The sequence below is a fragment of the Glycine soja genome, chromosome 7 (genome assembly GCF_004193775.1).
Source record: "Glycine soja cultivar W05 chromosome 7, ASM419377v2, whole genome shotgun sequence".
NCBI lineage: Eukaryota > Viridiplantae > Streptophyta > Magnoliopsida > Fabales > Fabaceae > Glycine > Glycine soja.
The window spans coordinates 40,404,684-40,476,772 of NC_041008.1; the positions used below are offsets into that span (position 1 = coordinate 40,404,684).

General features: G+C 33.0%; 5 protein-coding genes and 1 long non-coding RNA gene across 13 annotated transcripts; 4 read left to right on the forward strand and 2 right to left on the reverse strand.

Annotated features, from left to right (window-relative positions):
• The first annotated feature begins 1,627 nt into the window (after positions 1-1,627).
• Positions 1,628-6,105, forward strand: LOC114419675. Its single transcript, XM_028385417.1, has 7 exons — positions 1,628-2,126; positions 3,864-3,921; positions 4,088-4,168; positions 4,284-4,319; positions 4,459-4,698; positions 4,778-4,919; positions 5,003-6,105. The coding sequence occupies exons 1-7, from the start codon at positions 1,921-1,923 to the stop codon at positions 5,491-5,493; spliced, it is 1,254 nt and encodes a 417-aa protein (XP_028241218.1). The 5' UTR covers positions 1,628-1,920; the 3' UTR covers positions 5,494-6,105.
• Positions 6,106-10,938: 4,833 nt separating this feature from the next.
• Positions 10,939-20,366, forward strand: LOC114419676. Of its 2 annotated transcripts, XR_003668277.1 has the most exons (3): positions 10,939-11,360; positions 19,063-19,135; positions 19,761-20,366. It is a non-coding gene; the product is annotated as an uncharacterized LOC114419676 (long non-coding RNA). The 2 variants fall into 2 exon arrangements; XR_003668278.1 differs by lacking the exon at positions 19,063-19,135.
• Positions 20,367-21,408: 1,042 nt separating this feature from the next.
• LOC114419677 (probable quinone oxidoreductase) lies at positions 21,409-39,235 on the reverse strand. 4 transcript variants are annotated; one of them, XM_028385420.1, is made up of 18 exons: positions 38,982-39,235; positions 37,697-37,870; positions 37,140-37,321; positions 36,810-36,912; positions 35,534-35,610; positions 34,978-35,065; positions 28,338-28,518; positions 28,041-28,167; positions 26,640-26,720; positions 26,434-26,535; positions 26,157-26,252; positions 25,876-25,950; positions 25,084-25,203; positions 23,193-23,321; positions 22,644-22,721; positions 22,006-22,092; positions 21,775-21,861; positions 21,409-21,698 (listed from the first exon to the last, which is right to left on the reverse strand). In XM_028385420.1, the coding sequence occupies exons 1-18, from the start codon at positions 39,034-39,036 to the stop codon at positions 21,648-21,650; spliced, it is 1,893 nt and encodes a 630-aa protein (XP_028241221.1). In that variant the 5' UTR covers positions 39,037-39,235; the 3' UTR covers positions 21,409-21,647. The 4 variants fall into 4 exon arrangements, with proteins under 4 accessions (XP_028241221.1, XP_028241220.1, XP_028241219.1 ...); XM_028385419.1 differs by having other exon boundaries at positions 21,409-21,722; positions 21,798-21,861; positions 25,876-25,974; XM_028385418.1 differs by having other exon boundaries at positions 25,876-25,974.
• Positions 29,020-32,014, forward strand: LOC114419679 (probable aspartyl aminopeptidase). The gene has a single exon (XM_028385422.1). The coding sequence runs from the start codon at positions 29,823-29,825 to the stop codon at positions 31,089-31,091; it is 1,269 nt and encodes a 422-aa protein (XP_028241223.1). The 5' UTR covers positions 29,020-29,822; the 3' UTR covers positions 31,092-32,014.
• An 11,588-nt stretch (positions 39,236-50,823) lies between the features above and the next one.
• LOC114419680 (autophagy-related protein 2-like) lies at positions 50,824-63,594 on the forward strand. 4 transcript variants are annotated; one of them, XM_028385424.1, is made up of 16 exons: positions 50,824-51,245; positions 52,448-53,520; positions 54,100-54,248; positions 54,482-54,654; positions 54,817-57,993; positions 58,096-58,208; positions 58,593-58,809; positions 59,139-59,252; positions 59,753-59,860; positions 59,941-60,073; positions 61,486-61,688; positions 61,885-62,081; positions 62,203-62,281; positions 62,363-62,463; positions 62,636-62,712; positions 62,833-63,258. In XM_028385424.1, the coding sequence occupies exons 1-13, from the start codon at positions 51,039-51,041 to the stop codon at positions 62,273-62,275; spliced, it is 5,937 nt and encodes a 1,978-aa protein (XP_028241225.1). In that variant the 5' UTR covers positions 50,824-51,038; the 3' UTR covers positions 62,276-62,281; positions 62,363-62,463; positions 62,636-62,712; positions 62,833-63,258. The 4 variants fall into 4 exon arrangements, with proteins under 4 accessions (XP_028241225.1, XP_028241227.1, XP_028241228.1 ...); XM_028385426.1 differs by having other exon boundaries at positions 62,641-62,712; XM_028385427.1 differs by lacking the exons at positions 62,636-62,712; positions 62,833-63,258 and adding an exon at positions 63,283-63,594.
• A 6,374-nt stretch (positions 63,595-69,968) lies between these two features.
• On the reverse strand, positions 69,969-71,202 carry LOC114419683. Its single transcript, XM_028385428.1, has 2 exons — positions 70,665-71,202; positions 69,969-70,422 (listed from the first exon to the last, which is right to left on the reverse strand). The coding sequence occupies exon 1, from the start codon at positions 71,079-71,081 to the stop codon at positions 70,674-70,676; it is 408 nt and encodes a 135-aa protein (XP_028241229.1). The 5' UTR covers positions 71,082-71,202; the 3' UTR covers positions 69,969-70,422; positions 70,665-70,673.
• Positions 71,203-72,089: the final 887 nt, after the last annotated feature.

Below are 72,089 nucleotides of genomic sequence, written 5' to 3' on the forward strand. Positions count from 1 at the left end.
AATCAACTTGTTAGTAATCTTTTAACTCTTGTTCCTCAAGTTGGTCACTTGGTTAGACTATGCAAGAAATTGATAGTTTAGTTAAGAAACTTTAGTTCTTTCCATCCGAAAAAGATTTGAGATTTGAGTATTTTATGAGTTGATGACAATGATTGAACCTTAAACTAGATTAATGACCTTTATATGCATGAATAGAAGGTTTGATGAAATCAATCTCTTTTATCTGTGATTATTTTATTTATTTTCAGTGCATTCTAAATGTTCATACAAATTATTATAAAAAATTTCTTATTCTTTTACTCTTTAGTTTTATTTTTCTTTAAATTTTTATCATTTACATTCTCACAATTCAATTAAAAATGTTATTTTCGATAGTCATAGTTAATAAATGTTGTTATTTTACGAGTATTAGGCAAGTCATATAAACACAATACTTAATTTTCATTCTATATTACTTGTATCAGTTGTACTATTGTCAATGAATTAATCGACACCTCTTTTTGTGTCTTACTAATTATTTGATACAAAGTGCCTTTGTATTTAGAATTTTTGATAAAAGCATCTTAAAAAAAATCAAAATTCATCAGTATTATTTATAAAAGGCATCATTCAACAGTTATGTCGAGTAAGCTTTGATTTTTTTCCATATGGAATTCAATTTCAAAATTTGACAATAATTAAATGAAATTTGACAATACTTGACACAATTTTTAGTTATATTTAATATTAATGCATCTAAAATTCTTCAAATCATTATTTATCATATTTCATCATAATATTGATAATTTCCTTTTGTTTTTCTCTCTCATTATAATTTAACATATTTTATATTATTATTCATTATTAATTTAATCTTATCATGTAAAGCAAGATTCCTTCAACCTTTTTGTGTTTCTTTTTATTGCAACAAAAATACATGGTGCTCGTCCCACAATCTTTTTTCTGAGAATTGGGGTCCTCCCCCCCAAATCTTTTCTTCATCGCCATGAAATATATGCAAAAACTAAAGTCGTTTGTGACTAAAACCAAAATCAATAATCTAATGAGCATAAATAATTAATTAGCATAAGTAATATGAGTGACAACAAATTAATTAACATTTTTTATTTCTTTTTAGAATAAATATTTATTTTGGTTTTAAAAGTGTGATGTAAGTACATGAAAGATAAAATTTTAAATTTGACTTTTAAATATATAAAAATATAATAAATTGATCTTACAAATAATTTAATAATAAATTTATTTATAAAATTTACAATTTAATATCAAATTGATCTTTAAAAATATATTTTATTATCAAATTAATTATTATATATTATCACTTATAAATAAAATAATCTCACAAATTTAAAAACAACATCAATATATCCCACTCTTTATACATTCAAAATTTAATTTTAAATTTTTCATTAATCTTTCATCTCCTCACACTTTCAATATCAAAATGAACATTTAGCCTGCATCATTCTTTAAGGTCTTTCTTCCCTTTATACAAGAGCAAGTACAAAAAATTACCTTAGCAGGGTCATGTTCAATGTGACACGCCAGAAAGGTAAAAAACTAAAAACGCAAGAATACAACTCAACGTTAAAACGCTGACGCGGAAAGCAAATCTCTATCATCATCATGTGGGTCTCTCATTACTCATAATAGATTTGGCACTTCTTACTGAATAATACAAACGAAACGAAGATTGAACCATTCGTGACCGTGAATTCGTGCTCCACATTTTACCCACAACACAAACACAAAGACCTACCACGATATCCGCCATCATCCATCATCACCCACCCATTAACCAATCGAATTAAGACTCAACAAAAAGCACCACCCTTCACTGTTCCCACATAGAAAGCTTCGAACTTTGGAATTTCCTAGCTGAAATTCGCTCGTTTCGGTTACTGGGTCGGTCTCCGAGCTATGCGTGGAGCTGAGGGTGGTGATGGTGGCTTCGCCGTCAGAGGCGGTAACATCTACTGGGGGAGAAAAGAGGAAACTGATTTCAGAGGAATCGTTGTAATCTTCGCTTGGGTTTCTGTTCCGCAGAACCTGTTACAAGAATTCGTTGATCTGTGTTCTTCTTTGAAGTGGAATTCCCTTGTTTGTTTTGCCCATTATCTATCAGCGTGAGTTTTTTCTTTTCTGGATTTTGTCTTTGTTTTTTGGGCTTTCAATCGTTTCATTTATCTCTATTTCATGTAGTTGCTTTTGTGTTCCTTGAGAACTGCTTTGACCGGTTATCAGATGAAATTAGTGGATCAAGTGATCAACAATTTAATAAAATTGATGTGCTTTGTAATAGATAAGGATGAATATTTCTAAAAATCAGAGCTTTCTTGCACCATTTCTTAATCTTGGTATCACTTTATCGTGGGTGATTTTGAGGTTTGTGTTTCAAAATGTTGTGCTTCTGGGACATAATAGTTGTCTTTTTATTTTCTTGGTTTTTTTTTTTCATTTTTTCTTTGAGGAAGCTGATAGGGATGCACCAACATGAGAGGAGAGGTTTTGTGAGTTGCATGTCACTTTTGCCTAACCATGTGGAATTATCATAGAAGCAGAAGTTTGGCTTGGAAAGATGATTTACACGTGAAAGTAGGAGAATGCTATTTAATGTCACGTTTAATTGTATGTTGGCGCCTTTCCTTAGAATTAGGTTTCCACCATCCATTAGTTATTTGTTTCCAGTTGGTGAAGAAGTAAGAGAGCTAGTATTTATGTAGTTCGTATATAGTTGTTGGAAGCTATATAATAGCTTGCTTTGTCAACTTGAATTAGAGGGGACCATGTGCTAAGAATAGAATAAAAGAGTTATTCCCAATACTTGTAAGAGGTAATGTATGTCTAGCTTACACAGACTATGAAATTAAGAATATGGGTGGGTTGGAGAGGTTTAATTATGGTTTGCTTACTTAATTCACACCATAATTTAATGTTGAATCTTGTGAGATGGCTATGGATTTATCTGCAACTCTTTAGGAAGGCTTGTGCTCCCTTTTTAATGCATAGGGAAATATTTGATACTTGTGGGGAATGTATATTTCTGTACATCTTACATGTGTTGGGAAGCGTTTAATTCTGGTTGAAGTGTACTGCGACGAATTTCAAGCATTGAAAAAGGAAAAAGGAAGTTCTACTTCATGTTAGATTAATGAAATTTCAATATCCAGTGACAATATATTTAATGCATTTGTATGTGGCTTGGCATTGTATTATCCTAAGACCCTATTAGGATAAACTTCTCTATAAGCACTTATAGGAGTAGAAAATAAGTTTGTTTAACTTAAAAAAAGCAACTTTAAAATAAGCACTTTTTTAAGAAACAGATAGGATTTGCTTCTTAAAATAAGCAGAAAACGGCTTTTCTTAAGCAGGAACAGTTTAGACAAACACACTAAAAAACAGAAAGCTGCTTATTTTATTAAAATAAGCGCTTGTTTCAACAAATAAGTTTAAACAAACTGACCCTAAGAAGGTAAAATGGTTGAACTTCTTCCGTAAGTTAAAATCAACTTATGCACTTAACTTCTACAGAAGTTCTCTCATTTAACTTTTCTGAAAACTTAAGTGCATGAGTTGATTTTAGCTTATTGGAGAAGTTCAATTCATTTTACCTTTTTATTTTCTTCTCCTATAAGTGTTTATGAAAAAGTTTATCTAAACAGGGCCTAAACCCCTTTTTTGCCAAAAACTTAAATGACATGCTCAAATTGAAACCAACTAAATATCTGTTGAAGTATACTATTTTGTATTTACATTTTGTTGGTCACAGATTACCACCTTATTTAATTTGTACTCATCAACTTATTGGTTGGTGTATTGTACTGATGGGATTTTTATATCATATATTTCCTCTCATGCAGTTTCCGTGATGAAAGTGCCATGCCATTGGCATTTTGTGTTCTTGATGAACTTATTGAGGTTAGTTTTAGAAATTGAATAGCATGCTAAGATTTATATTGATGCTCTTAAATGTAAATTTACAAAATCTCTTAATAATACTATGCTACAAATCTCTGGGAATCTATTCTTAGCTTTGTTTCATAGCATAGGTGCTAAGCAAAAAAAATTCGTTTGGATTATGCAGGAGCTGAGAACTAGGTCATGCCCTGTTGTATTTGCTACTTTTTCTGCTGGGTCAAAAGCCTGTCTGTACAGGGTATTTCAGGTAATTCTAGGCATCCAATCTTTATGTTTGATATGGAGAATATTAGAATTTGAAGTTTTTCTGTGTCCTTTTAAAGTAAAAATGCCAATTGTAATAGCTCTCCATATAAATGCAGCTTATTGATGGAAAATGTGCAACTCCGCTCAACTTGGTAATGCATTTCTTCCTTTTATAGTTTTGTTTTGTTTTTAAAAACTTGTCTTTATTCGATCCTTTCTATCTTTGTTGATTGATGATGTCTTGTGCTTTGAGATCATGAAATTTATTAATTATTGATTTATTTTTTGTAGCCTAACTATCAATTACTTAGGAACTGTCTTTCTGGACACATATATGATTCTGGTCCAATAGATATTACAAGTGATTTTGGCTTCCGCTTTGCACTACGACCCTCCATTGCAAAAGTGCCTGGACCATCAAAACTTGTTTCTTGGGTAGCAAAATCTGTTACCTCTGGTTTGGATGCGTTATACCTGACTAGATTTGAATCCCAAGCTGCTGAACATTGGCAGGCTTTATATTCTTCTGTTGTAAGTTATATCATAACCACCTGGAATCTTTAGTAATTTTAGTTTTGTTATTTTAAACTGATTTCATTTTCGTCTTTAGAATTTTGGAGCTCCATTTCTCATTTTATGTTCTGAGAATGATGACCTTGTACGATACCGAAGTATCTATGATTTTGCCCAACAACTACGCAATCTCAATGGTGATGTCAACCTTGTAAATTTCAGTAGCTCCTCCCACCTTGGTTCGTCTGAGACTAATTTTCAACTGCATTGTGACAAACTTGAACCAGTTTAAACTGATATTGTTATTATTAATTTGTTCCAGGTCATTACAAACACCATCCAATTCAATATAGAGCTGCTGTGAACCAATTATTAGAGAAGGCTTCTTCAATATATTCACAAAAAATGTTGCTTGAACGAGAAAGAACTGGTATGGATGGTACACAGGATGAGATATCTGAGTTGATCTGTGACCTGCAGAAGGTGGCAATCAATTCAAATAAGAGCCTTAGAAGAGTTGCAGTCGGGCCAACGGACCACTTCTTTTTGCCTAGTTCAGCAGGGCATTACGGTGATAGAGAATCTGGGACTCCACAAGATGAACAAAAAGAAAAATCTGTTTGTGTACCTAGCTTCCCAAGCATCAGTGCTCATAGTGTCCTTGGCCAATTTCTTTTTGATGTTTGTGTTCCGAAGAATGTTGAGGGTTGGGATGTGAAATCTTCTGGGAATCTAAATAGGAAGTCATGTGCTTCAGCTCCAAGGCATTCACTATTCAGAGGTACTAAGCGCATCGGTCGGTCCAAATTATGAAGTTGTTCCCATATCTAACTTGAGGAGATACTTTATGATAAACCTGTTTGAAATATCAGCAATTTCCCTAGACAATACAGGAAGATATGATAGATTTTGGTGCAATAATTGGCTGTTCTGTCTGACAGTGGACATGTAATGGTTGCAATGGTTCAACAATTAATTCCTTGGCACTTATGAGAAAGTGATGGGCTGAAGTGGATAATGTTTACTTGAGTTCCATCCCTTCTGATTGCCCTCAGGAAAAATCACACGACTGTTGTATCAGAAAGGAGAGCTTCTGATAGTTCAAACTGGTTGATGCCTGGCTATGGTAACTACTCATTTGGTAATTGCATTTGCATGAAATGGGATAAACTGTACTGACTTATTTGTAGTTAGAGAAAGTAAATAGCTGTACATAATATATTTTTGAGGGAATAAAACGTCTCTTGTTTGAGGGTGGAAGAAACTTGTAAATTTGGCATGCCTAGCAATGTACAGAGGAGGAAAAGGAGGGATATAATCCCACTTTTGTTGTTTTATTTGTTTTTTTAGCAGAATTTTTGCATCTTCTAAATAATGTTTGACAGTAGTTAAGTATTTCGATGGAAATATGGTGGTTGCTGCAAAGTGCGTGCACAACTTTCACAAATATATTGTTAAGCCGATTAAACTACTTGAATAACTAACTGCAATAATGAATTTCTTATGTGTGTATGATCAACATTCATCCCCATTTGTAAAATGTTAGAATGTCATCTTACATTTTTTTGTCATGGATTAGAGACACATGTTTTTCAATTCACTTAAATATTCCATTTGAACACATATTATGAGAAAAGGTTGTTCAAGATAAATATTCCAAGTTAGAGACTTACATATTCCAATTGAGTGTATGCTTTTGTTTCTCGGTGATTTAAAGCTCCATGGTTGTCTAACAAGTGGCTGGTGACCACCTTTAAAGCTTCTAACGCTCAAGTAAATTATAGTTCAAATGAAGAAGTGTGTATATTCAGCAAAGATACTTAGAGGGGAGAGCCTCTGGTTAGTGAGATTAGTTGATGTACCATGATTTGATGGTGAGGTGGAAAAATATGAAGTGTCTTTTGCGCTATACATATGGTTGTGGTCCATAATTCCATATTAAGTTAGGAAGTATGGAGAAAGAAAATATGGTGCCTAAATACACTTTGAGAATAGGCAAATTGTCCCATTGGGATCTTTTTACAAACTATTTTTTAGAATGGGGTTGTTTGTAAAGATTTTTCAATGGGGGACTGTTTTGTACGTGAAAAATATCACCATGCATGCATATCGCCAGCATGCATGGCGAGATGCAGGTGGGAGGGAATTCGCTATTCCTTTTGGTGATTTGGCATGTCTATGTCGTCACTAGGTCTGGCGATTTGGCTTTGACGTGAAGAAGATGCAGGCTTGTGTGCAAAAGAGATATGTTGAAAATATGATTTTTTAAGAAAGAAATACGCTTAAAAAAATGTCATTTTATTTAATTGTTAAAGGAAACATTAAAAATATGCTTTTTTTAAGAAGGAAATACGCTCAAAAAAAGCGTTATTTTATTTAATTGCTATAAAAAAGGAAACATTGGAAATACGCTTTTTTAAGGAGAAAATACGCTTAAAAAAAGCGTCATTTTATTTAATTGCTATAAAAAAGGAAACATTGGAAATATGCTTTTTTTAAGAAGGAAATATGCTTAAAAAAATGTCATTTTATTTAATTGCTATAAAAAAGGAAACATTGGAAATACGTTTTTTTTAAGAAGGAAATATGCTTAAAAAAATATCATTTTATTTAATTACTATAAAAAAGGAAACATTGGAAATACACTTTTTTTAAGAAGGAAATACGCTTAAATAAAATGATGTTTTTTTAAGAAGGAAATACGCATCATTGTTCAAAATATAGAAATACGTACTTTTTTTTTTTTAGCTTAAATTGTTCGAGATCAGAACCTATTTTATTTTACATTGTGTTCAGTTGAGAGAAATATAAAATAATGAAAGTGTGAGAAATATAGAAAAAAGTGAAGTTTTTGGTTTAGATGAAAGAGAGTTGAAAAAATGAAATGTTTGAATTAAAATTATTAAGTACGTAATAAAAAAAATGACAATTTTTTTGAAAACTTTTTTTTTAAATGAAATGATGTTTTTTTAAGAAGGAAATATGCATCATTTTATTTAAGCGTATTTCCTTCTTAAAAAAATGTATTTCCAATGTTTCCTTTTTTATAGTAATTAAATAAAATGATACTTTTTTAAGTATATTTCCTTCTTAAAAAAAAGAGTATTTCAATGTTTCCTTTTTTATAGCAATTAAATAAAATGACATTTTTTAAGCATATTTCCTTCTTAAAAAAAGCACATTTCCAATGTTTCATTTTTTATAACAATTAAATAAAATGACGCTTTTTTTAAGCGTATTTCCTACTTAAAAAAAGCGCATTTCCAAATGTTTCTTTTTTTTATAACAATTAAATAAAATAATGTTTTTAAGCGTATTTCCTTCTTAAAAAAAGCATATTTTTAATATTTCCTTTTTTATAACAATTAAATAAAATGATATTTTTTAAGCGTATTTCTTTCTTAAAAAAACCGTATTTTCAACATATCTCTTCTGCATACAAGCCTACGACTTCTTCATGTCAAAGCCAATTCGTCAAACCTAGTGACGACATAGACATGCCAAATCGCCAGACGAATCCCCTCCCAAATTGCCAGAAGGAATGACGAATCCCCTCCCACCTGCATCTCGCCATGTATGTTGGCGATATGCATGTATGGTGATATTTTCCACGTACAAAAGAGCCCCTCATTGAAATTGTTTTACAAAACAATCCCATTCTAAGAAATAGTTTGTAAAAAGACCTCCAAATCGGACAATTTGCCTTGAGAATACTAATTGCATTTATAAGATAATGTCGTTTCAAGAATATTTAAATCTTTCTCTCATCACGTCAGTTGTGTCTTGTCACATCAAGTTCGCCGAAAACATAATCAGGCAACTCCAAACCATTGATCCTCAGAAAAAAAACTATAAACATCCAATAGTTCCCAACATTTCACGTCAAGACTTAGCTACGGGTTGCCACAACCTCACCAAAGTTAGTAATTGCCACATATAGCAAAGTTAACTACACTCACCTATAATACAAGACTCCATCCCCTCACAAGTATGGAACAAATACTTTTTGAACAATTATCTTGCCAAGATTAATAAGAGTTGGGCAACCTTAGCTCTCTTAGCACAACCTTAGATCAAATGCAATCATACATGATATCTCTCTACCCATTCAAGACTTTTCAAAGATACGTCACAAAATTAGATGCTCTCTCTGCAACAAAAAAAAAAGTAAGAAAAATTAGAATAGATTGCAACAATGAAGGTAAATGATGAAGAAATAAAGAAAAAATAAAGAGAAATAGAAACGTTGAAAAGAGGCAAACGGGAGTTGGAAATATCGAAGTCTGATATGTTACCTATTGATTTTATATATATTCTTATGAGAAACACTGCAACAACATTTTAATAATAATTTCAATTAGAATAGATTATTCAATTGTATTTTTTTATGTATAGGAATAGAAGATAATTTCAAAAAATTTACAATACTTTACATATTTTATTCAATCAATTGAGTTAGTCTCTCTTATATTCAATTTTATCTTTTGAATCAATAAGGTTAATACCGATGGCCCATGAACAAATCAGGGATGGATTTAGTTTTTTTTTTATACATGAGAATAAAAATAAATTAATATTGATAGAGAAAAATTAAAAAGAAAAATAGAATATTGAGTTAATGTTTGTTTAATTTTCTTCTAGTAGTAGATTTTACCTCTAGCTAGTTTTACATATAAATTTAATAATATATATATTTTCTGAAACTTTTTATTTATCAAATAATTATTTATTAAAAATTTAATAATTGTAAAAAAAAAACCCTCCTCCCCTCCTTTGATGCATTCTTGTATCAGTCCCCTGAGACAAATAATGCATGATTTGTCGTAAGTTGTTTTAATTTACACGCCACTTACACTCAAATAGTTTTTTTTCCTCTCTAAATAATGTTTTTGTTTTGTTTTTTGCTTTTTGGTTTACAGTAATTTCCATCAAAGTATAACAAATTACTCAGACGTAGGCCGAGAGAGAGACAACATTCAAAAACCAAATGAAAGGTCTTCTGCCTAATAAAACCATTTTTGACTCCAAAGGTTTACTCACTACATTATTTTTGAATTTTTCAATTTCAGTTTCAGTTTCCTAATTACCATTTTTATCTTTAGTATTCACATGCAGTTTAATTTATTTAATAACACGCCTGCCACTTGCATTATAGGCTACCAAAGAAATCAATGTCTTTCGTGCAAAGACACCAAATGCATGTATATATATATATATATGGGAGATTGCGTAGAGGAATGTAACGTTGCTTATACGTGATGTGGTGGTTTTCTTTTATCAGTAAATATATAAACACGTGATGTCGTGTTTATCTTCCATGACTAATTTAAATATTTATCTTATTCAATATGTATCGTGTAAAAGATTGGCCTTACCCAATCTATACGAAGTTTGACCAATTGGAAGGTCTAGGATTATGACTTTTGCATAGTTTTTTTATTTAATTTATTCAATATGTATCATGTATCTATATATTGTTTTGACTGGTTTTTTCTAAAGAACCACTCATTCATTAACATTTATGACACAAGATTAAATGCTTAAAGCGTTGTACACTGTGCTGTCCAACTCTTTCTAGAGAGGTTGACTCACCAACAAGAATTTACACGAAAAGATTCAATACTTAAGGGTTATATACCATCCCAACCAACTCTCCTTAGAGAGGCCAACTCACTTTGCCACCGGACCCGGGTTGCATGCGAGTAGGAAGAGTATTGTTAGGGCTACTTTACTTTCTAATCGACTTGTGCTTTCTGTTCTCTTTCTGTGATGTTCTTTCACGTGAAAAATAAGTAAGAGATAATTATGAATTAGTGTGTGTTTGAAATAACATTGGGGATTCATATCTCACTATTTTTTTCATGTAAAAATGCAACAAAAACAATTAAAAGACATGTATAAATAGTCTATTCAGTACACAAATGTATAAATATTATGATAAATTAGTCTTTAAAAGAGGAGTCTTCTCATAAATAAATAATAAAATAAAAAGAACAGCAACAGTAATTTCTTTAAATCAACTTAATAGAAGGGAAGTAATTGAGAGAATTGGACCTCGAGTTAGAGAAAAAAGAAGTACAATTACCCTCCATGTACCCAACAAAAAAACTAGTGATTATAATCTGTCCTTATATCTCAATCATGTTGAAACCTTAAGTTTGGATTTCATATTAACAACCCAATGGAGTTAAAACTATATTGAAGTTGCAAATTAAACTTAAATATAAATTATTTTCTCAAAACCTCCTTCCCCATCACATTATGATAGATATGGTGAAACTCAAGAATCCAACTCAAGATTCCTGATAAAGATGATAGAGTGGAAGGTGTAGTGTACTGTTCATTTGGAAGGGAAGCGTATTCTTCACCCCAAATCCCGCTCAAATTCTCTATTTCTACACGTTAGCATTTAAAAAATTTCTCTCCCAAAAGTTTTGATTTCGCTCACTGAACGGATCCCCCATCCCCATCTTTGAAATTTTCACCTCTCTCGTGTGATGGAGAAGTAGGATGAAGAGGGGGCTGATGATGTACCAAACATTACAGCAGTGGTCGGAGTGCCTCGGTTACCACTCCCAGACTCGAAGATTAGGACCACTCCTTTGATTCCACCAACAATTACAATCATTGATTTTCCCTTCTCTGGTGCGTCCAAATCCCCCACCATCAAGATCAGAAAGGTATTAATAATTAATAAAAAAAATGTTGTATTTTTCATTTTTCATAATTTCTTCAATTTTGACTTTTATTCCATTTCATTTTGGGCATCTTTTGAATTAGTGACTATAGTTGGCTTAGATGAAGACTGTTTTTTTTTTTATTATTATTATTATTTCTACAAGAAATGACAAAGATCAAAAGCGAATTATTATTTCTTCACATAGTGCTGATATAAAGTATATTGTGTTTTTATTAGGTGACACCTCTCCATTATAGATGAATTTATTTGCATTGTCACACTTCGAACTTTGTTGCTGAGTGGAGGTTAGCCATTTGGGACCTTAAGGCTGTAGTTTAAATGGTTCCGACACGACTTCAAACAGTGGTGTCTCTGTTTCCGACACATCGACGATACGGACACGTGTCAGACATGTACTAGACACGTGTCAAACACGCATTCGACGTATTTAACTTTTTTTTAAACCTTTGACATGGTTCTGAATATGGAAAGCCAATAGACACCAGATGACTTCCGTAATTTTTTTTTCAAAATCATATTTTTTAAAATCTTAAAAGATAAAAGATTAGATTTTAAATTATAATAATAGATTAGGTTTTTTTTATTATTTTCTCTTCACGCTTCCTTTTCACGTCATTTACGCTTCATATTTCTTTTTAAATCTTAAAGATAAAACATTATATTTGAAATTATAATAATAGATTAGATTAAATCAAATTAGAATAATAACACTTTCTCTTCACGTCAGTTGTGTCACTCCTTCATTCACATATGTCTTCACTGGTTCCCTCGTTCATGTCTATTCATTACTGGTTTGAGTTTGTTGTTGCTGTCGTTCGTTCAGCTTATGACCTTAGTAGCATTTACGGTTGCTGACTCTGACTTGTTGTTTGTTGCGTTTGTGGTTGCTCTGACTTACTGTTTTGGTTCTGGTTGGATGAATTGTAACTTTGTAAGGTTTGCATCTTTGAAACCTTTTCTATACTTTCCAATTTTTATAATTTTGTCTTCATCTTTCGTAGGCTTGTAAATTTTTAGTTTAATATTTTTTTCTTTACTTTTTTACCTACTAATACATTTAATACTTTCTGATTTTTAATTTTATATCCTATTTTGATAATAGTTTTTAAATATAACCGTTAACCATTCATAGTTTTTAATTTTGTTTGTTTTTAGATTATTTTTTAAAGAGACAAACTTTTTGTTTGTGAAATTTTCTTTTAAATGATAATGGTGTTACTTAATATAATTTTTTGATACTTTTATATATATATATATATATATATATATATGTGTGTGTGTGTGTTCCCGTATCTTATGTTTTAGAATTTAGTCGTTTGTGGTGTTGGTGTCATGTTCGGTGTTGATTTGTGCTTCATAAATTATGTGGATTACCAACTTGCAGTGTGTTGTCTAGCTAAGTTGAGTTTACCAAAAAGGATTTTGTTTTAAATTTTACTCTCTTTGACTATTATGTTTTGCTTTCACCTGCTCAAGCAAGAATTTGAAGGTATGTTTGAGTAAAATACTAAATATTATTGCAGAGGCCTGAGATTTAAGCATCCTGACATCATTCCCTCATTGCTTTTTTATTTTTTTCCTAGTCTAAACAAAGGTAAGCCACAAGGTATTCAGTTGTAGTTAATTTAGGCATGGACAACATTATGGAAAAGTGTATATGTTCTCGTTTACTTTTCAATTCCAACACAGTACACTTGTATTTTTCTTTGCTTTTATAGTAGATTGGTTTAATCTATATTTTAATACTTTGTAGTCTATACTTTGCTTTGAAAATTGTGGTTTATACTTTGACTGAGGATAGTAGTTTGGCACTTTGTAGTTTGTATTTTGCTCTGGAAATTGTGATTTATTTTTATACTAAGCAGTTTTTTTTGTATACATATTCACAGAAGTTTGTGTTAGTTTTGTTCGTAAATTTAAAACGGATAAATATAAAACTTTGCATCTAATGTTTAATTTTATTTCCTTTCTAAATGCTACTTTGTTCTGAAAATTGTGGTTTATTAAGATATTGAGTTTCTTTATTTGGACTCATTAAAACAGGAGTTGGTGATAATTTTGTTTCTAATATGAGAAAAGGTAACTGTAAAAGTTTTATATCTAATGCTTTATTTTATTTTATTATAAGTGATACATTTTTTGTATATCAATTTTTTAAGATTTTAAGTATTAAATCTGCCATATGGCAGCATCCTTTTGATAATTTTGTTCTACCACTCTCTTTTGTACCTCTGCTTATGTTTCTTCCCTTCCTTTTTTTTTTTTTATATATATAATTCATTGTATATTTGTATCAATTGTCTTTTATCTTCCCTTTGCTTTTATACCTGGTTTGTGTAATCTTTGTTCTGATATTTTATAATCTATATTTATGCTGAAAATTGAAACCATTTTCATTTACTGATACTCTTTAGTTTTCTTTGGACTCGTATGATTAGAAATTTATATAATTTTGTTCCTAAATTCACGAAAGGTACATCCAATGTGTATTTTTATTTCATTTTCTAAATGTAAATGCTATAGTTTTTGCATATCAAAATTCTTTAGATTTCACGCGTTACATTTGCCATGCCATCTAATAAGATAGTTTTGTTCTAACATTCTCATATCTAGCTCTACCTATGATTCTTCTACTCCTGTTATTCTTTACTGTTCCTTTAATTAATTATTCCAAAGATTTTTTTGGTGTATACTATATATAAAATTTTCTATATACCTGTATATTATGTGAATTTTTCAACTTTTTTGTATTCTTAAGAAATAGCATATCTCAACCGTTTATTTCTTTGTCTTTGTCTTTTTATTTTTTGTTTCTGCTTTAAGCCTTCAACAATTGAGATGGCGCTTGTGTTGTAATTTTAATTATTATTTCAAAAGAATTTTCTTAAAAAATATTTAATTATATGGATAAGTTATGACATTTAAATTCAAATTTTGAAATTTAAATTTTCAATAAAAGTGGAAATCAAGAGGCGGATAATGATAATTATAGGCTCATTATTGGTGATAAAAGAGTAAAAAAAGTTGGCCGAAGTTTTTTTTTTAAATGATTTTAAAAGGAAATGAGGCTATTGACTTTATTTTTGTTTTCTTCTTTTCTTTTCTTTGTTTTCTCTTTGCCTCTATTAAGCCTTCTCCCTCTTTACTCCTAGGTCAATCATTTTTTTTGCGAGTTCTGTAACCTTAGCTCTGCTAAGATGTTCTTGTTGTATCCTGGGAGGTTTGTGTGGGATATCGCGGATAAACCTTTTAGGTCAGTGGCTGTCACGCTTCAGAAAGTTCAACCACGTTCGTGATTTTTGACTTTAGCAACAACAATCTAAAAGGTTTATTTCATGGTTGAAGCCGCGAAACCTGTCAACAATGCCAACGCTTCCAACCTTATGCGATTGATGACAACCTTTGCTAAGCCATTGCCTGACGTCTCAAAAATTGAGGTCTTCATTGGAGAAAATTTTCGTCGCTAGCAGGAGCGCGTTCATACCTTGTTGGACATGCATGAAGTTGTCTTCGCTCTTTCCACTCCCAAACATGATGCCGCTGCTGATAACAATCAACTTCAACAATGGGTTCAAGCCAATAAGGTATGTCGTCACACTTTGTTAAGTGCCTTGTCTAATGATCTTTTCGATGTCTATTGCTCCTACAAGGAATCCAAAGAGATATGGGACTCTCTCATACTCAAATGCACTTTCGAGGATGTGGTTAGACATAGATTCATCATCGCCAACTACTACCACTGAACTATGAACAAAGAAAAAAACATCAAGGTACAAATCAACGAATACCACAAGCTGTTGGAAGACTTGAAGACTAAAAACATCTTTTTACCTGACGAGTTCGTTTCTAAACTCTTGATTGAAAAGTTGTTGGAGTCCTGGACAAACTATAAACAACACTTAAAGCACATGCATAAACAAATGTCACTGCCTAACCTTATCACCCACATTATCATTGAAGATACAAATAGAAAGAAAAGTGTTGCAACAAGGACCAAAGTAATATCTGCCAAGGCAAACACAGTACAAGACAAACCGTTTCATAAGAGGTATTCCAACAAAATTGATCATAATAACAAGAATAAGTACAAATATAATAACTCACGTGCTGCTCCTTCTAATCCCATCCCATGTGCTCCTGCTTCTAATCCTTCTTTCAAGAAAAAAAGAAGCTTGTTTTGTTTGTGGGAAGCAAGGACATTTTGTTCCTTAGTGCAGGTACAAAGTTGTGAGAAATGACAATCCTCCTAAGCCTAGGGCTAACCTGGTTGAAGGAGATGACATTATTGTTGCGATCATTTCTCAAGTGAATGTTGTCACCAATGTAAACAAATGAGTGGTAGACTCTGGGGCTACCAGGCACATTTGTGTTAATAAGAGCATGTTTACCTCCTACGCTGCTGTGGGGGATGGAGAAGAACAAGTTTATCTTGGTGATTCGAGAACTACTCTGATTCAAGGAAAGGGGAAAGTTATTCTCAAGCTCACATCTTGGAAAACACTAGCTTTGAATGATGTGCTACATGTTCCCTCTATCAGAGTTAACCTTGTTTCTGTAGCATTTTTGGGAAAGGTTGGGGTAAAAGTACCCTTTGAGTTTGGTAAGATAGTTATGACCAAGAATAATGTATTTGTGGGGAAGGGTTATTGTGATCAGGGTTAGTACTCAATGTTTCTGAAGTGATTAATGAGAATGCATCTTTTTCTGCTTACAAAATAGAATTCCACATAAGAAAATAGGTTTAAGCCCTTATGAGTTATGTAAAGGATATGAACCAAACCTCAAATATATGAGAGTGTGGGGGTGCCTAGCCAAAGTGATGTTACCCGATCCAAAGAAAAGGAAAATAGGATCTAAGACTTCTGATTGTTTGTTTATTGGTTATGCTGAACATAGTGTTGCCTATAGATTTCTAGTTCTTAAGAGTGATATGATTGAGTGCGACACCATCATGGAGACTAAGAATGGCAAATTCTTTGAGGACGTTTTCCCTTTGAAGTCTAAGGCTAGTTCCAGTATCGTTTCTAGTCTTGAACAACTAGTTGAAATCTATAGTGAACCTATAAGCGAGGATTTGAGGAGAAGTAAAAGACATATGACAAAAAAAATCTTTTAGAGGTGACTTTTATACATATCTTATTAAGGATGATCCCTTAAGGTTTTCAGAAGCTATTAGTTCTTCAGATACAAAACTTTGGGAGCAAGCCATTAGGATTGAAATTGACTTTATTAAAAAGAATAGTACATGGACTTCAACAGATCTACCTGAAGGTGCAAATCCTATTGGATGCAAATGGATCTTTAAGAGGAAGTATAACCGTGATGGATCTATAGATAAGTACAAGACAAGGTTGGTTGCTAAAGGGTTTACTTAGAAACCTAACAGATTTTTTTGATACCTTTGCACCTGTTACAAGGATTTCATCCGTTAGGATTTTGATAGCCTTAGCTGCAATCCATAAGTTAGTGATTCATCAAATGGATGTTAAGACAACTTTCTTGAATGATGAGTTAGAGGAAGAAATATATATGACTCAACCTGAGGGGTGTGTGGTGGATGGTCACGAGAACAAAATGTGCAAACTTTTGAAATCCCTATATGGTTTAAAACAAGCGCCTAAACAATGACATGAAAAATTTAATGAGACTTTACTTGTTGATGGTTTTTCTACTAGTGATGCTGATAGATGCGTGTATACAAAGTCTGTGAATGATGATCATGTGTATTATAGGCTTGTATGTGGATGACATGCTTATTTTTGGTACATGCAATGATATAGTTTTTAAAACTAAATCTTTCTTAGCATCTAAATTTGATATGAAAGATATAGGTGAAGCAAGTGTTATTTTGGGAGTTAAAATTATAAGGAAGGGAGATAGTATACTACTATCCCAAAAGTATTATGTTGAGAAACTTGTTAGGAAGTATAAATATTATGACTTTAAGTCAGTGAGTACCCCTTATGATGCTAACTCTCAATTAAAGAAAAATAAAGGAGAACTAATTGCTCAAACTCAATATGCCAAAATCATTAGGAGCTTATTGCATTTGATGAAATTTTCTAGACCTGATATTGCATATGCGGTAGGCAAATTGAGTAAATATACCCATAGTCCTAATCAGGACCATTGGGATGCACTTGTTAGACTCATGAGATATTTGAGAGGTACCATGGATTATGGTATTGAATACAGTGGATTTCCCGTAGTACTTGAAGAGTATAGCGGTGCTAACTGGATCTCTGATTCAGATGAGACAAAATCCGCTAGTGGTTATGTGTTTACTCTTGGTGGTGGTGCGGTAGCTTGGAGTTCAGCTAGACAAACTATTATTGCTAGATCAACAATGAAGTTAGAGTTTGTTGTTCTAGAAATGACTAGTAGTGAGGCTAAGTGGTTGAAAAACTTCTTAGCTAACATTCCTTTGGGAATGAAACTTACCCCATCAATATCTATGCATTGTGATTCCGAGTCAGTGATAGCTGTGACTAAGAATAAAACACTCAATGGGAAAAATAGACATACAATTGAGACTTAATGTGGTTAAGTAGCTGCTAAAAGATGGAACAATTTCTATAGATTATGTGAAGTCAGAAGGAAACTTAGCAAATTCTTTGACAAAACCCTTAGGGAGGAATATGATATTAGAAACTTCGAGGGAAATGGGACTTAAGCCACTTGAAAACAAACAAGTGATGGTAACCCAACCTTTGTGATTAGAGATCCCATGAAGAAGGTTCATATGGGTAAAAACAAGTCACTTGTTAGTTCTGCTAACACTCAAATTGATTTCTATCAATTTGCTTTAGTCCTTTCCTATGGTGTGAGAAAGTGTTAGGGCTGCATTAATGAGAGGATAAACTTTATAGTAAACTTTACATGTGTTGAGAAAGTTTTACATCTTATAAAGTTTTTAATGATGTTCATATCTTTTATGGGTGATGTATGATTTACAACATGCACTTGATGAAATCACCTATATGAGTGTCGAGTGGGGCCGCTTGCATGAGATCTTGGCGAGATCTCTAGAGCACTCATGAATATCGGGCATACGCATGGCCTAATAGCGCAACACAACAATAACAACAAAGATTGTGGGGGTGTCTTGTGATTGGTAAACTGCTATCACATGCCTAGTGTTTTTGGTTCATATAGCTTGCTACACCAACTATAATGTGTGTTAAGTCCTATTAGGTCTGATTCATATAGTTTGCTATACCAGGTCTGATGCATTATACCACATGTTGACCCATGAATTTTCTTTTATTTATTAAATATAATTTATTCTTTTGAAATATGTGGGGGATTCTTGTAATTTTAATAATTATTTTAAAAGAATTTTCTTTAAAATATTTAATTATATGGACAAGTTATGACATTTAAATTCAAATTTCCTATTAATGCCGATAAAAGTGGAAATCAGGAGGGGGACAATGACAATTATAGGCTTTGGTGATAAAAGAGAAAAAAAAAGTTAGCTGAAGTTTTTTTTTAAATGATTTTAAAAGGAAATGAGACCATTGACTTTGTTTTTATTTTTTCTTCTTTGTTTCTTCTTTGCTTCTTTTTATTTTCTCTTTGCCTTATTAAGCCTTCTCCCTCTTTACTCCTGGATCAATAATTTTTCTTTACAAGTTCTATAACCTTAGTTTTGCTAAAACGTTTCTGTTATATCCTGGGAGGTTTGCATGTGACACCGCAGATAAACCTCGTTCGTGATTTTTGACTTCAGTAACAACAACTTGCAGATGTGAGGTGAGTTATAAGGATATTTGTATTTTTTTTTTGGGGGAAGGGGGGGGGGTTAATATGTTAGAGGAGCAACATACAAGCTTGCATTTTGTAATCAATATTTTGTCTCCCCTTTCTTTAGTTTCAGTTTTCTCCAATGATTGGTGTCAAGATATACTTAAGAAACTCTAAATAAAAAGACCAAAAAAGTCTTTAAGAAACATATATTTGAATAAACAAATTTTTGTTTCTCTTTTTCCTGTTCTTGCTTTTCCTCATAAATAATTAGCATGGCCATGAATAGTTTCTTAATGAAATTAGTGAGATATATTTGTAAGTGATCACCTCCATCGTTGTCTAAAAAATGTACTACTAAATTTATCCTCGGAATGAGTGGTACATCATGAAGGTGTTGTGATGTTTTCTAATTGTGATTGATTTCATTGGAGGGTGGGCGGTGATTTTATGTTAGTGATGCCTATTGTTCTGATCATGCTCAATAACATATCAAGGTAGTGAGGATTTTGATTTGCTATATGAGTCCCTTGGCAGTTGGGGGTGGCTTTGCTGAATATATACTGGTGTAGTCATGAATCATGTATGAGTGTGCTTGGTAATTAAATGGTTGCTGGGGATTCTATGCTTGCAGATAAGGATTACGGATAAGTGGTTTTTACGGGATGGGTACATTAGCTTCCTTTATGCTGATTCAGTTGGAAGTGTATCAGAAGCTTTTGGAAATTTATTGATGGAACAGGATGCGGTGCTGCAATGCAGAAAGTGTGTTGCTTTATAGGAGTCAAAGGAATCACAAAGTGAGTTTGTTGGATATTTGGACTGCCATTCCTTTTTAACAAATGATAGCAGCTCCATGGTGAAGTATAAGGTTTCTACACTGAAACTTTGGAAAGCATGGTTGGGTTGGTGTCAGATAACATGGAAATTGAAACCTTCACATGATAGATAGTAGTGTAAAGCTAGATATTGTGGTCTAGAAATGCTTTAATTAGCTATTGTTTCTATATTGCTGGTTTGTTTTGGAAGTTGGCATAAATCAATGATGCATAGATCTGTCAGTTGGTGTTCCACGGTTATATATGGTTTATTATTGTTCTTGGAGTCTATGAGGGATGCAGGGGAAACGAGTCACTGTCATTGTCTCTTGTAATTTTATTTTTATTGTCCCTTGAATTTATATTTTGACTTGATATCTTACTCCCTCAACATTGAAGTATGGCTTTTTGTTTCACTTTTCTTTGGTGTGTTAACTTTATTGGAGACTCGCGTTGGACATATTAATTTTTTTGCTTAAAAAAATGTCATTGGAATGTAAATGAAATATTTCACTCAATTAAAACTTTATGGTCATATCTATTCACTTTATTAATTGAAAGACCATTCTATATCATTGAAAATAAATAAATAAAAATTTAAGGCATTCATATATTGTTTATATAATATTGATTGTGTAATTAAAATTTAAATATATTATTAAATGGTTAATTTAAATTTAGTTAGGCATATTTTGTATCTAAATTTTATTAAAGTATTAAAACTGTTTCTTCATTATGGTACATATTACATTTAAAACATAAAATTATAGTGATTAGCGATAAGATATTAGAGATAAGGGATGGATATCAGTATTCACTATTTAGTGCAATTTTTCAAGTGAACTCTACCAGATTGATACAAATAATACGTATCTAATCTTTTTGGATGTAGTATTGATTAAAATAACTAACCCAAAACTAAAAAATTGTAAAAATCTTGCTAATTCTAACATGTAATTAGAATTTAACTTGAATATAGAATTGTAAATCATAGATTTTAAAAATATGGATTATATAATAAAATTCTTAATAAGCGGAGAATATTATGGAGCATTGTTAATTTTTTTTTTGTTTTTAACTAATATTCTTCTTAAAAAATAATCATGTTGAACGCACAATCAACGTTGAACATCTACATTTCTCCCAGTATAAACAATAATTAGTGCAGTGTATTTCTTAGCAAAATAAAATTAATGCAGTGTATTTAACACTATGCTAATAAACATCTATAGCAAAACATTATTTACAATTTTTTTTTTGTATAATTAAAAATCCATAACCGTGCATAGCACGGGTAACTACACTGGTACATATACATATGTTGCTAATCCAAGGCAATGACAAAAACGCATAACAAGATACCTTTTTGCTAAACTGACAGTATGTAATCTGCAGTTTCAATTTTAATTGACTTATTCTATGTTTTTAAACTCGATTTTAAAAGTGATAATATGTAATCTGCAGTTGAGCTGATTACCCAAGGCAATGTTCTTACATATTTTTATTTTTTAAATTCACAATCGCATAAGTAACCCCAAAAATGAAAAAGCATTGAGAACGTTTCAGCTTCCGCATTGAGCTGATGCAGCTAATTTCAGAAACATTCGACAACATTGCTTGCACAAGAGCTGCAAGTTTAACTTATCCTTTTTAATTTGAACCAGCTAGAATATAATCTGTGAGGTCATTTGACATGTGTTGATTCACAATTTAGCCACTTGAGGAAGGAAGCTTGGGTCCACGGAGACAACAACCTAGAGAAATTCTATCATTGGAATGTCACAGAATAGTCACAAAATCAAAATAGCAGTGTATTTGTTATGTAAATACCTTCCCAACACTTTTGCCTGAATGGAGATACTCTACAGCGTCTGCAGCAGAATGCAGGCCTATAAATTTCTTTGGATCAATAGCAACCTGTATGAAGAAACGAGAAAGTTAAGGATCACAAACTAGCATGGCAACTGCTAAGTATAGCAAATAGCAAAAATCAAATAAATATACTGTTAATGACGATGGTTTTATTGGTCCATAGATATGGATGAAATGCGTATAAGTTACCTTTAGCTTTCCCGTAGAGTAAAGATTAAATAGCCCGTCAAGATGTTCTTGCCACAAGTGACCATATTGCACCAGGAAAAAGCCAGACTGAAATTTTGGAATTGTGTACGAACATAAGTAAATCAGAAAAATAAAATGAAACTTTGCACGGGAGAATGTAATTCTTGGAATGAAAAGATTTCACTTAGGAACAATTTTACCACTTGTCCAAAATTAAAAATATTTTGGTTAGAAATTTGTAAACTATAGGTTTATGTCCGAAATTTTCGCACTTTTTAAGTGGTGTTTTTTTTACCGTAGGATAATATAGAAATCATATACTACTAATTAGCCAGATAGTAGAAAGATAATTTAAATTACTCAATCTGTAAAAAAAGAATAATCATATTTATAACTAATTACTTAAAAAGAACTAGTATTTATCCTTCCAACATTTCATCACTGCATGATATGACAGGATTGAGGTTTAAAAGTTAAACTTTCCTACCCAGAAAATGCTTCACTCCAGAATGAGATGGATATTTTAAGCTCCGCAACTCACAAGATTAAATGACAATGAAATAAGAATCAAGAAATCTGAAAAAGCAAAAAAGTAATGGCCGACTACTAGTGCATAACTTCATCATATTGCTACATACCACTGTTTGGCTCTTTGCTAAAAGCTTCTCCAATAGTCCAGGGTATTTTGATGGCGTCCAACCCTTCTCTCCTTGATACTGGAATGAATGAAAACAAAGAATACGATATCAATATTTTTCATTAACAATAGATTCCTTAAGAGGTCAGAAGCAGCTTACTGCAATTTCTAATCCAGCTTCATACACTCTTCTATCAGACTTCACAAATAAATGGGATAGGTAATCTAACAATAAAAATAATTCTATATTATGGTAACATAACTAGCTAAAATCCAAATTTCGTTCCAGACATCTGAGATGGGCTACAGAATTCCATGTTGCATATAACTTAGTGGTTTGATAGTGAATACCACAATAACTAAAATCTAATTTTCACTACACTTAAATGAGGATAAAATCCAAGGTATTACATGAATTTACAATCACTAAATGAGTTAGTACTACCTCTTAGAAAAAAAGGGTAGCACAGTATGTTATAGATGCAATGAAACTTTCAAGTGCTGTGGAGGGAAAATGTGGAATGAGAAGAAAAAAAGAAAAAAGAAAAACCTGAGAAATCATGCCAATAACAATGAGTCGTCCATGGACAGCCAAAGCATTCAAGCACAAGTTTAACATGTCACCGCCAACAGACTCATAGATGATGTCAATACCTTTGGGGAACTCTTCCCTTAGAACCTGAAAAATTAAGTAAAAAAATTTTCATGTTGGTATGAAGCAGTTTACATAATTTATTCCAATAAAACAAGAACCAGAACATCAACAAAGTAAAGATGCCCATTTGCACTTAAATTGGAGTCATGATTTGAACATTGATATTCATTAAAGATTTAAGTCATGGTGTTTAATTGGTCTTTGGTATGTAAAGAACTTCCCCACCACTGTTCTGTCCTTTCAGTTATGCAGTGAGTTTCACAGCTTTTGTCAGCAAATATAATATGATATTGTAAGGTTTGCCTGTTTGCTAGAGCACATTGGTTTAAATAGAGTTTATAGGTATTCCAGGATGCAAATTGCTCAACAGAAATGGTGTGACATTTCTTCCTACACAGGTTTAAGATGAATTTCTACTTTCCTCTCATTCAGCAAAAGGTAAATATTTTTTTCTGGAATTCAAGGATTTTCATTTTATATTTTAGGTCACTGGGTTGTTGCTAGTGTAGGCACTAACATACTGATAGGACCCATAGTAAAATATTTAAGACATATGTGAGGAGGTGCAAGAGGTGCGATGCACAGGATCAAAAGTAGGAGAGGAAAAGCCTTGCAAACTTGCATACCTGGCAGTAGTGGCATGAGGTGTGCACGAGTTAATGGGAGAGAGAGTAAGAGAGGAAATATAAGTGGGAGGTGGAGTGTGAGGGAGGGAGGCTGGAATTTTGTTAAGGCTTGGGAGAGAATTGGACACTCTCGAAATTGTCCTGTTATTGTTTCATTGTTTTTCCTGCGTGTTCTTATTGTATTCCTCATTCCCAGCTCTGAATCTCTTGGATAAAGGCTGGGAATACCGTATTAACACTATTGGAGTTGGTTGTTTTGCTATATATCTTTTGGGATCCTATTACATATGTTGGTTTCACTCCCTTGATGCCTTTTTTATACTTCCTTCATCCCCAATTATAAGATCCTTTCAACTAATTTATATTCTTTAAAAAAATAATTAATTTAATTAATCATATTAAATCTGACAATGTATTATCATTTTAAAATTATCCTTTTCTTATCTTTCTATCTACTTAATTATTTTTTATTAATGTTTGAAGAGAGATTAATTAAATAAAGGTATGTAGAAAAAAAAAATTAATACATTTAGAAATTAAAAAATAATCTTATAAAAAGAAACAAACAAATTTTTAAAGAAGATTTTATAATCAGAAAGAGTACCAAATTGTACTTGTATGATAAAAAAGGACTACAAAAGAAGGAAGAGAAATTGAGGGCTATCAATACTCAACTCAATAGTCAATAATATCAGGGACATTCTAGAAACTAAGTCTGAAAATTCATTCAACAAAATAGAAGAGATAATATAAGCAATTCAAATAGAATTAGGATCGTTTTGTAAGATACTGAACAACAACTTGCTGGATATTTCAATTAGCTAAATATATAAAGGACCAGAAAACACATGAATGGCATAATGTAATTGTGTTGATTTCATTGAATGTGCATTTTTAGGGTCTGAGCTTATACATATATGTATATCTTAATATACTAAAAATATTGAATATCTTCACGCACAATAAAAAAAGAGAATTAGTACTAAGGAGCCAACTGTCAGTGAAATAAATTTTACATCAAAGGACACATCAACCATCTGAATGGTTAGTTAGGTTATAATGATTTTTTAACTTATCCGTTTCAATAAAAATTACAACAATAAAGGCAGTTATGGTTAACAGAACTCTAAAAAGAATCAAAGGATTTAAAAAAAACTTACAGTTTTTACATCTTCACTATGATAGTCTATGACTCTGTCAACTCCCAACTCTTTCAGAAGCTTGGCTTTTGCCCCACCTCCACAAGTTGCAACCACTGTATTTCCTGCTAATTTTGCTAGCTGCACAATAATCCAAATTACTAGGCCAGGCAAAGAAACTTTTATGCAGAGAAATTGCATAAATTTTAGACTACAAAATCTATATTGAAGTACCCACCAAGTTATCTATTAATACATTTGAGCAAGCTTTGTAAAAAAAATTATTTATTTTTCAACCGCTTCTTTTACACAAAGTAATATTTTCTTATTACAATCCACCTGTGAAGTTCACTGTTTTAAGTCAAGAGATGTTCTATCTTGACTACTTTCTTTTGCCTTTCTTTCTTTCATAGAATAGGACCTCATCTCCCAATCATTTAAGAAGAAATGGCACAAGAACAAGCAATCTTTGTATTAAAATAGTGGGCAGTTATCTTTGGTCTTAAGGAATCAAGGAAACATCTACAAGAGTTCTTTGTGTGATCTCACGAACAACTAGTACTTGGAAAAAAAGAGAGAATAAAATAGTATGATAATAAATGTACACCAATACAGAAAAAGTGAAGTAAATAGAAAGAGTAAAAGATACAAAATCCCCACTGAATTTTTTTTTGCAGAAAATTAAGTTTTCCCAGGTTCATCCAACAACTACAAAATGTCAAGAAACATTCAATTTGTTACAAGAAATAGTTCCTAGAAACATATATACAAATGCATATGGTTCAGAAAAGTGGCAAGGGATTTATGAAGTACCTGAACAGCAAATTGCCCAGTTCCTCCTGCTGCAGCAGTAACAAGGACCACTTTTCCAGATTCCATCTGTCCCGCCTTTTCAGTATATAAACGGAAACTCTGATCAGGACAAGCCAGTGGCAGATTAACTCAAACTAAATATATGATTCACAGAAGGTAGTAAATAGTAAAAAAAAAAAAAAAAACTGAATTCCATTGATATGAAAGATGAGTAAAATTTCAAATAATAATAAGAAATAAGGATACATCTGAAGCAAGGAGACAGAATTATATTAGACAACCTTTTCTTGAGCAATTGAGGCTGTTAATCCTGATGTAAGCATGGCAACAACTTCAGGATCTGGTCTAGGCACCGGAAGGGCATGTTTTGAAGGAATCTATCCCAAGTAACAAGTCAGTGTCAATAACTTACATCATAATAAGTATCACCCCAGTATTATCATCACATCAACTTAACAACCAAACACATGGTTTTATAAATAAATGGTACATGGAAACTCCAATGATTAAGCCATTAATATGAAAGAAAATATCAACATTATGTTAAGCGCTGCCCACCATTATGAATTCAGCATAGCCTCCAAAAGTCATGAATGCACAAGGCATACCAATTTTCAAGTCAGTGACAGAACCCCCAACTGCTGCAATTATCCCTACAGCCTAAAATATAAACATTAAAAAAATGTACACGTGTAAGTAAAGGTCTTCTGCATCAGGTGGTAGGCTTCATATCAAGATATCTACACATGGGGATATATCTATACCTCAAATCCTGCATCAAATGGAAGACGAGAAGCAGTATCATTGTTGTTACCACCAAAATAGTGGCCTGAGCTAAAATTAACCTATCATTATTCATTCTTGTTAGAATTATTGATTATACAGGAAAACACATGTTCTAGATAATGAAAGGATATAACACTTGAAAGACCGTGGGCAGAGAGAAGCTTTGTATTGTACAAAAAGAAGTAATATTACTCAATATAGATAATTGTGTTTTTCCAAGCCATTGAACTCAAACATGTGTAGATTAAAAAATGAGAGGACCTGATATCATGAGACTTCACATGTGTTATCCAGGATCAGACCCATCTGACATGATAAATCAATAATGTTCATTACAGAGACACATACGACCTTTTTTCCCTATTTCTCCTGTCATGCTTAAGTTGAAAATCAAAACTGTCAAAGTCTAAGAGAAGTTATCAATTGTAGGGTCCCTTGGAACAAACAAATCTCTCTGTCAAAGTCTCAGAGTACATCTATTTGGTTCATTTGTTAAGAACTCTCCCCTCATTTTATCATAAAACAACTTTTGAACAGGCATGCTCTTCTAGGAAGTTATACATGTGAAAAATAGAAGAGTAAACAAAATCTGGCTTATCGATTTTTACCATTTATTAACATTTTATCATATATTCTATAAAAATAATATTAGGGTCCCCAAAAGGCACGTGTTCTCTCATTTTGGTACCCCCATAGTTTAGTTTTATCAACTGAATCCTAACGTGTTTTAGAGTTTCTCTAGATGCTTCCATGAGAATTCAGTTCAGTATTCATAAAGTTTATTTACACCGTGTATGTGCACAATATGACCAAACTGAGATGAATAAAAAGTTAGTGCCTCCACTAGGAAAACTAACTAGACTTTGAAGAATCAAATTGAGAATACATTACTAGAAAATATTAAATTCTCTAGAAGGCTAAGGTATGATAAGCCTAGGATCTTAGTTTAAAGGAGATGAAAAAAAAAAACTTCTTATTATCTTTATGGGTCTTACTTTGCTACTCATGCAACACCTACTTACAAAAATCTAAGTTCAAGAGTTGTGACAAACTTCAACAGTAAATACATAGTGCCTTATTTTAAGGAAGTAATTCCAAATTAGTGTAGTGCCTTATTCTAGATATACAGAAAAGCCACGAGCATATTAGACTAGTATGTTTATAATAAGCCATGCAATTTCTGACTTGAACACGCATTTGTTGAGCTAAAGTGTAACTTTTTCTAGTCAAAGTTAGACAATAAAGGGTGTATCTTTTTGCCACAACTGAGGTTATCCGTCAGGAAGTTAAGGCTGGGACATGCCATAGAGAGAGCATTAAGAAAACAAAACTCAACAATATGCAAACACAAGTCCTCTCAGAAAGATATAGCAACTTACATCACTAGCATTCACACCAGCATAAATTATCTTAACAAGAACATGCTTTGGTTTGATAGGTAATCTCAGTGATGTTCTCACTACACTGGTAGCATTCCGAAAGTTGTGAGTCAAGGTGTGAACAACTCTGCAAAGAGAAAATAACACATCTTTAAATTAATAAAATTGTGAGAAGAAATAGTCAATAGATCAGTCAATTTGAAGTATAAATGCACCCTTTCTAACACTGTAGAAATAGGAAACAAATATCTTCCCAAGGCATGTATATAGTATAACAAGAGAGAGTTCAATACACACATTTTCTCAAAACTCTCTGGAGGTTTAATAGATGGAGCTTTGAAATCGGATCTTCTCCTGAAACGACGTATCAAGTACTTTGCTTCTTCAGATGGAGAGGGCCAGTACTCCATACCCCGACGATTTGTAATCCATAGGCAATGACCAGCTTTACTTTCATCCATAATGAGCTCAAAAGCACCTTGAGAGATTGAAATACTTTCATATCAAAATTTATGTGTACCTTAGAAACATTGACCAATCACGATTATTGACTCAATGGATTTTCCTATAACATGTATGAAATATCAACATGTTATTAACAGCACAAATCAACAAAGAAACTAGGATATCAGATAGAAACAAAATATATAGCAGTAAACCCTATTAATATTTGTACAAGACTCTTAATCCTAATCAAACAAGGAAATATAGATCATGAAATATAACGAAATATGGAAATCCCTCTTAAGAAATCATCCACGATACTCTAAAACATTTTTAAGATAAATCCATTGAGAAATTGTTTTAGATATTGTTCTCCCTCAAGTAAAATGATAGCAACGCTGTTATGGATGAAGTGTAGAACAAACAGCATGGGCAACAGCTGCAGAGTATTCCACCACTTGTCTACTAATTCTGTTACAGAAAGATATGCATTCTGTTATTTCTCTTCTTTTATTTGCTTAGTGGGGCAGCTGGACCTTGTTGGTAGCAGCCCTGTAGGCCTAGGATCATCTATAAATAAGGAAATTATGTAATGGAAATACAGAGAAGAAATATCTAATATCTGTTAGTGTAGTTAGCATAGTGTAGTTTAGCCTTTGTTCCTAACAATTTGGTCCGACCTGCTGCCCATGGTTGGTTGCCTCCCATGGCTGCCTTTACCTTCCTCTTCCCCTGCCAGAACCCCTACACCTGACTCCAACCATACCTGCTCACAACAGCCACCAGACCACCATGGACCGCCTTAAAGAGGCTATAGACCGCCTCACCTAGACTTTGCAGATGACCGCCAAGCTTGACGTCATCCTTGATCGGTTATCAGCTCTCACAACCACTCCATTATCTCCCAAATCAACCCCGTTTCACTTCCACGTCGACAACATAGCTCTGCAACCAGTGGAGACCATGAAGTCACCACCAACAGATGAATCGCGAAGGTCACCTAAGGTTTCCGCAACAACAACAGCACCGATGGCACAACAACGCACAGCAACCATGACGACTCTGCCTCCCATGGTTTTTTTCCACCTTCCCCCCTGGTGGCCACCACAATCGTTACCGTGCTCACACCCATTCAACGCTTACTATGACCCTGCAGCTGTGCGCCATTTATCTAATGGCTGGGTAGCTGATGCATGCCAACTATTTGTTGATATAGGCTAGGTCGCAGTTGTGACATCTGTGCGCACCTTGAAGTTAGATGTCAATGTGGTTAATGCTTTGATAACTCTGTATGTGAAATGTGGGGACGTCAACACTGCTAGGTTGGTGTTTGACAAAATGCACCAACATCATCCTGCATTTCATGATTCTGCATTTCCCAAAAGGAAGTTGGATAGGAGGTACAATGTCGGGGACGGTTTTCACGTGATAGCGGTGCACACCGAAAGCCCCTACCTCAAACTGAAGCCCAAAACGGCATCGTGCAAGTGTAATTATTCCATGGTGAATGTGCAGACTTATGGAGCTGGCTTGTGGTACACTTGGTTCGATAGGGATTTGAGTGTTGCTGGAAGGGTCATTCTCAGAACTGGCCATAATTCTTATGTGCATAAGCTTCTCAAAGTCGATAGACCCATTTTGCGCATTCCCACACTGGCCATTCATCTCGACCACTCAGGGAACCAGGATGGTTTTAAACCGAATCTAGAGACTCATCTTCTTCCTTTACTCTCAATGAAACCTGAGGACACTTCTTTGGAATTCAACTCCAGGGAGAAGAATAATGCCTTGTCATCCAAACCTCATCATCATCGGCTGCTTATGCAAGTATTGTCAGATAAGTTGAATTGTGATGTTGATGACATAGTGAATATTGAACTGAATGTTTGTGTTATTCAACCTAGCTGCCTTGGAGGTGGAAACAATGAATTTATTTTTTCTGGAAGATTAGCTAATCTGGCTTCAAGTTATTGTGCATTAAGGGCACTTATTGACTCATGTGAATCTCCTGGTGACTTAGCAAGTGAAAATGCAATTCGAATGGTTGCTTTATTTGACAATACCGAGGTGGGTTCGGGTTCTGTTCAAGGAGCCGGAGCGCCCACCATGTTTCAGGCCATGAGACGTATAGTTGGTGACTTCGCAAATAACTATGTTGGTGAAGGCTCTTTTGCATGCACTATTCGCCAATCCTTTCTTGTGTCTGCAGATATGGCCCATGGAGTTCATCCTAATTTTATAGATAAGCATGTTGGGGACATTCCTTCTGTTTACAGGTGGGAAATGACCAATAGGGTTGTTCATGCTGCTGCTAGAGGAGGAAATCTGAAGATTTTGGAGGAGCTTCTTCCATTTGAAGCTCTAGTCTCAGCATTTCCCTCACTGATATCTCTGAGAAACAACTCTGGAGAAACTTTCCTCCACAAGGCTGTATCTGGTTTTAATTCTTATGCATTCAGAAGATTGGACAAACGGGTTGAACTTTTGAGAAACATGTTGAGTGGGAAGAACTTTCATGTGGCGAACATTATCAATGTCAAGAACAATGAGGGCGAATTACTCTTCACATGGCCATCATTGGCAACATTCACACTGCCTCATCAATAAAGTTGAATATATGTGATGTTGATGGCATGACCCCACTAAATTACCTTAAGCAACACCCCACATCTGCATCATCAGATATACTAATCAAAGAGTTGATCTCAGCTGGGGGAATGTTTGGATGTGCAGTTCTCTACATTGGCCAAGGAAGCTTTCATCATAGCATGACAAATATATTGCAGTATGTGGTGCATCAAGCTGATTCTACTGTGGATAAGCTTGGAAATGTGTCAGATTATCTTGCTCAAGCTAAGCAGGTTGAAATCAATCGAGTTTTTCTCCCCACAAATGTTCAAACTGATATCGATCAGGCAGAAACAGATATCGATAACTCTACTAGCACAATTGTTGATAAGACAAAGGAGAACTCAGCCAACATACATGATCTCTTAGATTCTGCGAGGCTGGCCCTTATCATAATAGTTGCTGTTATGCTAGTCTTGACACTTCTTGGTTTTTTATTCTCAATTTTTGGCATCCAGCTCCTTGTGTATATCTTGGTAATAGCAGGATAGGTTCTTGTCACTGGCACCCTTATATTATGTGGCTTGTTCCTTGTTCTCCATTATGTGACAGCAGACAGTTGTGTAGCTGTGAATGAATGGATCCAGCATCCGATTGCACATACAGCTATGGATGCTATTCTGCCTTGTGTGGACAATTCCACTGCACAAGAAACATTGTCACGAAGCAAAGAAGTAACTTCTGAACTAGTCAATTTGGTCAACCAGGATATCACCAATGTCTCCAACTCAAATTTGGCCCCCAATCTCACTCTAACCTTGAGGGAAACTTACAACCTTGAGGGCAAGGTTGATTTTCCAGCGGTGGGTAATGATAGCAACACTGTTATGGATGAAGTGTAGAACAAACAGCATGGGCACCAGCTGCAGAGTATTCCACCACTTGTCCACTAATTCTGTTATTCAATTCTGTTATAACAGGAAGATATGCATTCTGTTATTTCTGTTCTTTTATTTGCTCAGTGGGGCAGCTAGACCTTGTTGGTAGCAGCCCTGTAGGCCTAGGATCATCTATAAATAAGGGAATTATGTAATGAAAATACAGAGAAGAATTATCAAATATCTGTTAATGTAGTTAGCATAGTGTAGCTTAGCCTTTGTCCCTAACATAAAATCCTAGTAAGCTTAAAGCAATGACAGGAGATAGACTACATAGGGACTAGAGATAGGACCAAACTACATCTCGGAACTAATCCTCATCAGTAATGATCATTGACAGGAAGAGAAATCACCACTGATATGATCATCAGTGAATTGCCAAATAAATCCTGAAGTTGCACCACAACATAAGTTTCTATGCACTGCCATGCTCCATTCACCAATTTAGCTTTTCCATGCATGCAAAAGCCCACAAAGTCTTATCTCCAACACTCTCACTGGCCAATTCGATGACTCCCAGCCTCCATTGTCTTGGTTTGCTCCCCTCCCAACAAGTATTTAGCTGCCTTGCGTATAATCATCTCTTGATATATTTGACATGCTTTGTTGCTATGGTTTTTAGTCTTTGGCCCATTTTATTGTGTTGTTTGTGCTTCTAGCATGTTTAGGTTCGAGATTGTAACTTTTCTTTTTCGAGGAAACCCAGAGCTGTCTCGGTAAAACTATGATTTCAGATTCGTTAATCATTGGATTGTTGTGAAATTTTGATATGTAGTTCAAGATTCAATTTCGCACACCTTCACCGTTGTGATTTGTGAGATAATATTCGTGGAGAGAGAGAAAGGAATCGACCGAAGACAGTACAAATGGAAACTTCAATCCCTTCTCCTTTTCTCTAATGTTTGGGAACCCTAACAGAGCAACCGGAGGAGTTCTAGAGAGCACCAGAAACACCACAGTTGATAAAGGAGAACGCTCGAGCGACTACGTCGAGGTAAGGGATGAGTTTATCGCAATTGAGTTAGAATGAACATGTGTAGGGATCCCTAGAGAATTAAATTGGGGTTTATTTTGGGATGTTTATTAAATTATAATTTTCCCTTGACTATTATAAATACAATATTGTATGTTTTATGTACCAATTGATGTTATGATGAGAATTAATTGATAAACTTGAGTACTCTTGATGTTTTTAGGTTTTGACCTATGATTTTGATATAATTGTGTAAAATTATTTGAGGGGTTTTACTCCACATGTTGTGATAAATCTTTTGTATGAATTGTTATATTGAGGATATGAAATGGTGATTCAAATTACGAGTATGTGATAAATTGAACATGTGATGAATGGTGAAATATATGTATATTGATATGTGTGTATTGAGTTGTGAGCGATGAACTGTGCAATCACACAATTGTAAGACCCTTTAAGGGCGACGAGTATTGTGATGGAATTCACTGTGAGAACCTGACGAGATAAAATGATTTTGAAAACAATTGATTAGTTGTGTGTATTGCATAGTTCATAGGTAAAGTGTATATGATTCAGGGGATGTGATAACATGTTAAATTGAGATTATACCATTGTGATTGAGATCGAGTATATGTGATAAATTGAGTATGTATGTGATTGAGATATATATGTGCATTGAGTTGTAAACTATAAATTGAATAATCGCATGACTATAAGACCCTTTAAAGGGCGACGAGTTAATGCTAAGTTCCTTTAAGGGCGACGAGCTAATGCTAAGATCCTTTAAAGACAACGAGATAAACTATTTTGAGAACAATTAAGGAGTCGTGTATTTTGTATAGTTCATAGATAAAGTCTATGTGTTAAAATATTTTCTGGGTTAAACCTGAATCAGGAGGGAGAGGCCCTGACGGACTCTTCGGGGTGTAGGCTTTGGGGGTCATTCGATTTGAGTGCTCCTTTAAGCCTATGTTGATCCCATATGGTTAGAGCATTCTCGCAAAACAACGTGAGGTCTCCCTATGATCTTACTTAGTGAGAGTGACCTGACTTGCTAGTGTATGGTTTGTCTTGTCATGTACTCCTAGGCGTCCGACGAGATTTTTCACTGACATAATACCACATTGCATATAGGATTAAATCTTAGTGTATATGTTACATAACGCTTGTGTATTGATCGATATGGATTGATTTAGTGATATTGTGTTTTGATCATTGAGTACGTGAATATTGTAAAAATGAATGAGACGTGTGGAGTTGTGAAATGATGTTGTGCGGCAAAGTGGTGAAATAATGTGAACTATGCTTAAATAAGTTGTATTTTGTTAATATGATATTCATACCTATATGTTGTCTTGTTCTTTCTAATAGTTAGGAATGTGATAACTCACTTCCTGTGTGTTATTTGTGTTTGGATCCAGTGATGATCTTGAACCTGGTGTTCATGGGAGCAGATAAATAGGTGAATGACTATGAAGAACCTCATGCTAGAGTACACGACAACACAATGCTCTGATAGGATGTGACATTGAGATATAGGTTTCCATATTAATTGCATTAAGTCTTGGTCGGCCTTGTTTTGGAGCCGAGATAATTTATTATTTATTTGGACAAATTTTATTATGATGTTAGAAAAGTGAATATGAATCTTTTACCCCTTGAAATATTTGTATTTAAATGTGTTTTAAAAACTTTTAAATTAATTGTGATTTCTTTTATTCCTTTGTTAATATATATGTGAGGGGTAAAGGGTGCCACAGAGGTAATGGAAATGCTGAAAATGCTTTCCAGATATTTTGAATACTCTGTTAAATTATTTTAGGAGATGTCCATGCAATACAATGGGGGTATTGGAAAACAAATCAACCAGACCCCCAAAACTTTTGCAATATTTACAATATAAAAGCAAACCTTTACAAAGTTATGATTTAGTAAGGTACAAAGTACAGAGGCACACCCACCCACCACTTTTTGGCCAAGCCACATGAGAGAACAAAAAACTTTATAGACTTACCTTTCACCACCATTTCCATAGATATAAAGCCCCCCGTCAACTTGACCATATTGGAATCTATCTTTAATGTCATCTCAGTTTCAACAAACTGCACCAAACTTTCTGCATTATAGTACTTTGTAACAAAGTATTACAAGAAATTTTGCTTTGAAAATCAAAACACATTATGCAGGTCCCAAAGGCAAGGAGTTTTGTTCCAACAACCAGTAGAAAAAAAAAGAAAAATAAAAGCATTTGGAAAGTGAATCCACCGAACTCCACTCATATTAGTTGGGACTTATTAGAGTATAAAATATAGAAAGCATATTTTGCTTACTATAATTTATACTCTAATAGGACCCAAAGTAGCTTTCAAATACCAAGGTCTCAAACCAAAAAAAGAAAAAAGACATTTAATGATTTAACAAACAAAACATATAAGTATAGTAAATTTCATCGCATAAGGGAAATTTGTTTAAAAAGTTCTAGTCAATTTCAACAGAGTATTCCATATTTCCACATATTGAAGATTAATAATGTAACTAAGAAATACTCATGCTTCAAATACAGATCTTACCTCAGGGCAAAGCACATTGACTCGAATTCCTTCACGTTTGTATAGACGAAGTGCTCTAGAAAACATAACAACACCACCTGCAGAAGTATAGTAACATGATAACATTTTAGGAAACAATATAATAACTAATGCAAATTCTAGAGATGGAGATATGACGACTATCATTTCACTCTCACTGAAAACCAAAACTTTTCAGTTAAAAGCTTTCTTCTCAGTAATTTGATTATTATTAAAAGTTTATAAAAGCGGGATGGTTAAAATGCAGAAAGGCATTGGAGTTCAGGAGTTATTTGTGATCACAAAATACCTACCAAACTTAAAGGAATTTTTTTTATCGTATTACTATATGCCCAACTATACTCTATGATAGTGAATGTTGACCTTTAAAGGGACAACAAGAGAAAAATGTGAAAGCAGAATAAATGAGAATGTTAAGATGTATGTGTGACTACACGAGAAAGGATGGGATACGATATGATTGTATACGAAGAGGTAATGGTGTGGATTGAAGAAAAGATGACAGAAAATAAGTTAAGATGGTTTGGACACAAAAAAAAAGCCACCAAAAGCACCGATGAGGAGAGTAGATTGCATGGATTTTAGTCCTATGATAAAGGAGAGAGGAAAACCAAAAAGGACAGTGGAAGAAGTTGTTAAGAGGGATCTCATGATAAATAATATATGTGAAGATTTGGTCTTTAACTGAGTCGAGTACCATCATGTGATCTATGTCAACGACCTCACATAGCAGAATAAAGCTTTTGTTGTTGCTGTTGATTAAAACTATAAAAAATATGTTAATCAACAACAAAGAAATGCCAATATTAGTGAATCTTTTTTTCTTTGTTTTTTGTTTTGGGATACACAAGAAGTTTTATTAGGGGAAAAAAAGAAAGAGGAGGAGCAACTCGGAGGATCATAAGATAATCACAAGGTTTCTGATTTTGATGATAGCAAACTCCATTCTCGCAAATAAATTTTGAATCATGCCAGAAATACAAATAAATTTTGGAAAATCACAATAAAGAGGCAGTGTACATAAAAACTTGTGAATAGCAGTTTTAAATTTTAGTGCAAGGTAATACTGAGTCAGTGAGGTTGTTGCTTGATCCACACTTCAAGCCCAATGGTCATCCACATGTATGCTCAAGTTAACAGCTTTCACTTAAGCTGAATTGAATAGGTCTTTAAGCTCTTTTGTCTGGCAAATTTAATTTTTTAAATTCAGCAAAAGTTTCAAGGAGTATACCCTAATAAAAGCTGGTATATGACAAACCTTTAGAGCCACTGTAAATTGTGTCAGCCACCGGATAAAGACCAGAAGCAGAACCCAAGTTGATAATCACACCAGGCCTTTTGGAAGCTTCCATGATTTTAATCTATTAAAATGAAGATAATGAATGCCAAGAATAACCAATAGTTTTAACCTCTTTTTTTCATATAAACATCATGTGGTGAACTTATGTATGTGATGTATAATGTGATTATGTAGGAGCAAATTATAACATTTTTGTCGTTAAGAATGTGAACCAACTTTCTTTTGGCAGCATTAAGTAAATATTTAGTTAAATGATATTCAATAAACTAGGTCACGTTTTGAGCTTACCGCAAGGCGAGTGGAATCAATAACAGCAGTGAAATTCACATTAATAGTGTGTCTCCATGTTTGGGTGCCATCCGTTTGATCCTTTTGGAATGGTATAGAACTACTAATCCCCGCACTGTTAATACAAATGTCTAGTCCTCCATATGTCAACAAGTGCGTTTCAAAAGCAGCAGCTAGATCCCCTGTTGGTGACTATGAATTAATATATCTGTGGACACTAAATACAAACAAAACAGCAAGCGCATTCGACAATTTATGATTTTATATGTATATATTATGCTACTTCATGATTGTTGGAACTTGGAACACAATTCATTTTACAATCGTGAAACGTCGTCATGTGCTTTCTAGTTCTACCATGTGAATCTCTATAACTATGCATTTTCATGTTAAGTGGTGTTAAGTCACTAAACCAAATGGAAACACTAATATTTGCATTGAAGAAAAACAAAGGAAGGTTTGTAAGGATCTTAAACAGGGCCCATAAGGAGTCAATTTCAACTTCCTGCACGGGGAAGCCTGCTGTGTGTCATGCTAACTGACAATATCCCACTTACTTGCATTAGTCACATCACATTTCACAAATATGGCAGACGGAAATCCTAACTTAGAATGAAACTTGGTGTTAATTTTCTCAACGAGGCTTGCAACTTGTCTTCCCCTTTCTTCAGAGAAATCCACAATCGTGATAAATACACCCTTCTCTGCAAGAGCTAGTGCAAGACCTTTGCCTGTAAAAAAACCCACAACATAGTCACATCACACGCAATAATAGTATAAGTGAATCATGTGATATAAACTAAATTTCATGGAGCACACATCTTGATCACAATCATGTGACATGTTATCATTCTTTCACTTGTCCTTGACCAAAGCTTCACATAGTTGAAGCGTCAAAAGTCACAACTAAACGATGTTAACTTCTCTTAAAAGTTGATTTTAACTTCATAAACTAACTTTAACTTGCGGGAGAAGTTTATTTAGTTTTTCTTCCTTATTTTCTTATTATACATACTTACGGATAAACTTATACAAATAACGCTAATTCTTACATATGTAAAGACAGAAGAATAGGATTGAGTAAGTAATTCAATTACTAATATCTGTTTGAACACGTGCTCTGTAGTTAGCTGCATCTTTTCTTCCCAATTAAACTACTGATTCTTTTTGAAACGGCAAAAATGAACAGAGTGCTTCCGCGAATCGGATCTTTAATTCGAAAGTGTGTAATAGTGTAATGCACATATCATCATTGCCAGTGTCAGTGTGATTAAATTCAGGAATGGCTAAAATCTCCATAGCATAGCTAGTTCAATTTAGTCGGTTCCTAATCGTGTGTTTGGATAGAAAAATTTAAAATTATAAAAAATTTTAAATTTTAAGAATTTCAAATACTTTAATTGAAATTCTTTTATTTTCAAATTTTTTTGTTTGGATAAAAAGAATTAAAATTATGAGGATGAAAAAATAAATGAAAAAAAAGAAAATATGATTGGTGTGTTAATGTTTATTGAAGAAGACTATAAGAAGAGAAGTTCAATTTCTGACCTTTTAAGAGGAAATTAAAATTTCAGATTTTTAATTATTTAAAATTATGTTTTAAAATTTTAAAATTTTAAATTTTTCATAAAAAATATCCGAACAATAAATTCTAAATTACATAAATTCAAATTTTCTGATAAATTATTTTCGTCGATTGAAATTATTTAAACGCACTCTAAAGTCAACTGAAACTTGTTTTTGAATATTTGAAATCGGATAATTGCAAAGTCAAATAGAAGAGTAAGATACTTATAGATATGAATATGAACATGAATGGCATTAAGGAAAAGAGGAAGTTACCGATTCCAGAGGCACCACCAGTAATGAGTGCTGACAAACCAGGTTTGATTTCCATTACTACTATTATCGTTCTTCTTCTTCTTCTGCTACTGCAGGTGCCGTCCCAAATTGATAAGACAAAGATTGGGGATGCAAAACGTGATGTATATAGTAGTACTTCTTAAATCCAGATGTCCTAGTACGGGAGGAGGAGGAGTAATTCCCAATGATTAAGGGATAAAAAATAAGAAAAATAGAATAGATATCACGCGCCTCAAGCTGATGCTGCCGAGTTATTTCAGTGTTTTCTCAGGTTTGAGTCGATAATTATATTAAATATTTATATGAAAAACTTTTTGGATTATAATAATTTTATTTGATTTGAATAAAATTATTTTTTATAATATATATATATATATATATATCTTTATAAAAAATTAATAAAAGTATATAAATGTTTTTTTCTTTATTACTGTAATAATGATTTGTATTTTTTTTTTTAGTCAATTACTTTATTCTTACCACATTTCTAGTTACTAATCTAAAACTTTTTCTACTGATATTGTAGAGAACCTAAACATTAAAACATACTAGTATTTTTTACTGAAAAATGTTATTAATATATCTTAACCCAATTTTAATATATTTCATTTTAATTTTTAATTAAAAATATTTTAATTAATATCTTTAAAATAACAAAATGCTATGTATATATAACGAATTATATTTTAAATTAACTGTATAGCTTATCCATTTTGGTTTTCTTTTTTCTATTTGAAGTAAAGCATTAAATATTATAATATTTTTATTCCTTTTCCAAGCACAAATATCATTTTATTATGAAATAACAAATTAATTCAATATATATATAATAACGAAAGTAAACTTCTCCTTGAGAAAAAAATATATATAGACACCCAATGCTACATAACACTAGAAAGAGATAGAATAGGATATAAAAATTTAGATGTAATAAATGTGATAGAAAGAGAGATATAAAAAACTTAAGAGTGTCAATAGGATATTTGATATTTAAATGTGTCTAAATATCATTCTTTTGTTCTTTAGTTAGTCATATATTGTATTTATTATAATTTTCTCTTTTTAATTTAAAGTAAAAGATTAAATGTTATATAACATTTTTTTTTCAATTATATCAGTATTTACTAACATATCAATGATCAATTAAACTCAAATTATTCAGTAAAAAAATCAGAAAAAAAAATACAAATTAGAAGAAAAGACTCTAACTAAAGTGATTAATCAATTTTTTTTTTAAAATTAGTTATTAACGAAGTTAAAGTTGATAGATACATTATACACCAATAATATGATTACCTTAACAATTATATGTTTATTATAATTATAATGAAAATAATCAATTAATTCAACGATATATATATATATATATATATATATATATATATATATATATATATATATATATATATTGTGAAAATAGCTTTTGTACGATAGTAAAAGAAATAAATTTTAAGCAGATACTCGTACATAAGTAATAAATATTAAAAGTGATCTAAAGTTACTTAGTTAAAAAATCATATTCATTTTTATATTTTCATAATAGTCACTTGTAAGTAAATGTTGTCAAATTTAGTAAAATGATAGTATTTTAAAACCTTTTTTTTTTTATCAAAAGTAAATGTAATCAATTTCATTGTTAAATTTAAAATCTCACTTCGTTTGGATACTTTATTTGGATAAAGCAATTCAAATTTGTGTATTTCAAATTTTTTGTTTAGACAAAGTAATTTAATTTTTATTATATTTAAATTTTATTTTATGAGTTATTTGAAATTCTTTTATTTTTCTCCAAAAAATATCTTTGAGAAATTCTCATCATTTTAAAAGTTCTTTGAATTTAATTAAATTGCATATTCTTCAGAAAAAAATTTAATTACATATTTAAAATATTTTAATCAATTAAATTAAATGTTTAAAATAAATATACACATAACTTCAAAACTGTGTTTGCCGGTGTTAGGTTAATTTTTAAAATTTTCTTCGACATGTTCGCCGCAGTTTTGTATTTTGTGAACAAACAAAACAGGAGGTCACAACTCACAATTGTGTTGCACGTGGGAGCCGGGGAGCGAGCGTATAAGATTGAAAAATATGGTGGAACCACGTTTTAATTTAAAAAAAAAAAAAACTCTCTTAAAAAGAAGAAAATTTATAAATAAAAAAAGTAAAAAAAATGAAATTCATTTAAAAATTAAATGAAAATACGTTTACTTAAATAACATATTTAATTTTTGTTTTCTATAGTATAAATATATGTTATTAAACATAAACGTGTTTAATATTAACTCACCTTTTTTTTAGGATAGAACATAGGGAAAAAAAATCCACTCAATTTTTTTTTTAATTTTCCTATTACTCTCAATTCAAACAACTTTAAAATTTATCCATTTTTTACTTATTATTTTTCTACTTTGTTCTATTTCACCTTTTTCTTAAAATTCTTCAGCATCCAAATAATTAATTTTAAAGAAGAGAGAAAATTGTAGAAACTGCAGTTCTCTTTCAACCTGCAACAGATCCATTCCATACATACGAGGGAGGAAACTGACGAAAATTATGAGATAATAATCCTCACGCGTTCCTGGGCATGTTTCAAAAAAAAAAAAAGACAAATTATCATTTTCAACGGTTATGTTTTTCGTGTTATACAGACTAGAAAGAGTTATATCTTATGACCTAAGGTGAGTATATGACGAATTGTCTGTTTAATCAACCAACTAAGCGGATTGATTCTCAAAGCATGTTTAAGTCGATATAATAATATCTTAGTTTTTTTGTTAGAACAAGTTTTTATATATTTTTTTTGTAAATGAGTGTAGGAAAAAACCCACAAGACACTGGAAGGTCCACGAAAAAAGGTACCAGTTACATCAATTAGAACAACGTTAAGAACAAACAAAGGGATATATAACATAAAAAAAAAAAAGTCTCAATTGAAGACCAAGGGTCTGTGAAAAATTACTAAGGGACTATCTTCCCTCCTCAAGAGAGCTAAGAGTAGAGGGAACATTCATGGTATAAAAAGTGTCTGGTCTTCTCACACTTTTTATTTGCCAACAACTTTTTTTTTTAAAGCGGATCTTGAATACATATGGAAGAGCATCAGGATAACTTATAAATTTTCAGAAATTTGGGATCTTTCAGCACTAACACTCTTCAACACCACAGGCAAAAAAATCTCTTCATTTTTGGGAGTCATTAATCAAATGGGCAGTGACAAATATCTGGGTCTCCCTTCAATCATTGGGAGAAGCAAGAAGGCGATCTTTGGTTACCTAAAGGCCAAACTTTGGAGAAGACTCAATCACTGGTCTCACAAGCAATTGTCAAAAGCTGGTAAAGAAATTTTCCTCAAATCTTGTGCTCAAGCAACTTTGGAGTCATTAATATATTTCTTATTATCAGTTTCTCTTGAAGTCCAACTCCAAAATATGATGAATTCTTTTTAGTGGGGCAATATAAAAACAACCACTCGAGGGATTAATTGGTTCAATTGGGATAAAATGACTATGGAGAAAGAGTTTAGTGGTCTAGGGTTTTGTCATCTCCATGACTTCAATCTTTCCATGCTAGGAAAGCAAGGGTGGAAGGTCTCCACCAATGAAGATGCTATTGTTACTAAGGTGTTTAAAGTTAAATATTTTTCTAATCGGAGTTTCTTGGATGTCCCCCTTAGGCATAATCCAAGTTATGCTTAAGGTAGAATCCAAGCTTCACAAGTATTGTTAAGAATGGTTTGCAATTGAGACTTGGTGATGGTCAATCAGTGAATATTTGGAGCCAGCCTTGGATTCAAAACAATCCCAATTACTATATCACAATTGCACCTCCTCTTGGTCTGGAACAACTCACTGTTGGAGCTCTTATTAACCATGAAAACTCAAATTGGAGATGGGAAATGTTGAACCAGTTTTTCAATGATCACAATGTGAAAGCCATCCAATCCATTCCTTTGCTAAATGGCTCGAACAAGGATCAACAATTCTAGAAATTCAGCAACAATGGTGACTATACACTGAAGAGTAAGCTTATCACTTTCTCATGATGAATTCAGTGCTTCAGTCTGATCATCTTAAAGTTGAAGGCAACTGATCTCTGTTATGGCGTCTCAACATTCCTCCTAAGGTAAAACACTTTCTTTGGCGTCTCCTACGTGATTGTCTCCCAACAAGACAATGCCTGCAACAAAAAAGTGTTAACTGCACAAGTCTCTACTCTTATTGCAATACAAATATTGAAAACGCTTGGCACGTAATGTTTGGTTGTGATCAAGTTAAACGTGTATGGGAAGTATCGGGTTTATGGTTTATTATTTCTAACAAAATTTTGCATGTTGAAAATCTCAACCAAATGATCTTTATCGTATTTGAATCTCTTCATACAGACCTGCCCCCAAAATTTGCTATGATGTGCATTTGGCGATGGCACAATGAATGGATATGGGATAATTCAAACTTAGAGCCATCATTTCTGTGAACCTCACTCTTCAATTTCACAGTGAATGGTTGCATGCAAGGAAATTCTGCAACTCTCATTCAACAAGCATCTACCTAAAACACTCAAGTTTATGGCAAAAACCACAACAAGGGCAAATAAAATGTAACTTTGAATTAAGCAGCAGTTTTTCAAGAGCAGCAAAAATTCGGTATTGGAAGCTGCATAAGAGATTATCTTGGGAACTTCATTGCAGCAAGGACATTGGTTTTTGAAGGGATTCCTGAGAAGCTGAAGCATGAGGACTTATGCAATCCATAATCTGGATCCAAGAACTTAGCCTTTCCAACATCAACTTTGAATCAGATTGCAAGAATGTAGTGGATATTTCTTCTAAAGCAAGAGGAATTTCAGACTTTCACAAGATCTTATTCAACGGTAGAAATTTGCTTAGTAACACTCCAAACTTCGGTGAGTTTTACTGGCAGGCGAGTCAATGTTGTTGCTCATTCTCTAGCTAGGGTTGTAATATCTTATGCTAGGATTCAAACTTTTCATCATATTCCAAATTTTATCTTTTCTCAATGTTAGGAATGAAATGAAATGATTATCTTTGCCTTAAAAAAACTATTTGGATAGTTTCTCTAAAGACATTAGACCAAGTAATATGACCTCCATCATTTATGAAATCATGGATCATTCCGACAATCCTATAGGCTGGGTTGGAACAAGTCTATATAGTATGGAGGATTTATAAAAAAGTAAATTTTATATTACAAAGGTTTAAATATGTTTTTCATATTTAGAATATACTCTTTTTTGAGTTTACTATCTAATTTTTTTTTATTTTAGTATTTGACTTTTTCAAACTTTTTCATTTGACGCCCATAGTTAGTAGTCTAGCTCTATTAAGTGATGACGTAACTGATGAAATATTACGTCATTAGTATTACATCATTGTCACACCATATTATGCTTTTTCATGTCATTAATTATTTTTTAATTATTTTAAAAAAACACTCCAAGAACTCTAACAACAAAAAGTTGACTCTATCTCAAATATGTGAAGTGTGAACTAAAAAGAAGTCATTGTGCAATTTCAAGAACTCCAACGTGCCTACGAAGTCCTCTCCAACCCCAAGGAATATGCCTGGTATACAACTCCCACCACTCCCAAATCCTCTTCTTCGACTCCAACTTTGTCTCCAACACCTTCATCCCCGACTTCTTCTCCTTCTTCCCCAAATTTCACAATGGGTTTTGATGTTAATTTAGGGCAAAATCGAGAGTTGGGGATTTCAATTTGGGAAAATTTGTGAGTTGGTGGTTTCGATTTGGATCTGATGGTTTGGTTTGGAGGCAACTTGTTTTGAATCTAGATTGATTTTCATCAATCCAAATTAGAGTTAGTCATGTTGTTAGAGTTAGTCAAGCCAACTCTAAAGGTGTATCTTTTTAAAAATAATTAAGAGTTAATGACATGAAAAAAAATATGGTGTGGTAGTGACATGACATTCCGTCAGTCATATCATCACTTAATGGATCTAAGCTAATGGCGGGTACCAAATGTAAAATTTTGGAAAGGTCAGGTACAAAAAAAGTAATAAAATGAAAAAGTGATATATTTCAAAAATGAAAAACATATTTAATCCTATTACAAATACTCACAAGATATAGTTACAAGATACAATTACTTACAAATACTTTTTTATTATTAAACTAATATTAAGCAAGAAGAGTCCTATTGGAGGAAAAAGGAAAATGTTTATTGGCTTAGAGATGTTGATATCAATTCTTCCATTCATATGCAACAACAAGGAAAAATATGAACACAATCACTTCCCTCACACGTGATGATGGTTTGGTAGTGACAGACCATAATGATTTATGTAATTTTCCAAAACCATATTTTGATAATTTGTATTGTGGTGCCACTGTTGAAATTGATGAAGTAATAAATCATGTTCCTCTTTACTTATTGTTTGATAATAATTCTTCTCATCTTGCTTCTTTTTCCATTGATGAATTCAAAAATTCCCTTTTTTTTAAATGGACTCAAGCAAATCACCTAGGCCTTATATGGCATCAATCCAACCTTCTATAAAAAAATTTGAAACCTTTGTGGCCTTGAAATTTTCACAACTATTATCTCTTGGCTAGAAAAAGGCTCTCTCCCTCCCCAAATCAACCAAACTTCTATAGTTATCATCCCCAAAATGCCAAACCTAGTTTCTTAGAAAGACTTTAGATCCATCTTTCTTTGGAATGCCCTCTACAAAATTATTTCCAAAACACTAGCCAACCACCTTAAGCCTTTACTCTAAAAATGTATCTCTTTAGAACAATATGCATTTGTTTAGGGTCACTTAATTTATTTTGGACAATGTCCTTGTTGCCTCTGAAATACTTCATCACATGAAATGCACAACAAAGGAAAAATTGGTGAAGTTGCACTAAAAATTGATATTAGCAAAGCTTTTGACAGGGTCCAGGGGAATCATTTGTTGGGATTGATGGAAAAAATGGGCTTTAATGCAAAATGGATAGGTTGGATCAAAACATGTTTAGAAACTGTTTAGTATAATGTCAAGGTTAATGGGGATTTTGTTGGTAACTTTTCTTCTAGGAGAGAACTTTGGCAGGGTGACCCATTGTCACCCTACGCTTTTATTCTATGTATAGAGGGACTTTCATCTCTTTTAAAAAATTCTGAGAGAAAAGAAGAGATTCATGGTATTAAAGTGTGCAAAGGGTCCCGACCCTCTCACATCTTTTATTTGCTTACGTCTGTTTTATGTTTTGCAAGGCTACTAAAGAAGAAATAACATCTTTGAACAATATTCTAGGAACCTATAGAAATATATTTGGACAACTAATCAATTTCCTAAAGTCCGAGGTATTTTTCAGTTCCAATACAAAACAAGACAAGAGGTATTTCATTATGTTATCTCTTGGTGTTTCTAAGCTGATTAGAACTGAAAAATATCTTGGTCTCCCTCCCTTATTGGTAGAAAAAAGAAAGCAATTTTTGGCTTCTTGAAGGATCGACTCTAGAGTCGCATCAATCATTGGTCCAACAAAAACCTATCCAAAGTAGGGACAAAAGTTCTTCTTCAATCCTCTACCCAAGCTATCCCCACTGACTGCATAAATGTCTACCTCCTCCCACCATCTCTATAGGACGAAGTCTAAAAGATGATGAACTTTTTTTTGGTGGGGTTCGAGAAATGGTTCAAGAAAAGGGATTAATTAGCAAAGTTGGGAGAAATTGATTATGAAAAAGGAGTTTGGTGGCCTAGGTTTTCTACATCTCCATGGATTCAACCTAGATATGTTAGGGAAGAAGGATGAGATTTCACAACAAATCCTAATACTATAGTGACAAGTTATTAAAATCTAAATACTTCCCAAATGGTGATTTTTTGGATGCCCCCATAGGACACAATCCAAGTTATATATAATGTAACATCCACGCTTTAGAGGCTTTGGTCAAGGAAAGAATAAGATAGAGGATTGGCAATAAGAATTCGATCAATATTTGGACTCAACCATGGTTGCAAAATTGAGATAAGTCTTATATCTCAACCCTCGCCTATGGGTTTTGAAAATTTGAATTCAAATTCCATCATTAATCATGAAATGAATTGTTGGAGGATGGATATGGTGGAACATTATTATAATCATGATGATGTGCAATTTATTAGGACTATCCCTTTGATGAATACTCAAGCTAATGATACTTTCATTTGGAAGCATAGTGACTCTATATTGTGTCAAATCTGCCTACCTCCTTCTCATGGAGACAATGATTTGCAATAATAACCATAAAAGTGCAAGGAAATTGGAACCTCCTTTGGAATCTCCAAATTCCTCCAAAACTAAAGCACTTCATTTAGAGTTTGCTCCGTGGCTACCTACCAACAAAAACACATGTTCAACATATATAAGAGTTCCATGCTCAAGCTTATGCGAATACTGTGAGACAAACTTGGAGAACGAGTGACACATGTTTTTCAGTTGTTTTCAGGTGCAAGGAGTATGGGAAACAATAGGCTTATGAGACAAAATCAATCTTCAAATGCAATAAGCAGAATCTGCGAAGGAATTGGTGTTCTCGTTGCTAGAGTCCCTCCCCATGAAGACTTAGTTTTTGTAATCATCCTATGGTGTATATGGAAGCGGAGGAACGAGTGTGTTTGGGAAGTAAAAAATACACCAACAAATATATCAACATCTCTAGCCTTGCAGTTTGTCTTTGAATGGTCCAAAGTGCGTTAACTTTCATCAACTTGCACTTGGCCAAAGCTTAACCATGGCGGTAACAACCTTACTTGGACGAAACCAGATTCAGGGCACGTGAAAATAAACATTGATGCAATAATATTTAGAGGTGAAAACATTCATGGAGTAGGGATGATGATGTGTGACCATACTGGAACATTTTTTCAAGAAAAAATAGTCACAATAATAGGCAATCCAGAAGCGAAAGTAGAAACATGGACATTGTTGCAAGCTATTCATTGGAGTATTCAGTTGGAACTTCAAAATTTTGTCTTGGAGGTGGATTGTAAACCTATTTTTGATGGTTTACAAGCCAATATTATAGGAGTTTCATAATTTTATAATCTGCTTGCAAGTTGCCATTCTCTTTTAAGCAATTTTCCAAACTCAAGGATGAGTATAGTTAAGAGACAAGCGAACCAAATTGCCTATAATCTAGCTAGGGCTTCTAGGTTTCATGCTAGTCACCATGTCTTTGAGCATATTCCTATATGTATTTTTGTTACCATTCTTATTGAAAGGCAATAAGTTATTTTCCTCTAAAAAAAAAGTGTCCAGTGCGTTTGGTGAAACAACTAATCTCATATGGTTCATCTAAGATTCTTCTTCTGCCACATGAAGAATAACCTTCGACTATTTGTTTCATACTAGTGGCTGTAGAAGGGACAACTCTACTGTGATAGTAATGCTCCCCCTAAAGGCCAGTATTTCAACAATTGTGGGATCGAAACTTACCAGAATGAAATTTGTGGTTGCAATCATAATTGGCTCAAATGGTCTATAAAATCAAACCCATACTGATACCAGCAACCTTCCTTATGGAAGAATTGAAGTTAATTTTTATGATCCCGTCTGGTGATGCCTGCCAACCAATGTGTTGTTGTGTGATTTGCTGAGACTAAATAAACACAAGTTTGTTTCTGGATGGACTTAGGAATTAAGTCATGGGATAAAACTACGTGCATTCCCACTATTATTTTCTGTACTTTCCATTACATTATGAAAAGTCTGCTATAAAATGCAAATAAAATTTCGGAATGCAGGAAACAACAATCTTATAAGTTGTGGCAAGAACTTCTACTGGGCTTGGGGTGAGTTTCTTTGAAAAAATCCAATCATTCCTCCATTTTCATATGGTCCATGCAACATAATCAATTTAAATTTGATTAGATAATATTTTGTTATATTTGTTTGGATTATTCCAAAATTAATTAGATATCTAGTATTGTAGCACGCACATTGCACATAAATAAATATTTATTTTATACAATTAAAATTTATAATAAATAAATATTTCTTAATACATAAATTATATAATAATTAAAATTATTATTAAATACTTTTATCATATAAATTATATTTTAGATTTATGATAAATAATTTATACTATAATATATCATTATTTTCAATTATTGATAATTTCTTTTAAAAAATATTCAAATTCAAGCTGGAACTACATACATTGAAAATTATAGATTTGAAAGAAATAAGAAATTAACTTTAACTACTCATTTGATATTAAAACAATAAGATGCTATATCAAATATATGTTAGAAACATATTTAAAATTTGAGGATAAAATTGTATACGAGAATATATACCAGATACATTATAAAGCTTACACATTTATATATACAAAGGGATCTCTTATTTAAATTTGAGTAGATATTTTCCTTAAAATTTTGATTTGTTAAAATTTTATTTCTATATTTATCACAGTTTTAATTTAGTCTTTATTCAAATATGAAAATATTTTTTTTTTCAAATTGTAGTTTCTTCTTGATGAATAGATAATAGACTTAAGTTAGTGTATTATCAATAAAAAAAATCTTGGGAAGGTTTGCATTAGATATCAACAGAACAATTTAACAAGTTGTAACTGTGTATCTAAAATCAATTTTGAATGAATATATATAAATCCTGTAGATTTATGGATAATTTTTTTATATTTTATGATAATTAATTACAACCATAAAATTTAAATATTAAAATTGACATGTGTAATACAAGTGCTAATTATAAAATATTAGTTATATTTTAAATTTACGATAAATACTTTATCACGAGAAATAGTATTTTTTTAATTATTGATAATTTTCTTAAAAATATCAAATTTAAGTTATAACTAAAAATATTAAAAATAATAAATCGAAAGAGATTAAAAAAATCTCTAAAAACACTCTTTCTTAACACTCCTAAGAATGCTCTTGTTAAATAATATCGATTGAAAATGCTCTTATCCAAAATGTTCATTCTATTTTCGCATCCTCTCCTACCTAAATTCTAATTTATATATAGAGATAAAAATATCAAAAACGAAATAAAAAATTTTCATAGAGATTTATGATTAATCTAAACTGTTAATCAATTTAAAATAATCTTAATGTTATTTTAAAATAATTATTACTAAAAATAAAAAACTTTTAATGATAAAATAATAGTCAACAAACTTATTTTATTATAATTAAATGGAAATATATATATATATATATATATATATATATATATATATATTATAAAAAAAATTGCAAAAATTAATATTGTTGATGTAGTTTTAATTTATAATTCTTATTTATTAACTTTTGTTTTATTTATTATTTTCTAAAATTATCTTTTTAGTCATTTATCTTTTTAGTGAACTTTGTTTTGATTCTTTATCTTTTATTTTCATAACGTGAGTTAATTTATCCTTTTGTTAGTTTGTTTCCAACATGATTAATATTATAAATTTTAAATTAATTTTAACAGTGATAAAAATTTCCATAATATTTAAATTAATAATTTTATTTACTTAATTTAAGATAATTAATATTTGGATAGATTTGTTTATTGGTAATTCTTTAATTACTAGTACTTATTTAAGACCATAATTTAAATTTTTTTGGGTAGATTTATTTATTAGTAAGCCTCTCTTTATTATTTAAGAGCCTTGTTGCCGCATAATCTATATTTTTTTGCCTAGATTTATTTATTATTAGTACTAAATTCTTTAATCTTTAGTTAATACTATTGGACACTAAATACGAAAAGGATAAAATAAAAAAATTGCATTGAAGAGCGGGGAAAAAAACAGAAAAAAGACGAGGCGAAAAGGGTAGGAAAAGACGAAAAAGTAGAAGGTAGAACAGAATCTGGTTTGTTTGTTTTTTTTTTTTTCAATTTAAAACCATCGTTCCTATTCATCCTGCAATTTCGTGGTTGCGTGCCTATCGTATGGAGCTTTATGGTTCGTCGCCGCCGCCACCCCAAAACATCTCCGATTTCGCCTGATTCTCACCGCAAACCCTAATTCGCCACCCAATTATTCATTCATATTCAACCATGTTTCCGTGGCGGACCTTTGCGAAATCGGCGGAGGCCACGTTCTCGCGCTGGGCCCTCAAGAGGGTTTGCAAGTTCTTCCTCAAGAAGAAACTGGGCCAGTTCATCCTCGGCGAAATCGACCTCGACCAACTCGACGTTCAACTCTCGCAGGGCACAATTCAGCTCTCCGATCTCGCGCTCAACGTCGACTTCGTCAACTCGAAGGTATTTTTTTTCTTTCTGTTCCTCAATTTTGGGAAATTCCCAGGACTAGGCATTGGTAGTGTTGATATTGATGGATAGAGTGAGATGTGTGTGCATGAATAGGTTGATATAGTAATGAAAGAAAAAAAGGTGTTGTGATGTGAATGATGAAATGGAAGTGTGCAATAGTGTGTTACCAACACCCAAGGTGGTCGAAGACTAAACTTAAGTTAGGTGTTTATGCACACACATGGAAGGGAGATGATTGAATTCTTCCCGTTGATCGTGTATGTATGGTCAAGGTTTGGATGTAAAGTCACGTGGGCTTGTGTAACTTAAAATTTTGGTCAGCTAGGTGGGAGATTGAATGGTCAAGTTTGGTTCTTTTTGTTGATAAATAGAAGATTAGGTGAGTTGTGTCTAGGTGCTTGCCAGGATCAGTACAGGCCGCATGGCCCAAAGAGTGGCTTTCTGATAGTGCTGTCACTTGATATGCTCCTCACGCATGTCATAAGGACTAAGAATCCGTTTGGATAAATAACTTAGTTAAGATCTTATTAATAAGTACTTGTGTATATATAAAGTACTTATGTATAAGTTTGTTTTTATGATTGAAGGGAAAATAGGGTTAAATTGTTTTTATACAAGCTATAAGCTGTTCTCATTAGTTATCCTAGAGATCTTATTGAAATAAGTTGAAAATAAAAATAGATTATGGACATGTCATAAGCTATTGTCATAAGTTTTCCCAAACACATACACAGGTGCTTGTGTTATATGATAAGTCAAAATAAGTTGTACATAAGTTATTCCAAACAGGGCCTAAGTACATCAAATGGTGCCAGTTATAGTAATAATGTGAATTCTTCATGTAGGGTCAGAGGTTTGATCACAATGTAAACTTTAAGATTATTTTTATAGAATTGGAAGGTTTTCTCAGCTGATAGTCATCAAGAGTAGTTGTTTTATTTTTTAGGTAGGGTCGGAAGTTTTATCACAACGTAAACTCTAAGATTGTTTTTATAGAATTGGAAGGTTTTCTCAGCTAAAAATCATCAAGAGTAATTGTTTTATTTTTTAGGTAGGGTAGGAAGTTTTATCACAATGTAAACTCTTAAGATTATGTTTATAGAATTGGAAGGTGTTCTCAGCTGAAAATCATCAAGAGTAATTGTTTTAATTTTTTTATTAGCTTATTGCTTTCCTCTGCTAATGTTTAACAGTTTGGCAAGACATCATCCTTAATGGTCAAAGAAGGTTCGATTGGCTACTTGTTGATTAAAATGCCTTGGAGTGGTAAAGGTTGTGAGGTTGAAGTAAATGGACTTGAAATAGTAGTTTCTCCATGCACAGATCAAATGTCAACTAGTGAAGGTGAAACTTGTGGCTTGGATGGTAGTGACAATCAACACCTCAAAAGCTCAATGAGGACTGAGCGTGAAATATCAGATGATGCTCAGAAGTTGACTTCAATGGATGTTCATGAAGGTGTGAAAACTATTGCAAAGATGATAAAGTGGTTGCTCACAAGCTTGCATGTTACAATAACAAATATAATTGTTGCATTTGATCCATCCTTAGATAATGAAGAAAATAAAACTCATTGTCGTCATACCTTAGTTCTTCAGATTTCTGAAATACAGTGTGGAACTAGTCTGTCTGAAGATGCTGATTCAAATGTTGATGTCCTTGGAATAAGCCGGTTAACAAACTTTGTAAAATTTCATGGAGCAGTTATTGAGCTTCTGAAAATAGATAATGAGGATATATACCAACATGAATCAGGAGCAGGACGTGGTGAACCTGTTTTGGGGTCAAATATAGCAACATGTCCAGTCATTACTGGGAACCAAGGTGGATTTAGTGGAAATATAAAATTAAGTATTCCTTGGAAGAATGGTTCTTTGGACGTTTGCAAGGTGGATGCTGATGTTTGCGTTGATCCCATAGTGTTAAAATTTCAACCTAGCACTATTAAATGGCTATTGCAATCATGGGAAACTCTTAAGAATCTGAATAAGGGTGGAAAAGGTTTCACAAATCACAACTCAAGAGGATCTGGCCAATTGAATTCTGCATTGTTCTGTCATTCATCAACTTCAGTTTCTATTACCAATGCTCCCAGTGACATGATGACTGCTAATGGTAGTTCAACAGCTGATTACACTTCTTTGACCCAACCTGAAACCCTTGCTGAAGATTTACTTCCTGTGGCTCATCTTATATCCAATTGGGTGCCATTGTCTACTCATATAAATCATAAAGATGGTATTCAAGAACCTGATTTTGGGGCTAGGTAGGTCCTTCTTTTTCCCCTTTTAAATGTTATCATTGTTAGAGAAGCATTTAATTGAAATAAATTGCTATTGGCAGTCTCTCTGGAGACATTGGCAAATCACAATTCTGAAATTCTTATTGAGTTTGACGAATTCACTTCACCTGACAATCTCATAATTAAAATTTTCCCTTTTGCTCCATGTTGTTGAATAGTAAAATTTCCCATGCTACTTTCTAATTAAACATTTGTCATCAATTGATCTTCCCCTCCCAAAGAGAAAAAGAAACTCTCCATTTGAAAATTTTCTAGTTTACTGGATTTATGTGTTACAGATGAGTCTAAAAACATTAACATGGCAGTATAATTTGTGTTCACTGTATTATCAATTAAACTTTATGATTACTCTCAGGTAAACTTTATAATTTGTGTATGTTGTGCAATTTTACTTAATGTTCGCAATGTAAACACATATCACTTCCTTAGGATAGCTATTATGTACATGGTAGCTAAATCAGCTATGTATTTTTAGCAATTTATAGGTCTTCCCTACATTTTATTGACTCCGAATCTGTTGATATGTTATGGGAATTCCTGCAGTGTGGACCAGTTTTTTGAATGTTTTGATGGAATGAGAAATTCTCAATCGGCTTTAGGGAGCAGTGGAATGTGGAATTGGACATATTCAGTTTATAGTGCTATTACTGCTGCATCCAGCCTTGCTTCTGGATCTTTGCATATTCCATCTGGTACTTCTCAAAGCTATTATTTTTAGTTGTTAATTTGTTATGGAAACTTTATATCTTGTTTGGCTCAAACTTTTATGTACAATTCACTCTTGCATATTGAATCTTTTCATGTCTGTATACAGGGAGACTACTTTTTCTAATCTTTGTGCTGAACAAATAAGCATACAAAATATATACTGTTTCCTTTTGATTGTTTGTTTGTTACTAATGTTGTTTATGATATTAATAAACAGAACAGCAACATACGGAAACCAATCTCAGGGCTACTTTTGCTGGAATATCTGTTGTTTTGTCCTTCTGTGTTGATGAACAGAATAATTTTTCTGAACCTGAAATTGGTCACAAGGTTGGATTACAAATTGATTATCTTGGTGCAGAGTGCAATGACATCTTTATTGCATTGCAGGTAAATTTTGCTTCTATGCTTTCTCCCCAAACCCCGTTGCATTCTCTTTACCCATAGCTTCATGCTAGCATTGTGACACCTATCTACCTATATCTACTCTCTGCTACTTGGTTTTGAATAAATTCCTCCACTCTAATTCTAAATGTGTTGTAAACCCATTAGGTATGCCCTCAAGGTATGACTCTTGATGGAAAGGTGAAGCATGTAGAAGTTGCCAATTTCTTGAACATTGGAATTGATGCTAAAAATCAAAGTGCTTCGGTTAAACACCTACAAGCTAAGGTCCTTGATGCTCTCCCTTCATCTACCTCTTACAATGTAGATTCACATTCATTAATTGAACCAGTTGCAACAGATTTTCCATTTGGAAATAATGATTGCTTGTTGAAAGTTACATTGTTTAGAACTTTTGGAGTCACAAATTGCAAATGTTCAACACAATCAAGTTCATCAGATGGTTGTCGGACAGGGATGACATCATTCTCACTGAACTTGCCCCCATTTGTTTTCTGGGTGATCTTTTCAGTAATAAATGTGCTCATGAATCTGCTAAAGGAAGTTGAAAAATCACTTGAAATGCATAATAAAGAAAAGGAAATTCTGTCTGAAGTCTCAGATAACAAGTGTGGATCGTCTCAGAGTGATATGGAGGAAGGTTCTGGTCCCCGCGTGACATCTTTCTCCACAACAGAATGTTTGCATGGTGATATATCTATTTCTAATGCAAGAGTGATACTGTGTTTTCCTTTTGGAAGTGATGGGGATCATAAAAGTTCATTTTCCTGGGAACAGTTCATTGCTCTTGATTTTACTTCATCATCACCTTTGAACAAGGGTTGCACTCCTGATTATAGTCAAACTTCAAATGCAAGTTCGAAGAAAAGATTTCCTTCAGTAGCTGCTCAATCTCTTCAATTGAGTTTCTGTGATCTTGACATCTACTTGATTACATCAAGTAATGAGAATGGTAGAATCATCTCCTATGATGTGCAGAATGAGAAATTTTCTGCTAGCTGCTTCTTTTCTATTTTTCATAGAAGGGGATGTTTCTCTGTTGTTCTTGTTGTTTGGCAGGGGGGCCAAGTGACTGGTCCTTGGATTGCTAAGAAAGCCAGATTATTTGCTAATTCAGGGCAAACAAGGGGCAAAGATGATATTGGAGGAAGGGGGTATGAGTTTGCATCTGCATCAACAGTGAAAGATCTTGAAGATTGGAAATCTCAAACTCAACAAGAGATGATTCTAAGCTCATCATTTCTCATGCATGTCCGTCTATCTCAAGTTGTGATTAATCTGAATGATTCTCAATATAAAGGCATACATCACCTTCTACATCAGATGCTGAATGCATTGGCATGTGTGACTTCTAAGGAAGCCAATATTGAGAAGGAATCTTCTGTCTCACAATCATCAGTATTTTTGGAATGTGATTCTCTAGAAATTCTTATTAGTAGGGATACATATGTGAGTATCGAAAGTTCAATCAAGAGTGAACTTCCTGGAATGTGGAATCAATTCAGGCTCAAGGTTCAAAAGTTTGAGTTGCTGTCTGTCACTAATACTGGTGGTGTTAAGGCTGCGAGTTTTTTTCGATTAACTCACGGTGAAGGCAAGCTGTGGGGGTTTGTCACTGGAGTTCCTGATCATGAGTTTCTTCTGATTACTTGTAGCAACTCCTCTGTGAAACGAGGTGATGGAGGAGGTTCTAATGCATTATCTTCCAAATGTGCTGGTTCTGATGTCATTTATTTCTCTGACCCAGAGATTTCCCATAGTGTTATATCTATAACTGTCAGTTGTGGTACGGTTTTAGCTGTAGGTGGTCGTTTGGATTGGTTTGATGCAATATTATCCTTTTTCAGCTTTCCTGCTTCTAATACCAAAGATGCAGGTGATACTAGCATTTCAAAGAAGGAACATAATATCTCTTACACGACTTATTTTGTTCTCTGCTTGATTGATATTGCTTTGAGCTATGAGCCTTTTATGAAGAATCTTGTAGTTCAGAGTGAACTTAGTTCATTGTCTGGCTGTTCTTCTACTAAAGAAGATATGAGTGAACAATGTGTTTCCTGTTTGTTGGCTGCATCCAGCTTAACACTTTCAAATTCATCTTCGGCAGATACAGTTGAAAGTGTTTTCCAAATCAGAGTGCATGACCTGGGGCTTCTTCTTCATTTAATGTCAGAACTGAATTCTTTGTCTGGCATTTATAGTGTTGAACATCTTCAAAAGACTGGTTACATTAAAGTTGCTCAGGAGGCTTTTATGGAGGCTATTTTGAAAACAAACTGTGCTAGTGGTCTTCTTTGGGAACTAGAATTATCTAAATCTCACCTTTCTGTGGAAACTTGCTATGACACAACTGCAACTCTGATTCGTTTGGCTGCTCAACTTCAGCAATTATTTGCCCCTGATGTGGAGGAATCTATTGTGCATTTGCAGAATAGGTGGGATAATGCTCAACAGGCACAGCAAAGGAATGAATTTAAAAATGAAAATAAGAATCTCAGATTTGATTCGATGTCTGCAACTTCTGATCAGTGCTCCCCTCAAACATTTTCAACGGATGGATCTAGTATAGCTGGCTTGATGGATGAAATATGCGAAGATGCATTTCAACTAAATAACAATAATACACACCAATCTTATCCTTTTGAATCAGGGTTTTGCATGCCACTTGATGGAAGCTTAATTGAGGTTGGTCAGATGAATTTGGATGAGCCTGAAGTTCTCTCTCAAGAATTGACTTGGACTGAGTCAGTGCCTGTGATAGGACCAGAAGGTAGTCACACTTCATTTCTGCTAGAAGGTTGCTTTCCAGAGATTATAGAAAGCTATTGTTTATCTGACTTAAGCCCTCTGTCAGAGCTATCTTTAAGTATACATTCTGATGAGCTTTCTGGACACAAACTGAGGAATGTGGAACATAGAGAGATCGAAAGAGGAAGTGGTGGATGGTATGGAAGCACCTCTCTAAAAGTATTAGAAAATCACATTTTGGAGGAAAGCAAACAAGCCGGTGTAATAAAGGCTGTAGATCATCATGTCATGCTTTCATCTGATGGTAGTTCATCACATGGTGAGACTTGTGGACGTGTAATTCTTAAGAAAATTGATATAAGATGGAGAATGTATGGAGGTTCTGACTGGCTCGACTCAGAGAAAAGTGGACAGCATTCTGGGAGAGACACATCTGTTTGCATGGAACTTGCATTGTCTGGGATGAAATTTCAGTATGATGTATTTCCAGTTGGTGGACTACGTGTATCTAAGATGTCGGTGTCTGTTCAAGATCTTTTTCTGTATGACAGAAGCCAAGATGCACCTTGGAAACTGGTAATTCTGAAAGTTTAGTTGCTTTAAATTACACGACTTCACATCAAACATCTTTCAACTTACAAGTTCTAGATTTTGATATTTCTGTTTTTGAATTGGAAGGTATTAGGATATTATCATTCAAAAGGCCATCCTAGGGAATCTTATTCGAGAGCATTTAAATTGGACTTGGAGGCAGTGAGACCAGATCCTCTTACTCCCCTTGAGGAGTACAGGTAAAGTGATATAATACCATATAATCTATCTCTTTGTAAACCTTATCATTAGTTATAACTGAAAATAGTCTGACAGGTTTGGGAATTGCTTCAACTTTCTTCAAGTAGTTGTAGACTTGTAGTCCTTATAGCTAGGTGACTAGGTCTTTTTGGCTAAAATATAGTATCATGGTGATGACTTGTGATGCCAGGTTCTTCATAGTTTTACATGGCAGTTACATTGTTTATTGCAATTTTCATGGCTATCTATTTATTTATGTTGTTATATACATAGAGATATTAGATATCCTGGTATCTCTTCACAACTAAAGTCCAGTTGATAACAGCATTCCCTAAAACTTTCATGGCTACCTATTTATTTATGCTTTTCTTTCTCCTTTCAAGGTTAAATGTTGCTATTTTACCTATGCTGTTACATCTACATCAAAGCCAGCTTGATTTTCTTGTTAATTTCTTTGGGAGAAAAAGCATATTGAAGGATCAGTTTCCTAATAGTTGTCAAGATTTGGAGGGTTCAAAATCATTGCCTGAGAAGACTCAGAAAAATAAAGATCTTGCATTTCATTCAATTGCACCAGAGGCACTGCTTCCCTACTTCCAGGCAAGTGGTGTTCTATAATGATTAAATTTATAATTTCTTGTATTGTTATTTTTTTTTTGGACTGTACAGTGTTCTGTACTGCAACATGAAGTATGCAAATAAATATGGAAATCCCAATTATTATACCAATCAATCCAGTTTCCACACTTTGAAGATGTGTGATATTCAATTAACTGTTGCTCCCATCTATATTGTCTCTTGGTGAGAATCAAGTTGAAGAAACACTTGCAATCTAATACTCACCTTAAACTCTATTTAAGATGTGTTAATTTGATAAGCTTTTCATCTAGCTGGTCATATTAATGTATGCATATTAACTTTGGTTTCAGAAGCTAGATATATGGCCTATTATTGTTCGGGTGGATTACAGTCCCCATCATGTAGATCTAGCGGCATTAAGACATGGAAAGTATGTAGAACTTGTAAATCTTGTTCCTTGGAAGGTAAAATTTTCTCTTCAACTTTTGATTTAATTTCTTTCTTATTGTTCATTAAGTTTAGTTAAAAAATGAGTCCATCCTAGCTTTATAGGCCCAGCTTGTACTTTGTTTTCTTACTTCTGTTTTCTAATTGCCCATATTATCACCTGATGGGCTCAGTGTTGTAAACAGCATAACAACAATTTTTCTATTTACAGGACAACTGTTTCCTTTTATTTGTCCATATCAAAATATTGTTTAAATAAACCATTCTCTTTTAAACTGAGCTTGTTGTGCATGTCTACTCAGATATAAGGATTTTATATTCTGTCGCAATGGCACTCTTGGTTGTGTACTCTGAAAATCATATAACAAGCATTGTTGAGTGTAGACCCTTTTTATTTCCAACAATGTGAAAATAAATTATTTGTTGCTAAAGGTGAAGCTTAAATGTAAAAATAGGTTCTTGGGAGTTGGGACATGTTTGTTGAATTCTATGATAATATGTTTGTATGTTATCCCAGGGGGTTGAGCTTAACCTGAAACATGTTCATGCTTCTGGCATCTATGGTTGGGCCAGTGTTTGTGAAACTACTGTAGGGGAGTGGTTGGAAGATATATCTCAAAATCAGGTTTGCTAACTTGGATTATATTCCTTGGAGATGTCAGGATTACTTTTTAGCTCTCTTCATTTATAATTTTCAATTTGTAGATTCATAAAATACTGCGGGGGCTTCCTACTGTACGGTCATTGATTGCAGTTGGGGCTGGTGCTGCTAAGCTGGTTTCATCACCAGTACAGAGCTACAAAAAGGAGCGGAGAGTGCTCAAGGGCGTGCAGAGAGGTAGGTTAGATTGATAGATATTTCTCTGCTAGTTTTACCTGTATAATTTGGCTTTATGTACATTGTACGAGCTAATAAAAAGTAAGCTATAGCAGTAGAACTTTATCAAAATATTTATGCGAGATATCTGTTGGTAATGTTAACATTTTTGAAAGTCGGCCCCAAGAACCACACCATAAAAGCTAGCTGCTGTAGTTGGAGAGCGCAAAGTTTTAAAACCCCACACTAAAATCCCATACTTCCAATGTGGGACTCCTATCTCACATCTTGCAATTGGATCCTAACATCCCATCACACTTTGCAGCCCCAAAGCCCATGCAGTCTGGTTGTGTACCAGCCATTTGACTATAATCCCAAGTGAACACAGCAATGCCTGGTGTCACCACCTGTGCTGCTTGATTGCAATTGAGAGACATGGTGAACTCTGGTACCAATTGATAATAAACTTGGGAGAACCATATCTGATACCGCAAAAGCTAACCATTATAGTTGGAGAGCCTAAGGCCTTATGAATCCCATACTAGTATCCATACATTCAATGTGGGACTCAAGGCCTATAGCTTGCAATTGGATCCTAACAAGTAACAACACTTAAGGCTGATTGACAATATCCTAATTTGAATTTTTGATATTCTTAGCACAACACCTTCCTTCCTGATGAAACTGTTATCTTCATTTGCGTATGACAGACTTCTGTTATCACTGCATCTAATTTGAACATTGTGTCAGCTATATGGAGTGAATGATAAAGCTGAATAGAGCCTTGTCTCCTGGTTTCAGAATTGGAATTAGGGGTTAATTGATTCTTTTGAGTATGTTGTTTAACTTTGGCTAATTTACATATTTATTATTTTTTAAGTTGCATTATAATTTATAAAATTGTGGTGAACATTCTTAATTTGCAGTAGGATTTCCTGGCTGCTTAGGTTATATCAAAACCAGGTTTTGATTTTCATTTTAAGAAGTTTAAAGTTTGAGTTTTTCTTATCAATAAGATAATAAGTGGTTACCCATTAACCACTCTTTATACTTTGTTAACCAGCTGATTGGTTGTTGCTAAACTATAAATATTTTTACTAAGAATTCCTTTTATTCTTAAATAATATTCTGCAAAATTTACTTCTTTTCCCCTCCTAAAAGTCTGCTTTGGGGTTGCATGGGATGTTAGGACCTATAGTGACTGGTACAAAAGCTTTCATTTGTAAATTAGTAGTGTCTAGTTGTGGCAACTTGTACAAATTCGTTTTTCTGGTTCCTTTTTTTGGCATTTCTGAAGCTTCCATCACTAAATTCAGTTTTAAAATCCATTTGAATGATTATAGAACTGTTTGCATTATTTTCTGGACCACTAAATTCTAACATTTGCTCTACTCTAGACCGGCTTACATGGTAATGTTTAAAAAACTTTGTAGGTACAATGGCATTTCTTCGAAGCATTTCTCTGGAAGCTGTTGGACTTGGAGTTCATCTAGCTGCTGGAGCCCATGATATTCTTCTCCAAGCAGAAGGTATTCTTGCAAGCATACCTTCTCCAGTTCCTCTGCCTGTAAAAGACAAATCGAAAACAGATGTTCGATCTAATCAACCTAAAGATGCTCAAGAAGGAATTCAACAGGTGAAATGTCAAAGATATTGAGAATATGTTGCTTTATGTCGACTTCTTAAACATTTGTTACATGAAAGGACAGAAAAAAAAACATGCCTTCTGTAAATAAACACAATCTAATCTGGAGTTGCCTTCTGAAAAAAAAAACATTGCTTCTGTAATTTTTTCCTTGACTATATTAAGGTTATTTTTCTTGATTTCACAGGCTTATGAGAGTCTTAGTGATGGCTTGGGAAAATCTGCTGCCGTGTTAGTTCAGAACCCCTTGAAAAAGTTCCAGCGAGGTTCAGGTGCAGGACCTGCCTTGGCTGCCGCTGTTCGAGCAGTTCCTGCTGCTGCCATAGCCCCTGCTTCGGCTTGTGCAAGTGCTGTACACTATGCTCTTCTTGGATTCAGAAATAGGTCTGTGATAAAGCTGACTTGATTTTAAATGATTCTTTTCTCAGTTGGCAATTTCTTGCTCACCAACTCCTTGTTTCTGAAACTGGATATAACCATTGTTTTTCTCCCTTGCCCTTTGCAGCCTTGATCCCGAACGTAAAAAGGAGTCTATGGAGAAATATTGTCCAACACAACCACTCTGGGAAGAAGACTGATTAATGGTGCCATTAGTGACATATTACTTTGTGTTTGTACCAAAATGACATTGCAATTTTAACCTTAAAATATTTTTTTGTCTGCAGATTATTATGAGGATTGAATAGTTGATACTCTTGCTTCCCTGACCAAGCAGATTCAGAAGAGCTGTTCTTTTAATTTGTCGGACAGTCTTCCCATGTATCATGTGAGTTGGGCCTCCTTTGTTAGTATAAGATAAGAAAAAATGTACTTTATCTATTGATGTTAAGTGCATAAAAAAGAATCTTTGGCTTGTTAATTTTGAATGTCATCTCTAGATGATATGATATGTGCCATCAAACTAACATTTCCTTATGCTATTCCCACTATGTATCTAGTTCAGTAAAATGTATGAGATACCTTTCGACAATCACCATTGATTCCTGAACGCTGTTTTTGGAAATAGTACTTTTAGGTAATAAAATCATCGGAGGATCTGTGACTTCTTTGTCTTATGCTGTAAATTGAGTTCTTATTTATACTTAGTGTTATTTTTGTCTCATTTGCCACTTCTGAATATGTGAATTGGCTGCAGATGTACAGTAACAAAACCAGTCGGCTGATTCTTTTCTACCAGATTCAGAGTAAACTGTATATACTGTAAATATTGGATGGTGCTTGATAATCATATTCTTATTCAAACGGATGCCATTGTAGGTATAGTGACCCCATTGGTGTAGTTAGATGTACATAATAATGTAATATCATTCTTTGAAAACCTTGATATTTATGTATATTGCCTTTATTTATTGTAAATAGTGTATCATGTTTAATACTCAGCAGTGTCCAATCTTTTAATTTTACTTTGTGGTTAGTACCAGAACTGTTGATAATACAGTCTCTCAATGTGGTAACTATATGTTGCCAATGATTGCTGGGAATGTTTTTCCATGTAATAACAGTGAAGAAATACTTGTTTATTGTTAATTGCTGATTATTGTAAATTAATTGATTTTTTTTACCGTGAATATTTTATGCTGAATAGGTACTATGAGTATCAGATTTCTATTATTTCTTGTTGGCTCCTGACGATACTAGAAGGCCTCATTTGAACTTTGGTTTCAAATTCTTTACAACAAAAATCCTGCTTTTGCTAGAAGGGCGCGTACCGAAGGAGTCCTTTGGCGAACTTATTCTTTGTTTGGAAGTGTGATATTAGTAAGGCAGGATACTGATTTATTTTATCGTGTGTAAGGTGCAGATTGAAAAATAAAATAGTCACTTTCTTTAAAATTGTATTTTCAGAGTCCTTTGGCTTCTGAAGCATATGTTTGAAAGTTTTAAAGGAAAAATAAGGGAGGATAAGTTTTTCATTTTTAATAAATATTCTTTAATTTAATAATTTCTAAAATAAAAGAAACAAACTGATAAATTAGAAAGAATTTAACGTTTTAATCTTTTATTTATTTTTATAAATAATATATATTTTTAATTTAAAAATAAAATAGTCACTTTCTTTAAAATTGTATTTTCAATCATACTTTAAAGTTAATGATTTCCATTAAAGCGAAAGGTAAGAAATTCTTTATTGATAAAAAAAACTAAAGAACTGGATTTAATAAATTATATACAATAGTAATTGTTGTGGTTTGTTACCTTTCTCTCTAAAGTAAATTACTTTAGGAAACAAATTCAATTCCACACAAGGCATTCACATTAATTTAGCTATGTGGTTTGCCAAGGTACTTTGAGCCAGATTAGTTCAACTAAGTTTGTATCGATTATATATACACATATATAACTAATACAAACTTTAGTAATGGTTGAGGTTTGTTACCTTTCTCTCTAAAGTAAATCACTTTAGGAAACGAATTCAGTGCTACACATACCATGATAGACGTAATCGACCTTTCTAGGTTTGTAGCCTCTTGGCTTACTCATCAGGACTTTAGCGTGTTGTGAGGGAGAGTTGGAGGAATATAGGGGGAGACCAGTCCTAGCAAGGTTAAGATTCATGGGTTAACATAGGCCTTAAAGCATTGGAATTATAATGTATTTGGGAATATTCTTAAGAGGAAGAAGGAGTTGATTAGGAAGCTCATGCAAAGGGAGAATCAATATCTGAGAAATCTTCAGAAGGAGCTCTGGGAGGAGTTGGGCATACTCTTTTTCAAGAGGAGCTATTGTGGTTCCAAAAGTCCAACTGTTAATGGATGGAGTACGAAGACCAAAATTATAAGTATTTTAATGGGATTACGGTGATAAGAAGATAGAAGAATTTCATTTACAGCCTGCAGGATGATGAAGGTACGTGGGTTTCTGAACCTAATCACTTGGGCCAATTGGTTTTTTCCTTTTACAAAAATCTTTTTCAAGATGATGGTTTATTTGAGCCTTTTTTGATGGAGCAATAAAGCTAAGCCAATTTAGACCGACCAGTTTATGTAATGTGTCTTACAATGTGTTAACCATGGTGATGGCTCAGAGATTGAGGGTGATTATGGCGGATCTTGTACACCCGACCTAGTGTGGTTTTGTTCTGGGTAGGTAAGGGAGATATAATGTTATTATTTCTCAAGTGGTAATCCATTCTATGAAGATAAAGTTGGGGACGAAGGGATGGATGACGATCAAAATAGATCTAGAAAAGGCTTACAATAGATTGAAATGGAAGTTTATCCATGATACTCTGTAGGATATTGGCCTATGTGAGAAGTTTGTGGATGTAGTGTGGTATTGCATTTCTACCTCCTCTACAAGGTTCTTTGGAAACGTGAAGCTTTAGACTCTTTCGAACCCTCAAGGGGTATATGCTAGGGTGACCCCATGTCCCCATATCTATTTGTTTTATGTATGGAGAGGCTCTCACATATTATTGTTCTAGCTGTAGAACATAAATTCTGAAAACCAATCAGGTTAGGGAGACAAGGTCCTAAGTTATCTCATCTTATGGCTGCGGATGATTCAATCTTGTTTGTGAAAGTGTTTATGGACCAAGTAGGGGTTTTGAAGTCATGTCTTGACTTCTTTTATGAGAGTTTCGGTGAAAAGGTAAATTTTGATAAGACGAGTGTTTTTTTTTTACGATGTTAGTTGGTAGGTAAGAGATTAGTTGAGCCATGCCCTTAGTTTTAGCCGCATAGATGATTTTGGATTGTACATGACAATATAAAATTCAATCCAATAGTTTCATGTTTTAGTGTATTATATATATGTAATGATATTTTTGTAAATTAATTATTTGTGGGACGGGTTTAGGTCGGGTATTAATAATCTCATCTTCGATTCGAACTCGACTTTGACTGTCGGATATTAATAATCTCATCCCCGAACTCGGGTTTACTCTGTCAAAATCGGGGCGGGTCCAGAACGGGTCCCGTGAATTTAGGTCCCGTTGTCATGCCTAATAGAAAAATCCATCTTGCCTCTTGGGATAGTGTTTTCCAAATTCCAACCCAACTATGCAGGTGGTTTGGGCCTTCAAAAAGCAAAGCATGCTAACAATGCATTCTTGTGCGAGATTGGGTGGGAGACGTGCACTGAACCTTCAAAATTGTGCGTTCAAGTGATATAACGAAAATATGGTTGTGGTAAGGATTTGACACCCCTTGCAAATTCGAAGAAAGAGGGATTAAACCTCTGGTCTGGCTTGAAGGAAAATTGGAGTACTATTCAAAATAACATGGGATGTATGCTGGGAGATGGGTCTCATATCTTGTTTTGGACAAATGATTGGGTTCCTGACATAGGTCCCTTATTGGACCTAGCTACTGATAGTTTGGATGGGCATGATCTGAGACTCAATTTTTGCTATCGTAATTGATGATGGGGTGTGGGATGAGGACTATGTGAGGAACAGACTTCCTGTGAATGTGTGTGAAAGGATCTGTGGGCAAAGCACTCCTCCTTATAATGCATGAGCAAATATAGTGGTATGGAAAAGAACGAATAATGGCTTATTTACTCTTCGATCTGCATGAGTTCAATGCCTTCATTTCTCCTCCTCGGAAGCTCCATGTTTTTAAGGTGATTTGGGGGTGGAAAAGGTCAAAGAGGATAAAAAGCCTTCTATGGAAAATAGGAAAGGCGATTTTGATGACGAACCATAGGCACTGGGAGATAGGGATAACAACGAATCCTCTTTGTCCAATTTGCCATGTGCAACGAGAAACAATCATTCATGTATTAAAGGATTATTTTGTCTCTAAAAGACTATGGTAACAGTATATTATTGGCCCCAGTTGGAATGGTTTTGATGTTGAAGATAGTGAATACTAGGTTTTATATAATCTACAAGGTGGGAATAGAGTGGATAAAGGGTGGACTCAAAAGTTTGGTTTTTTGATTAATCAACTCTGAAGAAGGAGGAATTTGCTTGTGTTTGAACACAAGTGGAGTTATGATAACACCATTCATGCCCGTGTGAGGAATGCTATTTGTTCTTGGTTGAGCTCCAAGGGGTTCACAAATCATATTAGGATGGTGGTGAGCTCGGAGGGTGTGTCAAATGCTTGTGGTTGGAGGACACCATTGATAGGATGGTATAAAGTAAATGTGGATGGAGTTGTGTGGTTGAAGGATAATGAGGCAGCTTGTGGGGGAGCCATTAGAGACCATAACGGTGTTTTCATGGTGGGATTTATGTGGAAGATTGGAATTGTTCCTATCGTCCATGCTAAATTGTGTGCCATTTTTCATGGGTTGAAGTTGGCTTTGGATAGGGGATTTTGTAATATTATGATTGAGTCGAACTCTGTGGAGGTAGTTGATTCAATGTCTAAGGACTGGAATGGATCTCATCCTTTTTCTTCCTATATCAGAAAGTTTGTTCATCTCCTTGAGGGCTTTCTGATTCCGCACATCCTGAGGAGAGTGAACCTGGTAGCTGACTTGTTTGCCAAGAATGCTTTTGCATTTAGATGTTGCAAAGACTAGAGGTTGAGTAGTTATTATTGCTTTTGTTTTTGGTCTTTTCCCCTTGTTTAAGCAAAAAAAAAAAGCTTGAAGTTAGTTAAATCAATACTCCTTAGTTATTTATTAAAATGAGAATTAGCTTGTAAATCTTAAAAAGTAACAAAATCTTAATATGACCCTAATTTATCTTTATAGTTGCAATACTCTTTTAGTTTTGCATCTAAACATAAACTTCAGTCTCAAAATACATTTGCAACCTTGCTCCAATTGGCCCAATGAATCCTTTTAGTTATTTTTTTAGTTATTTTTTTATAATGAAAATACAATTATCATCAAATGTTTTAAGCATGCAAAGTAACTACCATAAGACCATCAATTTCATTTTGGTAAGATAATGATGCCTTTTCATTTGAAATTACTAATTTATCACCAACAATTCCTAGTTTCAAGAAAACACTTATAACATTTTTTTAAAGTTTAAAATTTATAAAAATAATTCGACAATTTTAAAATAAATAAAATTATTAAATTTGAATATAATTATTTAACCTTAATTGTTTTCAGTTTCAACGAAGTTTTTATAACAGTTTTTAAATTATTAAAATTCAAGAATAATAACATTTAACTATAATTATTTCAGTTCGATTTTTTTAAATTTCAAATAAACATTTATAACATCATTAAAAAATTCCACAAAGCATGTATACCAATTGTAATAGTTACTCCCTCCAATTTTATATAAATTTTTTTGAAAAAATTGTTTCAATTTATCTATCATTTACAAAGTTTAATATCACAGTAATTTTTTTTTACTATCAATTATACTCCTACTCGTTTCATAATATTCATTAATTTACTCATTTATTGTGGAATGAAAAGAAAAAGAGGTAAAATAGAAAATCCCACAACTATCTTATTATTATTAAGAAAATTTATTGTATTTTTTTATTGTAACAACCTTAAAAAAAATAAAAAGCAACAGAAGGAGTAAAATAAAAAAATGAAATTAATAACTTAACTCTAATTATTCCTAGTTTCAAAGAAAGTATTTATGATATTTTTTAGGGTTATTTTATGACATTTAAAAGAATAAAATTTCAAGAAAACATTGATAAAAAATTTAAAATAATAAAACATAATAAGTATAAAATTAATTATTTAACTTCAATTTTTTCCTAGTTTCCAAAGACATTTCTATCATTTTTTTTTAATTTCAACAAAGCATTTATGCCACAGACTACTAATTTAATATTAACTATTCATAGTTTCAAAAATGCATTTATAACAATTATTAAAAGTTTTAAATTTTCAGAAAAAATATGTATAACAATTTTTAAACTTAGTAATATTAAATTTAATTAATCAACATCAACTTAAAAAGAAGAATTTATAACATTTTAAAAGTGTAATTTAAAAAAAAAATTTATCATGTTTTTAATAATTAAAATCATTAAATTTAATATCACTCTATTTGTTTTAAGAAAGCATTTATAACGGATTTTTAAATGTTTAATTTTTTTTTAAATATTGTAGCAAATTTTAATCTAGTACAAACAACATTCCTTTTAATGCTTCTTAAAGAGAAATTGCGGAAGTTACTTGAATCCAATATAATGTTTTGAATTTATAATATATCATAACTAATAGTATTTGATTTTAAGATTTCAAAAGCCTCAATTTGAATTGCTTCGTAGTTCGTATTGAAATAATAAGCGTCACTTTTTATAAAATAAAAATCTGTAAGTGTTTTGTTGCTACAAATGTAAATATTTTATGTATTTACAATTGGTAGTGCAAATTTTAATTATTTTTTCACAATAATAATTTTTTTTTTCTGAAAAAAATCCCAAAATCCAAACAAAGTAATATAGAGAATCATACACATCATATCCGAATGTGTGTTGAAAGACAGAAGGTCCTATTGAGAGAAGACTTGAACAAAATCAATTTGAAAGGAGGAATACAAAAGATTTTCAATTTAAAAAAAAATCTAAAAAAAAAGCAATTTTTTTACTACCTGGATTTTAAATAGGAAGAGATTAAAAAACAACCTCTTAATCTTATATTCCATATGATTGTGGGTGTCATTAAAACTTACCATCAACGCAAAATGAAAAACAAAGAATCACGCATTTATTGAGGAGAAAGATCACTTGGTTCCAATTTCCAATCCATGTATTAAATAATTTCATTAACTTTTTTCTATTTAATTTTAATTGTGTTCAATTAATTATCCGTCTCTATAATTAATTTATTATTTTACCCTAGTTTAAGCGGGAAAAAAAATTATAACAGACTTCCTTTCCTTTTATATATTAAGATTTATTATCCTCAATAGTTGGCTAAGACATGATTCTACTTACGTGCGATGTCTAACTCGCCCAAATGCCTTTATTAGAGTCTAATTCGATCATAACTCAGCTACTTATTGTGGTTCAAACTTTAATGGGGACATAGAATCTAAGGTCAATACTTGGTATTCTTTTTTCTACATGTAACAAGTTGGTATTTCTTATACTAGAAACCTTGTATACTTGTACTCAAAGCACTATGATCAAATTTCTTTTTCTATGTTTTTGTGAACAAAAGTGAGGAACTGAATGGAAGAAATGGAACATTTTTTTATGGGGGAATCCTTTAGTTTCTGTTTTCCCATCCGCAGCAAATATTTGTACAAGGCATTTTTTATTTGTTTATTTTTAAACACAATTAATACAAGTTGAAATCTTACTTTTTTTTCTTAAGTACATCATTTATCTTTATCCCCGCTCCCCCCAAAGAGAAAATGTAACGTACATAGGAAGAAACTTGCTCAGATAATGAATATCAAATTAAAGCCAAGAATATATTAGAGAAGTGAACTTGCTTAAAAGTAGTAGAAAGGGAAGAAGATGCCTGACAACCTACAGGGACTAATACCAACTTACTATATATCAAACAATAAGAGGCACGACTACCTGATACACTACACCAAGAAAAATACTCAGACTCATGGAAGGTCTTCAACTGCAAATTTTTGTACAAAGATCAAAATGCTAGAAGTACTACTAATACCACTACCGTCTTCTACTACAAAGATGGGGAACATAACTTAGGTTAAATTTAACTTAACTGTTGAAAAAGGAAGTCAGCGCCCAAAATTCTATCAATTAATGTCTTTAGATATTATAGAATGTCATCCCCTCCTTGAGAAATTAATGCTGCTCCTATAGATTTCATCACTTGCTCCTAATTAAACCTTACACACCACCTTCATGAAATTAACATTTCCCTGTGATGATAAGAAAAAGACTTAATAATGTTATATTTCATTTTAAAATCAATTAACATAACATGAAGTTGTTCAATTAATATATAAACTGTATTCCAAGAATTGAGACAAGCGTATAAGACTTTTCAACAAATAAGATTGAATGTATAAATGAGAAGTTACTATTAAGTAACATAAGATGAAGTGATAAAATAAAAAACATAAAGAATGAGAAGAGATGTGGATAGTAATTGACATATTACCATATTGTCTTAGCTAGCAGTCTTGTCTCCTTGTCCAGAACAGAACCCTTTCTCATCATCAACTCTAGTCTGCTGAAACCCCTCATTATTCTTATTCTTATCTTTCTTAGATGAACCTCTCCTGAGGCCTAATCTCTGCTTCCACCTGCTTGAACTCTTTGGTATTCTTGGTAACTCCTCTTCATAGTCATCATTCACAAGCAACTCATCCCTCAAAGTCACCTTCTTATTGGAGCAATCACTCTTCAGAGGCAACAACATACCCTGGAAAAAGACTTCATCTGCTGATATCATAGAATTGTTCTTGACAGAGAATTCGAAATCCGAAGAGACGGGATCTTCTCTGTATATATTTTCATGCTTGATTGCTTGTTGGGAAACCACAAAATCATAAGAGAAGGAGATTCTGGGGTCCATGGTTGAAGCTCATGCACTACTAGTGAACTAGGTGATTATAGAGCATGGACAGTATTCATGTGGGAAAATTAACTTATATTATATCTTCTGTGTTTCGTTCAGTCTGAAGGGTTAGTTTCCACATGCAGATGTTTGCCCTTTTATAATGACGGGGATTCTACTATGTGTGTGTTTTTAGTGGACATAACATGTTGCTTAGATTTGTCTTGTTATGCTAGGAATGCGGGTCTTCACCTTTAAGTGTTTTTAGCTGTTGCCTAAGGCAATTCCGCACCGTGAATATGAGTGTACACTTTTGCCAAATGATATATACTACTGACGAATTGCAGCAAAATATGTTTATATAATGTTTGCCTTTATCTGTATAATAACATTAAGTGTTTTTTTTTTAATCCTGGATGAAGGACAGCAAGTACGCAAGTATTTTCTAATCCTTGTATCAAATATTAATACGGTTTGTGATGCATGAGGATTGTTAATCCTAAGAAATAACATTAAGTGTTTAGCTGTAGTAATCGAATTTGTTTAGCCTTTTCATATAAAATTCTTAATTTCTTATCACATGTAATGTGAACTTTAACTTTATCATCGAGTAATTAATTATTGGCATCTTTTTAATTATTTCATTAGTAATTCTGAAATTTCCAGTATCATTATTTATTATTATTATTTTTGTTTTTATCTCTTAAATATATTATCCATTTCACTTATTTTTTCCCTGTTATCTTCTTCTCTCACAATATTACACTTTAAAAGATGTAACAAAATATTAATCTTTTTTTCATTAAATATATAAATTATATATGTTAGTTCTTTTTTCCATCCTTATTTTTAGAAATTCTTTAAAAAAATCATATATAAAATAATAAAATATAGGCATACATTATGAATCTTAAAAATAAAATACCATAAAATTCCTAAAATAATTTATTTACATGTATACTATATACATACGAAACTGTTATATAAAAAGAAAGTATACATGTGACATTTTCAAGAGCTCTATGC

Excerpts from the sequence above, each read along its gene's own strand:
- LOC114419683 (XM_028385428.1), bottom strand. The coding sequence starts at position 71,081 with ATGGACCCCAGAATCTCCTTCTCTTATGATTTTGTGGTTTCCCAACAA.
- LOC114419680 (XM_028385427.1), top strand. The coding sequence starts at position 51,039 with ATGTTTCCGTGGCGGACCTTTGCGAAATCGGCGGAGGCCACGTTCTCG. Across the intron at positions 58,810-59,138 it reads CACTGCTTCCCTACTTCCAG|AAGCTAGATATATGGCCTAT; the intron begins GCAAGTGGTGTT and ends CTTTGGTTTCAG. Across the intron at positions 59,253-59,752 it reads TAAATCTTGTTCCTTGGAAG|GGGGTTGAGCTTAACCTGAA; the intron begins GTAAAATTTTCT and ends ATGTTATCCCAG.
- LOC114419675 (XM_028385417.1), top strand. The coding sequence starts at position 1,921 with ATGCGTGGAGCTGAGGGTGGTGATGGTGGCTTCGCCGTCAGAGGCGGT. Across the intron at positions 4,169-4,283 it reads GTCTGTACAGGGTATTTCAG|CTTATTGATGGAAAATGTGC; the intron begins GTAATTCTAGGC and ends ATATAAATGCAG. Across the intron at positions 4,699-4,777 it reads AGGCTTTATATTCTTCTGTT|AATTTTGGAGCTCCATTTCT; the intron begins GTAAGTTATATC and ends TTTCGTCTTTAG.
- LOC114419679 (XM_028385422.1), top strand. The coding sequence starts at position 29,823 with ATGCACCAACATCATCCTGCATTTCATGATTCTGCATTTCCCAAAAGG.
- LOC114419677 (XM_028385418.1), bottom strand. The coding sequence starts at position 39,036 with ATGGAAATCAAACCTGGTTTGTCAGCACTCATTACTGGTGGTGCCTCT. Across the intron at positions 21,862-22,005 it reads ACTCTACGGGAAAGCTAAAG|GTTGCTATTGATCCAAAGAA; the intron begins GTAACTTATACG and ends TTCTTCATACAG. Across the intron at positions 21,699-21,774 it reads CAGGCAAAAGTGTTGGGAAG|GTTGTTGTCTCCGTGGACCC; the intron begins GTATTTACATAA and ends GAATTTCTCTAG.